At 35.5% G+C, this 71,689-nt stretch overlaps 4 protein-coding genes across 10 annotated transcripts; all 4 read left to right on the forward strand.

The window, feature by feature from the left end:
- The first annotated feature begins 3,220 nt into the window (after window positions 1-3,220).
- On the forward strand, window positions 3,221-22,320 carry LOC136230163 (protein CHROMATIN REMODELING 24). 2 transcript variants are annotated; one of them, XM_066019121.1, is made up of 22 exons: window positions 3,221-3,475; window positions 3,594-3,752; window positions 3,867-5,050; window positions 5,136-5,266; window positions 5,352-5,406; window positions 5,790-5,918; window positions 8,152-8,259; window positions 8,361-8,416; window positions 8,493-8,583; window positions 11,238-11,372; window positions 11,462-11,539; window positions 13,541-13,753; window positions 13,858-13,929; window positions 16,059-16,139; window positions 16,223-16,341; window positions 17,991-18,102; window positions 19,396-19,464; window positions 19,543-19,637; window positions 20,028-20,156; window positions 20,915-20,977; window positions 21,060-21,192; window positions 21,926-22,320. In XM_066019121.1, exons 1-22 carry the CDS (start codon window positions 3,373-3,375, stop codon window positions 22,085-22,087), a joined length of 3,477 nt encoding a protein of 1,158 aa, XP_065875193.1. In that variant the 5' UTR covers window positions 3,221-3,372; the 3' UTR covers window positions 22,088-22,320. The 2 variants fall into 2 exon arrangements, with proteins under 2 accessions (XP_065875193.1, XP_065875192.1); XM_066019120.1 differs by having other exon boundaries at window positions 3,864-5,050; window positions 21,926-22,319.
- A 6,713-nt stretch (window positions 22,321-29,033) lies between these two features.
- LOC136229986 (pentatricopeptide repeat-containing protein At4g18975, chloroplastic) lies at window positions 29,034-41,926 on the forward strand. 5 transcript variants are annotated; one of them, XM_066018878.1, is made up of 8 exons: window positions 29,034-29,286; window positions 29,706-30,000; window positions 30,080-30,208; window positions 30,336-30,452; window positions 35,724-35,867; window positions 39,004-39,216; window positions 41,038-41,233; window positions 41,430-41,564. In XM_066018878.1, the coding sequence occupies exons 2-8, from the start codon at window positions 29,971-29,973 to the stop codon at window positions 41,519-41,521; spliced, it is 921 nt and encodes a 306-aa protein (XP_065874950.1). In that variant the 5' UTR covers window positions 29,034-29,286; window positions 29,706-29,970; the 3' UTR covers window positions 41,522-41,564. The 5 variants fall into 5 exon arrangements, with proteins under 5 accessions (XP_065874950.1, XP_065874951.1, XP_065874952.1 ...); XM_066018879.1 differs by having other exon boundaries at window positions 29,034-29,282; XM_066018880.1 differs by having other exon boundaries at window positions 29,034-29,278.
- A 4,340-nt stretch (window positions 41,927-46,266) lies between these two features.
- Window positions 46,267-49,630, forward strand: LOC136228669 (probable glycosyltransferase At5g03795). Its single transcript, XM_066017112.1, has 5 exons — window positions 46,267-46,353; window positions 46,510-47,305; window positions 47,401-47,531; window positions 48,163-48,511; window positions 48,752-49,630. Exons 2-5 carry the CDS (start codon window positions 46,604-46,606, stop codon window positions 49,406-49,408), a joined length of 1,839 nt encoding a protein of 612 aa, XP_065873184.1. The 5' UTR covers window positions 46,267-46,353; window positions 46,510-46,603; the 3' UTR covers window positions 49,409-49,630.
- Window positions 49,631-58,201: 8,571 nt separating this feature from the next.
- Window positions 58,202-59,940, forward strand: LOC136230150 (uncharacterized). Of its 2 annotated transcripts, none has more exons than XM_066019103.1 (3): window positions 58,202-58,584; window positions 59,192-59,259; window positions 59,337-59,940. In XM_066019103.1, the coding sequence occupies exons 1-3, from the start codon at window positions 58,485-58,487 to the stop codon at window positions 59,796-59,798; spliced, it is 630 nt and encodes a 209-aa protein (XP_065875175.1). In that variant the 5' UTR covers window positions 58,202-58,484; the 3' UTR covers window positions 59,799-59,940. The 2 variants fall into 2 exon arrangements, with proteins under 2 accessions (XP_065875175.1, XP_065875177.1); XM_066019105.1 differs by having other exon boundaries at window positions 59,400-59,940.
- Window positions 59,941-71,689: the final 11,749 nt, after the last annotated feature.

The raw sequence follows: 71,689 nt of genomic DNA on the forward strand, positions 1-71,689 counted from the left end.
TCATCCAAAACCGAGGGTCACTCCCAAATTTGAGCTAGTACGAATGGTATCAAAGTACGAAAAATCAGCTGCAAGTTTAGATACAAGATTTTAGGAATAAAGCCACGACCCAGATAGGTAATTCCAAATTCAAATTTTAAAGTTCAGTCTGTTAATCATTCAACATTGGATAAAACCTACCAAAGCATAACTTTTTATATGATAAAATTTGATATAAAAGGAAAAGAAAAATCAGCAAAAGAAAAAATAGAAAAGAAAAAAAGTTGTATACCCATGATTGAACTAAATATAGAATCAAACGTTTGATCCTGAATGTGTTCGTGAGCCTTAAGAAAAGCAAAATGGTGAAAATAGGAAAGAAACATAAAAGAATGGATAAGTAGAATTTCAGTTAACAGAAAATTCAAAATAACAGAGTTTTAAGAGATTCGGAATCCTACAATTCTCGTAGACTTCGTAACCCACATAGCGTGTGGGTTCGAATTAGTGATAAAAAACCCAAAAAGAAAAGAAATAAAACTATGTTGTTTTCTAGGTTATTATTTTATGTATAAATATTAATTTATTATCAATTTATACACAAACGAGGGGGCAATTGTTGGCCCTCAAAATAAAAAATTTATTTTTCAGTTTAATGTAAATAAAAAGCATATTGCAAATTTAAAATAAAGTTTATGAAAAATAAATAACTCGTAGTGTGACTAATTCACACGTCATGTGAAATGTCTAAGATTCCCAAACTCATAGGCCAAAAGCTGCCCACATGTCGTGTGGAATTGCCACACGTGTGAGTATCATGCTAATGTTTCTACTCGAAAAAGAGTTAAATCACACAATGTTTGGCCTACCCCACACATCATGTGGAACATAATCAACACTCAAGACATACGTAAAAGGAAGCCACACGCCACGTGGCTTAGAATTCCAGCAGTTAAGCACGTATGGTTCGACGACACGGGACGTCCGACGCGCACTAACATACACCAAACAAAACCAATGGCCTACACCTGGAGTTTGATTTCTTAATCTCACATGTGCACAATCACAACCACCTCTAACCCAAGAAAGTAGGAAGTACTGAGCTGACGTGACAAGTTAGTGGGAGTGAAAATAGGAAGAAGTTGATGAATGGAAGTAGTGGGTTGATGTGGTAAGGTAGTGAGCAAAATCTGAGAGAAAATTAAGGGTAGTGGATAACAAGCAACTACCAAACCGTTTTAAAAAAACTATAAATAGAGACCCAAACTTCATTATAAGAAACCAACCAACAATTACCTAATATTAAGTTCTTAGATTTTTAAGCTTTGTTCTTCATAATTCCTAGTTATATTTGTACTTTTCAAGCTTGTTTTAACTTCAAATCGATTTTTTAGCACCCCGTTTTTAAGTTTGTTACGTCCAATCATTAAATTCCTAGTCCAAAAGTTACCAATTCCTCAACTAAAAGTTCATTAAATTCACTTTTTGTCAAGTTTCATAGTTTATGCCCAATACTTTTTTCGTTCCAGTTTCAGACCCTTTACAGTCCGTTTTTGCTCTCGAGAGAGTATAAACATTTATTCCTGACATTTTAAATTTCATGTTAGCTTTTTCATTTTTCATGATTCCATATCCGGAAGTTCATTTTTTAAGACATTCTTCTGACTCTAAATCATTTTATATATTATGTTTTCAACTTTTATACAATCTGCCAACTTTTTCATTTGCACATTCCCGAGCATCTAAAGTTCGTTTCTACCTTAGATTTTTATATAAACTCATTTTTGACGTTCTAAACTTGACTTTAGCCTTTTGTTTTGCTCAATTCCGTGCTTGTAAGTTGTCATATGAGTCATCCAAAGTTTGGTCCAAATTTGCCTCTAACTTTAATTACTTGTTCCGTTTTCAATCCCCTCAAATACCACTTGAATCAGAGATCCACAAACAAAGTCAGCCCCATTCCGTGTTGACTGATCGTGGTGTTCATGAATCCCAAGCCGACATCAATTCAATGTCTTGCTGAGATAGCCAATCGTGGCTCCGAGTTTGTCATTTGAATTTTCAATTCCGTTTTTTTTATTGTGAATATTGCAATTTAATTATTACACATGTTATTAATTTGTATTTACTTATTTCTTGCAATTATTTAGCTATATTAAATATGGGTTAGGCTATTGTTACTTTGTTTTTAACAAAAGTAAGCCTTATTTTGTTTTTATCACCATTGGATGAACTTACTTTGTTAAAGTCCACCATCATCTAATGGTGAAAAAAACAAAGTAAGCTTTACTTTGTCAAAAACAAAGTAACCATAGAAGGCACCAATATTAATATAGTCTAAAAAAGATTTTTTCAATTCCTACATGCCTCGACAATCGTTCATTTAGATTTCCGGGGTGTTTGTTAAAAGGGATATAGGAGGTGGGATAGGGATAAAAAACACGAGATAAGTTATCCCGTGTTTGTTTGGGAGATAGAAAAGTGAGACAGATGAGGGATAAGCTTCTTATCCCTCAAATCCTATACCCAGGAAGGGGGTGGGATAAGCTCATGCGATTTTAATAGGATGGAAAAGTCCATCTTATCCCTCAAATTAATGTTATGTGGTTTAAATAAGGTTAAAATAGTAAAATGTATTATTTTATCCTCATCTCTATCCCAGTCTTGATCACATGCACCTTAATGAGCAAGTAGAATTTGCTCATTCACCGTTAGATATAGACTTATTAAATCTAAGCCTCAGGATGCTTTGAATCTCCACCTTACGATTCTAATAAATCTAGATCTAACGGTGAATGAGCAAATTCACTTACTCATTAAGGTGCATGTGAAAATTCCTGACTCTATCCCACATACCAAACATTGAATAATAATTCTCGACTATCATATTTTTATCCTTATCCCAACCATTTATCCTTATCTCTATCCCAACATTTTCCCTATCCTCAACCCAATAGAATACCAAACGCCCTGTTCAAGTTTTGGCATGCGAAATCCATAACATTAATTGAGAAGTAACTTATCTGACACGCGTCCCAATCACACGTAACAAAGTTAAAAATTAACATTATTTAAAAATATCACTAAGTAAATACTAGATGAGAGGTAAAACCAACATTTTGAATATATCAAACAACAAATAATGGTTTAATCCTTACTTAAAAAAAAAAAAGAAAGAAAAAAACTAAGAAATAACCAATACGTCAGGATATATCAGTAAGACCTTAATGCAAAATCAAATTCAAATATTACAGTGAAGCGGGAAAGTTGCAATTAGGGAAGGCAGACGATCATATAGAAAGATGATACAGACTCTTCCCACTTCTTTTTAGGTTATTTTTCTCACTTCTTCCCTCACTCTCTTGGTGAGGTCTTTTACACATTGTAGCAGAAATGGGGGACAAGACCAAAAGCAACCGGAAACCAGTAAGCTTAAACGATAGCCATTATCGTCTTCTCCAAGACCTATCTGCTCCTCCTAAGCCGTCCTCCTCCGGTCTGTATTTTCCTTGCCTTTTTTATCTATTTATTTTAATGTTGAATTATTTTCTTCCTCAAAAGTTTATTGCTTTAGGGTTTCGAAACTATGCTGATTGTAAACTTTTGGCATATAGCGGAAGAAGGGAATCCATGCCAGATGAAGCCCGAAAGTCGACGCCGTCTCTGCAAAGGATCGGCCACGCAAACACAACATTTCGTTAATAATATTGATGATGACGATGATCCTAGTATTCCTCACTACTCTGGTATCACTGATTTCGACTCTTCCTCTGGTAATATAATCTCCTTTCCCTTTTTTATTCTTTTTGTCTCTATGTAAGTGTCCGTGATTCTCGCACAAATGCTAAGAGTTATGTTGCTTCTCGTGGGATGGGTTTCTGAAGAAGAAAACCTGACAAAGGTTAAGATTGAAGGGAGACGTCGTCTTTGCAAAGTCTCATCTCGGGACAAGGAAAATGCTGGGGGTATGGTACCTGTGCAAAATGAACCTAGTTTCTCAGAAATCACTGATTTTGATTCCCCTCTGCCATGTAAACCTATAGCCGATGGTAAAAGTGATCAGGGTGCTGATGAAATCAGGGACATTCTTAACGACTTGAGCTCAAGGCTTGATCTTCTGTCAATTGATAGAAAACAGGGCACTCACAAAGTAGACCATGATGGTTCAGAATTCTTTGTGGGTGGAGATAGAGAGAAGCTAGCTGATGTGCTCGAATATGCAAGTGCCACATCCTCATTTTCTGGTGGTTCATGTGATCTAGCTGGTTCTCCATCTGATCCAGCTGGTTCTCCATCTGATCCGAATAATGTTGTTGGTTATGGCATTGTGGATGAGCATGATGAAGGTCATTTGTTGAGTAATGCAAGTGGTGAATATTTTGTTGATAAATTTCATCAGACCAAAAACAATAGTCAAGGAAGGGCTGATGGCAAATTAATGACACAGGGGAATTCTGTTGTCTCTAATGTTGAAGAAGAAGAGGATAGCGATCTTGGAACTGAATCTGAGGGTGATAACTATGTCAAGAGAGAAAGAAAAACTGAAAGTACTCTCCTGAAGATGAAGAATGAATCCAAATCTACTGTCTCTAATGTTGAAGAAGAAGAGGATAGCAACCTTGGAATTGAATCTGAGGGTGATAACTATGTCAAAAGAGAAAGAAAAACTGAAAGTACTCTCGTGAAGATGAAGAATGAATCCAAACAAGTGGATGAGAGATTAAGGTTTGGAGGACAATCTTATATGTCTATTCTTAGGAATGAAGACGAGGAGGATGGGGGTGATTCTTTTACTTTTAGTGGTAAAAAAGAGGCTGAGGGAGCTGGGAGCCAAGCTTTCAAGGAGTCATCTGTGATTAATTTGTCGGATGATTCTGATGATGATGCAGTTTTGAAGGAGGACGGTTCAATTACCTTTTCTGGCTCAAGATCTACTTATATTCTACCTGGTCAAATTGCAAAGATGTTGTATCCACATCAGCGTGACGGGCTTAAGTGGTTGTGGTCTTTGCACTGCCAGGGTAAGGGTGGAATCTTAGGGGATGATATGGGTCTTGGGAAGACAATGCAGGTAAAAATCAATCTCACTTCATGTATACACTCTTCTAGTTATACATTCTATGATATGATAAATTTCAAATTGTCATGAGCTGCAGATTTGTGGCTTTCTAGCTGGACTTTTCCATTCGAGGCTAATCAAAAGGGCATTGATTGTGGCCCCTAAAACACTACTTTCTCATTGGATAAAAGAACTTTCCACTGTTGGGCTTTCTGAGAAAATAAGAGAGTAAGGCTGTTTAAATGGAGATGCTATAATGTGAAGCTATTTTTTTTAGTTCATACATATTGACTGTTGCTTTACTTCCATCTAGATACTTCGGGACCTCTTCAAAAGCTCGGGAATATGAACTGCAGTACATACTTCAGGTTGCATTAGTGCTTTGTTTGTTGATATTATTCCACCTTTTTCAGATTACTCAGTATAATGTTTTGGAATTGCTTGATGATATGGCAAGTAAATTGGTAGCAAGAAACAAATCTAGATTTTGCTCTTATTGTTGAACTAGGCACTTGAATTAGGTTTATAGCCATTGAAGTTTAAGTTGAAATATGACATTTTCTCAAATGCATATTCAATGTTCTATTATAATCCACCTTATGAAGCAAAAAATTGATTAGTCTTGTTTCTTTGAAGTTCTTTTCTAAATTGTCGTTATATCCATGATGTGTGAGTTTGCTTTTAAGTGAATTTTTGATACTGGTTTCTCTAGCTTCTTGGTTGTTGATTCCATCATTTAATTAATTTATAGGACAAAGGTGTTCTCCTTACAACTTATGATATAGTGCGGAACAACTCAAAATCATTACGGGGAGATGGCTACTTTGCTGATGAGGAAAGTGAAGATGGTTACACATGGGATTACATGATTCTTGATGAGGTACACTCTGTTATGTCATGTTTCATTTTGTATGCACTTTTCTCTCACATAGTCATAATTTTGGAGCTATAAATTGAAGCCTAAGCCTAAGCCTGGGGAACATTTTTACCTTAAAGGTTTTTCTTTAATGGGTGCTACCTTGTGCGCTAGATATAAGCATCTTGCTTGGTCTTTCCATTATCAAATAACACATTTGTGCCATTGTATAAAGGAATTGTGTGTTTTCTCTCTTTTTTTTTCACTGTGCCCTTATGCCTTTGTTATTGTAACAATTTTAAATACAATAAATTTTAAATACATGTAGAGAACTGCCTCGTGACGCTTCATTTCTGGCTTTTTTTTTTGGGAGCAATCGACTCACCCCCTGCTGCGCTGCGAGTTTAATAAAAAACCAATGAATAGATGAACAAATATAGCAACCACTTAGAGAAAAACCAAGAGAATTGAGGGAAAATCTCAAGAAATTTTTATTGATTAATTATGAGAATATGAAAAACCAATACAATTCATATGTATTTGTAGGTTAAGATAGTCCTAAGCTGAAATGGAAAAGAAAAACTAATAAAGAATAAAAAACATAAAACTTCATCATAGGTAATCCAATTTGGATTCGGATTCATGGGAACCAGTTTTTCAAACTGAAATGGAACTCGAAATCAATCCCAATTTGGGTAGGAATTGCAGCAGAAGTAACAAATCTAATTCCAGTTAGAATAAGGATTTGGCCTTTCATCACCTTTGTAACTGTCAGCTATTAATACGAAGTGTACCTTTAATTATCAGCCTGAGCTTTTAGTTCAATTGGTTTCATGACAGTAACCAAAATTGGATTTAATTTAGCTACTTTATGTTGAGTTCAACCTGCAATCATTATTATATTAAGTTCATTTTTGTTAATAAATATTTGACGAAACATTCAATTAAAGAAAGTTATATTTTGATTTTTTTATTCATTCTGAAAGAACTTCCCCAAAGGTAGTTCGTTCCTAATTCACCATTTTTCTACTGATTTTATCCTCCAGTTACAGCTACCCAAACCAAAACCAAACACTTCAAAGCATAAGCTTTATCAAGAGCCATGTAGAAGTGGATTCTAAAAGCTCCAACTTGCATGTACTATCTACTAGCTTGTAGATGTTTTGGCATGATCCTGAATTCTTGCTAAATTATCCTTATTAAATTTGTTATGGAAACTCTCTCTCTCTCTCTCTCTCTCTCTAAGTCTATTTCATGATCGAATTATTGATAATGTGTCAAATATTTAAAATAATAATTTAGTAATGCATGATGGGGTTATAAAAAAAAAAGGGCGGCCCGGTCGCACTACGCGTCCCCGCTGAGCGAGGGCTTCCGAGGAGGGGTCCCACCACAAGGGTGTACTGGGGGCAAGCCTTCCCCTGCCAATTTATTTAGCAAGAGGCCGCTCCTAAGACTCGAACCCGTGACCTCTTGGTCACACGACAACAACGTTTACCGTTGCGCCAAGGCTCGCCCTCTAGGCATAGTTAATTCTAATTTTATTGAATGTTTTCATTGCTTATGATTTATGTTTGAAAAGAACTTGTGCACAATATTCATTTTACACAGAGCAGAATGAATTAGTATAATCAGATACCAATCACTATTTGAGTACCCACTGTCTCACAACATTTATTAATAGTTGTAGATGAATAAAACATTTTCTTGGACTTGCTTTTGTGTAGAATTCTTGTCAAATCAGATGTTGGGTAATTTTTTGAAGAAATAGTTTTAGTTCCAAATGATGAATTCCTGTAACCATATTTGAAAGTTCTCATTCTGAGTGCGAAAAATGCTTTGTTTTATTATTCATGTATTAGAGCGTCTCTAATAGACTCTTTATTAGGTCCTTAAGTTAAATTTGAGGAGTTTGTAGCCAAATCCAACTCCAAGAGCCTCTTAGCTCCTCCTCAAATCACGCCTATATTTCCTCCCTATCATTGATGAGCCTCTTTGCCCTCCCTACTTCAGTTTTTTATTAATAATTTATTATTGAGGAGTTTCTCTCCTCTCCCTATTGGTAAATATAATAGTAGATAATAATTTTAGCAATAAAAAAATAAATAAGGAGTGAGTATGAGAAGTATTGTTGGAGATGACAAGTAGTTTAATGTCTTAAATGTCTAAGAGCCAAATTGTTTATATTATCGTAGAGAGAGGACTAAGTGTGTCTTGCAGATGCTCATAATTCTTTTTGTGTGTTGATATTCTACAGGGGCATCTCATAAAAAACCCAAGCACACAGAGGGCGAAGAGTTTGCTTGAGATTCCAAGTGCTCATCGTGTTATCATTAGTGGTACACCAATTCAAAACAATCTTAAGGTGTCAATTTTAGCAAATGTTGCCAATTATTCATTTTTATTCACATCCAATTGTATGAGGCAGGATTTACAATTAGCTATGATTCTGTTCTTTCAAAACAGGAAATGTGGACTTTGTTCAACTTTTCTTGCCCCGATTTGCTTGGTGACTACAAATGGTATTACATTGCTTCATCCTTCACTTGATTTTGATTATTAAAACAAGTATCTTTTTATGATGTCAAGCTTCCTCAGGTTCAAGGGAAACTATGAGCATTTCATCCTTCGTGGTAATGAAAAAAATGCATCAGCTAGGGAGAAGCATGTTGGTTCAAGAGTTGCTAAGGTAATACTTGTATTTGCTACAATATTTTTTTGGGATTTCTGACTTGAATCTTGTCCTTTTTCTTTTTTCTTTCCCTTAGTTAATGAGATTGTAATGTAAAGGAAAATTATTGTGAATATTTGACTGTACGGTAAATTGGTAACGTAAAATATTTAATTAAAAGGTGAAAATGAGGAGCTTCCATATCAATGAATTGTTCTGACTCGCATATCTAAGCTTCACATTTTTTTTGCCTTTAGCCATCTATCTAGGATTTCTAGTCAGAGTATAAAAAAATGATGACAGTTATTTGTAGTCCGGAATAAGGTAGTTACATAGAAGTTTTGTGAGTTTATGAGGTTTGACTACAATTATTTTAGTGAGGTATCAAAATCAAGGTGTATTATGATTGAAAGGCTACTTTATTATGATAATATAATACTATAGTCGTTGTAATTGTATTTCCAGTGATTCTTAACTGCACTTCTTGTGATTAATACAGTACTAAAGTTGTTATAATTGAATTTGCAGTCATTCGTGACTTATTGTGATTATTTTGATATGCTCATCAAGAAAAACATCTGCACTTGGACTTGTAATCACTTCATACTGTTAGCGATGATATTACACTATTAGCGTTAATATTTCACTGTTATCCTTATTCTCTTAGGATAACGTTTTGTACTTATCTCTACTTAGGATGTTTACTGTGTTTAGGATAACACTTTATATCCTAATCTCCTTTACTTCTAGTTTCACTAGGTACATCTATATATACTTCTAATCTCTGTAATCGTAATTAAGAGAGATATGATCATTATACCTGTTTCTATTCTTTTCAATCATTTAACACATAGTACTCAAGTTCTTCATTTCTAAAATGGCACTGCCCACATTCATTTAAATAATTTTTATATATTCTTTTCCATTTTTTGGAATGCTGAAATTTTTTCAGAAGGTAAATTAAATGTGAACCAGATCATTTACAATGTTTGGCTTCAGTGGCAGGTTTCTAATTGCTTATTAATATAACCACTACCTCTATTTCCTGTCCTTATAAACACTGTGTTGAGATTACAAATAATATTTGTGCTATTTTTATATGCGGCATGTGTATTTTTATGAGGCCTCAGACACTAGATATGCTGATTTTTTTTAGATGTAATTGCCTTAATAGGATATTAGCAAGTTTTAGAAGCTAAATTTTGTACATTACTGAGCAATCTAATTGTCAGATATTAATATGAAGTGGTAATATGGGCCTGTGTTGTGCACGTTTCAAGTTCAGTAGGGATTCAGGTGTGGCGGTGTGTCAGATATTAATATGAAGTGGACCTTTAACTATCAGCTTAAGCTTTTAGTTCAAACGGTTGCATTACACTAACTAAAGCAAATAGCAATAAATTCTCTAAAAGAGAAAAAGCTTCAAAGTAATTTACTGATAAGTATGTTGAGTTAGTTTGTAAAGGTAACTAAAGTTCGATGTTGCAATGAATAAGCAGGTTAATACATGCCAGTTGAGGTAACACCGTAAAAAAAACCAGTTTCAAAAATATGATAAACTGATCATACACCCAACCATAGTTATTAAAGGCGCGCCTGAGGCGCGCCTATGGCGCATGGCGCACCAGGCGCAGGCCTTAGCGCCATGGCAGCCCCATGGCGAGGCGCAATCGCCATGGCGCGCGCCTGGTGCGCCATTTTGCGCCAAATGCAATTGCCAAAGGCGCACCAAGGCGCGCCTTGGCAGTTAGAGGCAGTTATGGGCAGTTTTTTTATATATCTGGGATGAAGCACATGTTCTATTAACAAAAAGTATTAAAGAGGAGAGAGATTATACGTTTTAAACTAATTAGAAGACGAAGAGACAGAGTCATGAAGAGTTGAAGATGAAACTCTAACATGGGGTTTAGTTGGTAAGGCTGCTGGAGTTGAAGAGATTGCATATAACACTAGAAGAGTAGGAAAAAAGGCTAAAGTATCATCTTCCAAGGATCGAGGAAAAGCCCATGTAGTTGTTCGAGATGAGGAGGAAGAAGAAACTGAGTTTGTTGATGAGGATGAAGAGGATCAGTTTGATGATGACGCTTTAGATGAGGAGTGTGATAGTGATGATGAGGAGTGATGGATTTGGAGAGTTTTGATTAGGAGTAGAACTTAGGAATTAGTATTCAACTTTAAAGTTTGCTAATATGGGGTTTATTTTGCATTTTAAATTTATTTATGCTTAAGATATTTTCATGATTTAGTATTCATTGCATTTTTATGTTAGTTTAATAGTTTTATAATTTTTATTTTTGTCGGTGCGCCTTGTCTCGCTATGGCGCGCGCCATCGCCGTGCGCCATGCGCCAAGGCTCCAGGACCCTTTGCGCCTTAGTGCGCCATGCGCCTTTAATAACTATGCACCCAACACTACTAGCCATTTTGAAATGGAAAAAACTCTAACATGACTCTTGTAGCACAGGAAGTCTTGGCAGCAGAGTTTTTTAAATGTGTGAACTTAAACTTCCTAAAATCAATTTTTCTAGGAAAAATTGTGAAAGAAAGATATGGGTATAAGAATTAAGGATTGAATGAAGTCTTTCCTGATTGCAATAAGTTCATATTTATTTTATTAAAATCTAAGCTTTCGTTGATTGCACCAATTCATGCAGTATATTATTTACTTTATAGGAGCTCAGAGAGCGCATTCAACCTTATTTTTTGCGCCGTATGAAGAGTGAAGTATTTAAGGAAAATGATTCAACAACTGCCACTCTTTCCAAAAAAAGTGAGATGATTGTATGGCTAAGACTGAGTAGTTGTCAGGTATGGTTTACTATCTTAGTTCTCATTTTGGTTCTATGCTAATAGAATATTTTGAATAATCATGCGATTTGGTTTGTAATTTGGTGCAGCGACAACTTTATGAAGCCTTTTTGCACAGTGAACTGGTTCTATCTGCTTTTGATGGCTCACCACTGGCTGCACTGACGGTAATGTGTTGCATTTCTTTTTATTACTAGTTTTTTAATATGTTGTTTAAGAATTTTCATTAGGACCAATGAAATATTAATAAGACTACTAAAATGACTGATTTATTTTACCCTTAATATTTCTCTCCTAAAACTCTACTTTCATGCTGAGATTCTCTTTCTTAATTATTATAGCTTAATTATATGATTAATTGCATTGATATTAAACCTCTCACGTAGTATAAATGGGAGCAAATTTGAGAATTTTTTTTTTGCCAAGAGTGCATTTTGGTAATGTAAAATGTCTTGTAGGAACAAATTGATAAACTTTAAATGTCATATAATAAAAGACGGAAGGAGTAATATTTTTATTTTTATTTTTTTACATGCATGAAGTGGAAGAGTGCTACGGGTTTCCTTTGTGATCCCGGCATGCCTAATAGATTGAAGGGAAAATTCTACCGGACGGCAATTAGACCAGCATTGTTATATGGTACGGAGTGTTGGGCAGTGAAACACTGCCACATCCATAAGATGTCGGTGGCGGAGATGCGTATGTTGAGATGGATGTGTGGTCACACGAGAAAGGACCGGGTGCGTAATGAAATAATTAGGACAAAAGTAGGGGTCACATCTATTGAGAATAAAATGAGAGAAAACCGACTAAGGTGGTTTGGCCATGTGAGACGTAGAGCGCTTGATGCGCCGGTTAGGAGAACCGAAGAGTGGCAAAGGGATGTAGTGGTGAGGGGTAGGGGAAGACCTAAGCAAACTTGGAGGAGGGTGATCTAGAGTGATATGAGTTTATTGGGAATTGAGGAAAATATGGTAGTGGATAGGACGGAGTGGAGGGAGCGAATCTGTGTCGCTGACACGACTTGATTTTCACGGTTTTATATGATGGTTCATGTTAGCCGACCCCGAATCATTTCGGGACTAAGGCTTTGTTGTTGTTGTTGTTGTATATGTGTGTATGCATAATTTTTTTAAAAAAATTTGTTAATGACTGTACAGCAATGGCTTGGCAATCGAAGGCCAAATGTTTACAAAGCAGTTAAACAATAAGAATGAAATTGAACGATCCGAATTGCATTTTGGGATTATCTAAATCTTAGCACTGGAATTTTGTGATGTACTAAAGCAACATCAGCACAAGCGAATTGAATTATTTTAAATATGTGGAATGAGATTTGAGCAGTTTGTCTAATGCTTCGCTAGTACAGCGTATTTCATTTTTCATAAATTGCAACATGCCCAAAATATATATATCTTCCTTTTAAACCTCCTTTGTAACACTTAATTATTGCTATTTGGATTCCTAAGGGGAGGGAAGTTGTTCCAATTGCCTTGTTGAAGTATTTCCCAAAATGCTAGACAAGTTTTTCCGTTGTATATGTCACTTCTACTTTTCTGGTTTTTCATCATCCATAGGCTTTGTGACCTTATAGTTCTCATTAAAGTTGTATAGATGTAAGTTTCACCTTGCTGGTGCTTTTGAGATTCCAGGTGTTCTGTTGTAAAAGTATATAGTTCATAAGACAACCCTTATATTGGCATTTTGACTTATCTCAAACATGTTTGTCCTCGGAGTAACATCTTCCATCGATATATATTCCTCTTAGTGTAATGTAATTATGATGCTTGTTATGGTAACTTTTATTCCTTAACCTTTAAAGTTCCAGTAACTATTGGCATGCTTATAGTTAGGAAATCTCTTGGTATATTTGTTTCTCTACTCATTTGGGATGTGCAAGTCTCGACCAGTGGATAAATACTGATGTTCCTTAATGAAGTTTACATGTTATGTTGTAGTTGCTGAACTATATCTTCTATAAGAGAATTTGATACCTGACGTCTTTAATTTTGCTCAAACTGAAAGAGTAATTTGTTCATCATGTTATCGAAGGGCTTTGATTAGGCATTAAGATTAGATCGGTACTTTTTTTTTCCCCTTTGCTTTGCAACTGTTTTTTTGATGTTTAGACTGTGTTGTGTGACCAACTACTATTTGACTTGGAGTAGATTCTGAAGAAAATATGTGATCATCCGCTTCTCTTGACAAAAAGAGCTGCTGAAGATGTTCTAGAAGGAATGGATTCCATGCAAAATGCAGAGGAGGATGCTGGTTTGGCAGAAAAATTGGCAATGCATATTGCTGATTTAGCTGAAAAAACAGAGTTTCAGGAGAAGCATAACAATGTCTCGTGCAAGATATCTTTTATATTGTCACTATTGGTTAGACTTATCTCATGATAACTTAAAGTATAGTTTTGTTGCTAAGATTGTGATGTTTAATTATTCCTCATCTTTATTCCACATGGTGGATTGTGTTTGAACAGGACGAGTTAATTCCAAATGGACATAATGTTCTTATCTTCTCTCAAACCCGCAAGATGCTTAATCTTATCCAGGTTTGTTTAAAATTATGATTTTCCAGCATGCATGGCTTTTGTTTTCAAATAACATCTAGTTTAACGAGAAATATGAATACGAAAAGTTGAGCACATAACATTCTTTGTTGTTAAAATATGGTGCATGAATATCATTAACATGTTGATCATTTTTCTATTAGAAAATCCCAACATTATGTTGTTATCAGTCAAAAGTCAATCATTCAGAGTTTCTTCAAGTTTGTTGCGTTTTGACTTTACTTGGTGTGGTACTGGATTTGGTACGTTTGTCTTTTCTATTAAATCCTTGTGTGATTACTTGGAAGGCTTAAACTATAAATGCAATAATGCCGATATGAATTCTCAAGTCATGTTCATTAGCTTTCTGTGTCATTTGTGAATTCTGAGTAGACAGTGATGGCCACGCCAGTTTATGAAAGAATGAACCTTTATTTTGGAAGTAGGAATATAAATAGCTCTAGATTGACCATAAGGAATTACCTGTTGCAAGAAAAGAAACATTTCTTTAGCATAATCGGTATCTGGGATTTGTCATGGATTGTCTTTTTGATTGCATCCTGATTGTGTATTCAATTGTTTGTCCAAGTTCAGATTTTGAAAATCCATTAACTATGAAAAAGGTAAAAAGAGTTTCCAAATTATACTTTCTCATACATGCTTAATACAAATGTCAAATTGTGATTTGTTTTTCATGATCTTTAGAAATTTATATTAGACATGTTTTTAAGAATGAAAAGGCATTTTTGTATGTCAGCTAAATGTATTATAGTCTATGTAGGTTTGAGGATGAAACTGGGCAATTTTACTATTGACACTAACTTTGAACAAAGTTGTATAGATGCGCATCCGCAATTTGAATTTCTTTTCACAGTTTCTGTTCTCTTTCTCACCTCAAGTAGTTCACAGTGACCTGATACCTAGCTTTTCCATTCCTTTAAACTGTTTCACGTGGTCAAACACAATTTATATGTTATCGTTTGCAAATAGGTTCCTTTTTTACTTCTGTAATTTTTTGGTGTGTTTGGTTGGAGAAATGTCATTTTCCTTGTGGACCATTACTTATCTGTGCAACTATTTTTGATATAGCCTCCTCCTCTCTCTCTCTGTCTCTCTTTTTCCGCTTTGTTTTCCATCTGTAATTGGGGTCGATTTTAGAGCAGTATTTCCTCAAGTAGGATCGCGTAACACTTCTGCCTACTGCTTCTCTTTTCCTTTTATAATTTTGTTTTCTTGTTTTGCGTTGTTTATATCTTCACTATCAATAGCAATTTATTTATTTTTCTGATCTCCTCATCAACAAAGTGTCTCGGTTTTATATTTGGAAAGAAAAAGTGAGGGTTGGTTGTCATTTAAGGAGGAAGACATTCAGCTTATTTGATTGGTCTATGTAGACTAGTGAGTTAATGTCCCATTTATGTACAGTGTACACTAGTTTTGATTTCAGAGTCTTTTTTTATCCCCCGTTGACCTTCTTTTTTAGATAGAATCATCAATGAGTGGAAAGAAGCAACCTTACTAAGTGTCATATATTAATATGAATTGAGCCTTCAACTATCATATTAAGCTTTTAGTTCAAGTGGTTCGATGATATGGTATCAGATGACCAAGTGATCAAGGATTCGAATCCTGGCAACCTCATTTGTTGATTAAATTGCAGGAGATGGTAATATGGGCCTGTTTTGTGCATGCTTCAAGCCCAGTGACATAGTAATATGAATTGGTCCTTTAACTATGGGCTTAAGCTTTTAGTTCAAGTGGTTCCATGACACGAAGAAAGGTTTTAGAGCCTAGCTGATCCCAGACTGAGATCTATTGAAGGATACGTTTTGTTTTAACTTAGGGCTAAAACAGAGCTCTATATTCTAAAATTTATTGCTTGGTATTCTGTGCTCCCTACGTTTCTGCTTCCTTACATTAACAGGGCAGAGAATGACCACACATCATACTTCTCCTGTGTCTGTATCAGCCATTTTAAATTTGTGTATTGACTAAGTATTATATGTCTTCAAGCCTGTATATGTACTACCTCTTCCAGGAATGCTTTTGACATGTGACAATATTAGAATAATTTTGCTAAAATGTTGGACGTTTAAAGGTTCTTGATGATTGCTCCTAATTGTTTGTTACAGGAATCCCTAGTGTCCCATGACTACAAGTTTTTACGCATTGATGGCACTACTAAAGCTAGCGACAGAGTGCAGATTGTTAATGTTAAGTGTCCAGAAAAGGCATTTTTGGCTTAAAATTATCGTTTTTGGAACTTAAAGATCATTGGATTTCCTTTTGCTTTCAGGATTTTCAAGAAGGTATTGGCGCCCCTGTTTTTCTCTTGACATCTCAAGTCGGTGGTCTTGGGCTTACACTTACAAAAGCAGACCGTGTCATTGTGGTAGATCCTGCATGGAACCCCAGGTGCTTAAATATTTTCTTCCATTTAGATTCTGTAAATCTTGGTGGAAAATTACTACAGCTGCATTTGTTTTATTTTATGCGAAATAACTTGTTTTGGAATATGTATTTTGAGGTAAATATTTTTGAGAGTGAAACCTGTTATCTACTGTTTGCTTGCACTGCAAAAAGTCAAGTGTGATTTGGGTTTACTATATTGGAACGTAATTGATTTTCCTTTTTGGGTTTATGAAGCAATTTAGATTTGTGGGAACCTCATAGTTTCCTAATTATAATTCATTGTTGATAGAAATGTGAAAAATAAATTATCACGGGCAGCAATTAGTGGTTTGTCTGTAAGGGCCAGAGATGATTGATGGTCACTATATCTATGCACTTATATTCCTTGTTTGCATTACTCCATCTGTCCAAAAAGATAGATTATTTTCCCTGTGTCCAAAAAGATAGGCTATTCTTAGCTTTTATGTGGCTTAAATTTTTTTAGTTAAGATGAAGGACAATGTTTTACAAATGAATTTTCTAATTTACCCATATTTAACTTACTAATGTGTAAGTGGTTGTGGTTGAGTACTAAGCAACAAATCTCAGTGATATTTGTATTGAATTGGTAGAATTTTATGAACTTGATGTACTTTCTTGATGAATATGCATAAAAAAATAAGGGGTACATTAGGAAGATCAGAAAACAACTAATTTTTATGAAAGGGAAATTGTCTATAACTTCGGATGGACCAAAATAGCAAACTGGTCTATTTCTATCAATTTGGGATGGAGGGAGTACCATTTTTCGAGTTTGTGACAATTGAAAATTTGGAGAATTGGGGATTTTTTTTATTTGAAAATATGTTTTGAGAAACTGAGAATACATTTTTCAATTGCCAATTTTCGCAGTTACCCTGAAAATGGATTTTAGTACAATATTACAGGGAAAATATTCATAATGAATAAAAATAAGTCCTGCACGAGACAATCAAACTGGCTGATCTTAAATTGGATTACTTGGATGATCCATATTTTGTAGAATGTGTTCAGTTGTTGGTTTAACATTTTGAATCCTTTTGTTTTTACATTTTCTTTTGTAAAGTATCCATTAGCATCTTTCCTAATGTTAACTTCCCTTGTTTTGACCGCCATGATCACTCAACCTTTAGAGTTTGCAAAGGTTATATGCAGAATATTATATGTTATGTTATTCCTCAAAATGAATGGTGCCTAAATCAGGTTCTTGCTTAACTTAGGTTAGTGAGCTTTCTGGCTTTCTCTGGGATTTTAATATTTCTCATTGTTCGAGGCTGTATTGTTGTATTGGTAATTCCAATAAAAAAATTTTGAGCTATGGAGGAACTCTTCTAAACAAATTGAACATCTGTATAGATGTCTCAAATTTACCTCAAGTTTTTGCCCTAATTTATTGAATTTTAATGACAAAAATTTACTCTTTTTAAAACTTCATACAAATGATTTCATTTCATCTGAACAATTCAAATTAAAAAAGGAGGTATATGTCTTCCTCCGGACATGTGCTGCATTTTTTTTTTCTGTTTCCTATAATTATTCACGAATATATTGTTCATGAACTACTTTCCATAGTTCAGACATTCTGAAGTTAGTTATAGTAGTTTGCAAGCTAATTGCTTTATCTCCGTTTACAGCACGGATAGCCAAAGTGTTGATCGAGCATATCGAATTGGCCAAAAGAAAGATGTTCTTGTGTATAGATTGATGACATGTGGAACAGTTGAAGAAAAGATATATAGGAAGCAGGTGAAGAACTTGTTAATCCTCTTACTCTTATTGTTGTAATATGATAGATAGTATATAAATCATAGTTGTTGGAATCGTACAAGTCGATTCGATCCGATTCTGTCTGGTTTCGGGTCGTATCTATGGTACGACTCGAAATCATAAAGAATCGGACATGAATAGGCCGAGTCCACCGATTCAGTCAATTCATGAACTACATTAAAAAAAACTGTTTTCAATTTTTAAAGAGTAAAAAACGTGCGCAGAACTAAAACTAATTAAGAAGTTATGGAATACAAGTAGGAGACTCTCTAGACTTTACAAATTCCAACTCTTTCTTTCCTTCTGTTTTTCTGTTTTGTTTTTCGTTTTCTCTTCTATTTATTTCGTTCTTTTCAACTGTCCTTCTCTATTCTTTTGATTCTCTTCAACTTTCTGTCTCTGTTTTCTTTTCGTTTGAATTTTAAAGCGTGGTTATGGAGGAAGAAGATGATGATTCTTTTGATGATGAAGAATTCTTTGGCAATTAGTTTTATTAGGATTGCATTAGGTTTGAATTTTAACTTAAATGCTTGGTTAATAACTTGATATAATTTCTATTTGGATATTAGAATGACATTTTAGACTAATATTTTAAACTTAAACATAGTTAATATTTTATTTTTTATAATATTTTGACTTTGATCTGAATCTTACGATTCGGTTTGATTCCCGAGTCCCAATTCACAAAATGAGGATTTCGAATCACGAGTGGAATCTCAATTTAACAACTATGATATAAATAATTTGACTAGTTATTGACATTTTGAGGCCATGATTCAATATGTAGAATCGTAGATTCATGTGGCTGAAGTATTCTATTTCTTGAATATTGTTTAGATGTATCAAGTTGATTATGTAAATCTACTGTTATGAATAAATGTGGTTTGGAAATATTAAGTATATTTCTATTATGAATCAGTAAACATATATATTCAAGAGTATGTATTCTAAACTAGGAAAGTAAATATATATGAATCTAAATCGGTCATTAGGCAATCTATTGTCACAGTATGCAATTGAGCTTCCTACGATTATTAATAATTTGTCATTGGCTTCATGTTCTAGTTAAATTATTCTGTAAAAATGGAGTAGAAGATGTGGATTTACCCTGTGCTTGTATTTGGGTAACGGATTCTTTTACTCATTTGCGGGAAAGTTGTGTAGTGTTATTTAGTTCTTCAGATACGTTCTGTCCATATTTGCAATTCTACCCAGTGGTTGTATATTTTGTTTCAGCTATGGATCAATAAATATGACTTGTGTTTTTGTTAGATATTCAAAGGGGGACTATTTAAAAGTGCAACTGAACACAAGGAACAGATTCGTTACTTTAGCCAGCAGGTTTGTGCCAAAAGGATTATCTGTTGCAGCTTTTTTGAAATAACATGGATGCACTTTACTAAAATTCATGTGTTTCAGGATCTTCGGGAACTATTTTGCCTCCCAAAGCAGGGTTTTGATGTTTCGGTTACACAGCAGCAACTACATGAAGAGCATGACAACCAGCACAAGATGTACTTGTTCTATTCAAAAATTATTTACTTACACCAATCTGACTTTCTCCTCTTTCATTAAATTGAAACCATGAACTGATTTTGACTATATACTTAATTTTCTTAAATGGGAGAACTGGAGGTAATTCTTTTGTCAAAATAATTTTGTTGATCTCTCTCCTAATTAGTTGTCCTTGAAGCCTGAAAGCCTATTAGCAATAATAGTAAGCTTTCTTCTTTATGATATACCCTCTTAGTGGCCCTTATATTATGATGCAAATGGGTTCGTATTTAGTTTTCAAATTCAATCAATTTATGTGATTTTTGCATTTCAAGTGTGCATTTGCTATCATTTTCTAATGTTTGGCATATTCTACTATATATTAATTAAGTGTTTTTTTCTTTGGGTAGGGATGAGTTTCTGGAAGCTCATGTAAAGTTCCTGGAGACTCTGGGTATAGCTGGAGTTAGTCATCACAGTTTATTGTTCTCCAAGACAGCACCTGTCCAAGATGTAAATTTAGAAGATGAAGACATAAGGTGGAACTCAAACTCTTAGTGTACGCTGTTCCTTCTTTTAGCTGGAACATAGCAAGTAGATCCTTGAAATTTTTATCAGTTTTCTGCTGCTTGGTTCCATGTTATTCTTTCTACATACAATCGTAGGTCTGCCCTGTAGATTGAGTTACAACAGGGATCAAGGTTCTGCTAGTTGCCACTTGGGTGTGCTGATGATTTTTTATACTCTTGTGACCTAGTTGTCCATTGAAGAAAATGACTTTATTAGAAAGAGCCTTGTAATCTCATGCACTCAAACCTGAATGGACAAATGCTTGTGTCGTCTATTACCTTGGAAAATTAAATACTATTAAATTCAAAAGAAACACAAGGCAACTGAGATGGAAATATGCTACACAATTATCCAAATTGCTAGCAAATTGTCCCCTTTTTGCACTCAGGTGTATTTCCTTTGTGAATTTTTTTTTTCCAGTGCAAAGATTTGAACATGCAACACATCTTGAACAATCCCTAAATAGTTTGATAAGCAACAGAAGTTCCAATTATTTCACGATTCAACAAGATTCCGAAGTACTATAATTTTTGGATTTACTAGCAAGTAATATAGGTTCTGAAGTGTTTTTTCAGAATATCCTTTCCGTAATTTTTATATCTACTGAGTAAAGTTAATCAAGTATTAGAATCTGAGGTGAAGTTAGTATTTAGCAGAGGAAACCATATAAATAAATATATGAGCTATATGTCATGATTTTGTGGTTGACACTTGATTGTGTATTCAGGAGAAACGGCTCATATGTCAGAAATGCATCATCAAGTTATTCACAGGAGCACAATGTTGATGGGTATGGCCTTCAAGAACCACTATGCCCCGGCTTGAAGTTTTATTCTAATTACTTCTTTTTTTTGCCAACTTTTTGTTGTTAGGGCTGAGCATGCTTTCAATCCAAAGGATGTAAAAGTGAACAAGAAAATCTCATCCCCAGATAGCTTTGGCAAGCTGACAGAATCTGAAATCAAAGATAGAATTAGTCGGCTATCACAAATACTGGGGAATAAGGTATGCTTATTCAGGGCATGTGTTGCAACTTAATCAATCTGCTTCAATCACTAGTAGCTCAAAAAATGTTAGAAGTTTGTATTTCTTAGTGGATCAGGTAGTTTCTGACTGAATTACTAGCGCTTCTATATAGGCCATCTTTTTGCTTAATTTTTTGGTATGATTACTGGTGGTCACCACATTTTAAGTGTTATCTTTGTTCTCTTTTAAGGCTGTGTTTGCTGGCGAGCATGAAGTGTATTTGGATTTACACTCATGAAATTTTTGTTTCCCATCCTTCAAAAGAAACATAGTCTAAAGGTTTTACATTGAAATAGCTACCAATTTAGCCGTATGCTTATTGTGGGAGAGCGAATGTAGTCTTCAAGTACAAAACAATACAATCTTATGCCTAGCGTTTACTAAATGGTACAATTTCAAGCCTCGTTAACGAAAAAAATGTTTTTTTTTTTTTTTTTTTTTGTTGTGGTCACCTTCCAACTTCTACCAAATAAGTTTTGAAATTGCATATCTTCTATTAATTAAAAAAACTCGTTAACCTGCTGTATGGTAAATGGTAAACGTTAGACATAAGATTGCGCTATTTTTGGTACGTGAAGGCTACATATCTGCTCTCGCCCAATAATCATAGGGTTAAATTTGTAGCTTATTATGTTTAACATTTGTGATATGGTTAGAATTAGAGCATAGCAAAGGCAGAAAGGGAATTATAACATTAATCTGGTGATGACAGGTGACAGTTTCAAGATTACCAGATAAAGGAGCAAAATTGCAGAGGCAGGTATTGGAATTGAATTTAGAGGTGGAGAAGATGAAGATGGAAAAAACAAGGGAGAAACAAGTGATCGATTTGGATGATCTGACTGGGGAGCTTCAACGAGTGTTGAATGTATGAGACACCATTATCACCCCTATCTTTCTGGATTTTTGGCTACAAATTTTGTTTAAATCTGCCATGAGCTCCTGTTAAATGCAAACAGATTCCATCTGGGATTAATACTATTATTATTTTGTATATCTACTTTGGTTTCGTTAATACAAGTGAAACCATCCAGCCTACAATGAATCTTTTACATGTTACATTGAAATCTGAAATTTTAGTATACGCACCTTCACTCAATTTAATTAATTTAGTTTTCTTGCTATCAATAGTAATAATATGGATTGCAATGCAAAACCCAGTACTATCTGATCCTAATAGGATTATTCGAACTCTGTGTAAAAAGAGTTTGAGGCGGGTATGAGATCTAAAAAATTACCCATATCGGATATGGGATTACCCTTCTGGATACCTGTTGCCCCTCCATATATTAATATGAAATGATCTATTTATTTTTAATTTGTTTTGTTTTTTGATAATTTTAAATGTTTTAATTTAGAGTGTTTGTTGAAATTTTGAATTATTTTTTAAATTTGTGGATAGTTTATTAAAGTCTTATTTTGTTAAATTTGTAATTTATTTGTTTTATGGGTAACGGTATTTGCGAATTAAATTGGATGTGTATGAGATTCAAAACGTATACATGCTAGGGTAATAATACATGACATTTAATTCAAAAAGTACGGGTATATTATAAAGATACACTTTTTAGCTCTTGGGCCTAATTTCCCAAATTTGCTTGATGTATCATAAGTGGAAGTTGTGCAACTCCATGACCTGAGCATACTCAAGTCAGGTTTGCGGCCCGTACAAGATTGACATTATGTGTTGGTACCTTACCTTATGGTATCCCTAAGTAATATTATAAAGGGTAAATTATAAAATTGGATTGAATTGGAGATCCATGTATACAGTGGTTGAAGAATACAGAACCTGGTTCATGTATTCTCTCTCCTTGGTAAAGGGCCCCATCTCCTTATTTAAGACAATACCTTAGAGCACGGGTAAGAACCCTTTGTTTGTGTTGATCATTCTGAACCTAGCCAGAATTTTGTCTATGTACCTTTCTTGACATAGGTCCAAATGATGTCTCGATCTATCCCTGTAGATCCTAATACTTAGTATTTTCTCGACTTTGCGCCCTTCATTGTAAAAGACTTTCCTAACCACTCTTTGACTTTTGAGAGGGTAGGGATGGCATTTCCAATGAGCATGATGCCGTCAAAATAGAGAACTAAGAAAATGATGATGCTTCTAGTCGCCTTCTTGTACACATAAGGCTCATCTTCGTTTTGCATGAAGCTAATTTCTTTCACTACTTCATCAAAATGAATGTTCCAACTCTGAGATGTCTGCTTTAGTCCGTAGATAGACCTTTGAAGCTTGCAGACCCGGTTAGGATATTCTAGATCGATAAAACCCTCTGGCTGATTTTAGGAAAGCGGTTTTGACATCCATTTTGTATATCTTATAGTCATAAAATGCTACTATGGCAAGTAATGTCCTTATGAAATTCAACATGAAAACTAGGGAGAAGGTTTCATCATAGTTTATCCTATGGATTTGTTTGAAACCCTTTGCCACTAGACATCCCTTAAAGGTGTTGTCGGCCTTCAACTTGAAACACCATCTATTATCGATTACCTTAGAACCTTTAGGTGGATCAACCAAGCTCGAAACTTGGTTATCGTGCATCGATTGCTTTTCAGCTTTTATGGCTCCAAGCCATTGAGCTGATTCAGTGCTTTTAATATCCTCATTATAAGTAGTTGGTTCCTTTTGTTGATTTTCTAAAATTTCATGGTTCTTAGTTATAAGCAGTTCGTACCTTATGAGGCTCTTAATGACTTCTACCCGACCTTCTCGGTTTTTGTGCACCCAGAGATAGAACCACTTGACTGGATGGCCCTGCTACAGTTTTCAACGTATCCTCAATAGTAGTATGTGTAGTTGAACCTCTTGAAGTTCAATTGTACTCACACTATCTTTCTTGAAAAGAAACTCTTTTTCAAGAAATGCACCCTTTCGAGCAACAAAAGCTATATTCTCTTTTAGGTGGCAGAAGTAATACCCCTTTGTTTACTTGGGGTAACCCATAAACAAGTATTTATCAATCTTGGATGATAGCTTGTCCTCTATCAATTTCTTGACGTGGGCTTCACAACCCCATATCTATAAGAAAGACATATTGGGCACCCTGCCCATCCACATCTTATGTGGTGTCTTTTCAACTGCTTTAGTTGGTGTACGGTTCAATAGAAAAACAACAATTTCCAGGGCATATTTGCATAAATAAGTCGAAAGAGATGCTTGGCTCATCATGGATTGAACCATGTCCAACAAGGTTCGATTTATCCTTTAAGCACACCATTTCATTGTGGTGTTCTGTGAGAAATGAGCTCTAAGAGAATTCCTTGATGTCCCAGGTAAGCATGAAACTCTTAGCTAAAGTATCTGTCACCTTGATTCGATGAAATGGCCTTTATGCTTTTGCCCAGTTGTTTCTCAAGTTCACTTTTATAATCTAGAAACCTTTCGAAGGTTTCAGATTTATGCTTCATTAAGTAAATGTATCCGTATCTACTGAAGTTATCTGTAAAAGTGACAAATTAGTCAAATCCACCTATGGCAAGGATACTCATATGACCGCACACATCCGTGTGTATCAACTCCAATAAGTTCTTTGCCCTTTCATCTTGTTTGTTGAAAAGGATCTTTGTCATCTTGCCTCTAAGGAAAGGCTCATATGTGTCATATGATTCAAAATCAAATGACCCTAAGACTCCAAGTCCGTGGAGCTTGGAAATGTGTTTTTATTTGAGTGTCCCAAACGATAATTCCAGAAATAAGCCAGGTTGAGTTTATGAGCTCTGACCTGCTTGGTGTTTATGTTATAGATTTGCTTATTGAGGTTTAGATCAATGATATAAAGACCATTATTCAGTGGTGTCGTACCGTAAATGATGCTTGCTTGGCGTATTGTGATAGTGTTGTTCGAAACAGAAAAATAAAAGCCTTCATTGTCTAAACAAGACATCGAGATTGTTTTTCTTCTTATGGTCGGAACATAGAAACAGTTCCTCAGAATCAATGTCAAACCATTTGGCATTGAGAGGTGGAAACCTCCCCTCTCGTGGGATGCAACTTATGCACCATTTTCAACTCTAAGGTCTACCTCACCTTGTGCCAAGTATCTCTTATTCATAAGTCCTCTCACATTTGAACAAATTTGTGACCTACATCCAGTATACAATTCCCATGATGTAGACGTAAAAAGAATTATTTCTATAATGTGGCATTCACAAGCCTAACCCGTACATTACTTTTCATTTAGTTTACTTTGTGCCCTACAATGGCCTAGCTCATTGCATTGAGAGCAACATGTAGCTTTTCTCTTTGAAATCAATCTCTTGGGATCCAAGCCATCTGATTTAATATTGACATTAGCTAATATATTACATTTACTTACAGTCATTTTTATTAAAATCTACATAGAAAAAATGGATTTGATTAATAAACAAGGTCTTTTATTTTCTCCCACTAAATGTGCTAGTATCCTTTGTTAAATAGCGCATGTTAGTGCATGCTTAAATTAGTGGGTTGAGATTAGTATTTGGTCTCGACTTACTCAAGCTGATCATGTACCCCTAAGTATAGGTTGAGTAGATAGGAAACACCATTACAATTGCAACCTAGTGCAACTCTCGGTTTTGGAGTGATTAATCTTTAGGATTTTGGCACATCATGTTAAGTCCAACTACCAATCCGAAGTGAGGCATATCCAATACCCTAACCATTGCCCCATTATGATCCAATGTATCGGGTTTTGGCACAACCCATATTTGGATGATCATCGCATCGATAATGTTCGGTTGTGGAAAGTATTTATGACTTGATATTTAGGGATTTTAATTATCAAGTACTTTGATTAATTACGACTTAACTTGGTATATAGATATGTCAAAGTGAACTGGACATGCAAATAACAATTTGCAGATGACAACATATGAGCTTCTAAATACATCCTATTGAAATTTTCTAAATTTTACAATAACAAACCTTTGGACTTCAACTTGAGTATGAGTTTGGACTTCCTTTTGGGCTCCATTTTCTTCTTGATTATATTAGAAAATTAAACTATTCTAATAACATTACAAAGAAAAATAAAATGGTGCGCAGACCGTATTTAAAAAAAAATGTGGAATTACGTATCTTGAAAAACGCCAATCAAATAATTTCATCCAATGAAATTAATTCTAGGGCTAATTATAAATCTAGCCCAATTAAGAGGGCTCATTTACATATTTAACCCACTTTGCTTCCATCTTACCAAATTAGATCATTTCATCCATTTTGGACAAAATTACCCTCAGTTCTATTGATCGATGGATCTTCTTCTTCTTCTTCTTCTTCCGCTTCTTCTTCTTCTTCTTCTTCTTCTTCTTCTTCTTCTTGTTCTGGTTATGGTTCTTCTTCTTCTTCTTCTTCGGTTCATCTTCTTCAATTTCTGATATCAATCGTTAGCGATTTTTGAGATTTTTAAAGTATTATGTTCAATTTCCCGTAGAAATTGTATGTTTTTAGCTTATACGTCTGCTTTTCTCGCTGGTCTTGCCTCTTTCTTCATCTGTAATGGTATCGTTTCAATTTTCTATTTTTTCCACAATTTTCCACCATTTTTCTCCATTGTTGTCGCATTTGTGACGAAATTTGTCGCATTTCGTCACAAATGCGACAACAGTTGTCGCATTTGCGACGAAATGCGACAGCTGTTGTCGCATTTATGACGAAATGCGACAAATTTCGTCACAAATGCGACAACAATGGAGAAAAATGTTGAAAAATTGAGAAAATTGAAATGATACCATTATAGATGAAGAAAGAGGCAAGACCAGCGAGAAAAGCAGACGTATAAGCTAAAAATATACAATTTCTACGGAAAATTGAACATAATACTTCAAAAATCTCAAAAACCGCTAACGTTTGATATCAGAAATCGATCTATCGATCAATAGAACTAAGGGTAATTTTGTCCAAAGTGGATGAAATGGTCTAATTTGGTAAAATGGAAGTAAAGTGAGTTAGATATGTAAATGACCTTTCTTAGTTGGGCTAGATTTGTAATTAGCCCTTAATTCTAATACGTTACTAAAGTATACATGCCTTATTTAATTTCTTAGTTAAATTCCAAATGAGATCCATTCATTTATTTAAATTTTTTAAAACGAAATGATTTTAAAATTTTAAAGCTTGGCATTTTAGTTAATCCAATTAACTAAAAGGAAATTCTAACCATTATTAGTTCACGTGCTTAATTATATTTTGGAATTGATCAATAGACTAAGCCTAATAAATATGGATGTTGTTATTCCGAGCCCCAATTTCCCACCCTTAACCATCCGAAAAAAAATGCTCTTTCAGGTGTTGGGGTGGGAAAACCTATTTTTTTCTCTCTCTCCCAACACCCGGACGTGAGGACATCACGCCTCACCAAGTGGCGAGGCGTATGTGTATCACGCCTCACCACTTGGTGAGGCGTGATGTCCTCACGTCCGCGTGTCGGGAGAGGAAAAAAATGGTTTTATACGGATTCTTGCGGATTAATGATTTATTGCGAATTCTTGCAGATTATAATTTGAATTATTAACCTAAAGGATAAATGATAAAACTGGCCTAATTGATAGATTTAATTACAAATTTAAACCCATTATACCATTCTTTACAAAATCAGCCACTTTTAAATTAGACTTACCAAAAATACTCTTAGTATATATATAACAACTTAACCATTTCTTTCACTCCAACTCTCATCCTTTGCATTCCAACTTTAATTTCATACATCAATCCAAAATCCGAACTTTTTATGTAAGTATTTTGTTGATTTTACATACATAAATTCTTTTGTATATGTAACTTTTATATATTTTAAGCTAGTTTGCACATCTATCGACTGATATTTAGAGTTATAACTGAACCCAAACTCTTCGTAGTTCGCGATTTTGTGATTTTACTTCGTAGAATCGCAAACTGCGAAGCTATTGCGATTTTGTATATGTTAGTTTTATGTATTTTAAGTTAGTTTGCACCTCTACTGGGTCAGCTTTCTTTTTTTGGTAGGGAAAAGAAAGTAAAGACAAAACAAACACCACAACAAATTAATCTGGGATTAGTCTAGGAAAACTAACTCCCACAATATCTTGAGAAAGCAAAGATAATAGGAAATCAGGAGGAGAAGAGAAAATAGAGACGCCCAAAGCCCTCTCATGGCCCTCAACAGCAAGCCACCTGATTCTGCTCCTTGAAAACATGACAAAAGTTGATAGAATCGAAAGAGGAGCAAATCCTTCTAATTGTTTTAACTAAATTCTGGCTCCCTAACACAGAGCCATTTTTATCAGAAATCATCTCTATGGGTCAACTTTCTAATTTGCTTTTTACTATCCATGTTAAGCTCAATTAAAATATATTTTTTTTTTTTTTGAAAAATATGGAATATTTCGTCAATATTTTGAGATTGTGGGGGAGACAATCTCTAATTAAGCTAACTTTAATTGGTGAATAGCTCCCTAAATTGTTACATTCAAATTGGAACCAAAATTTAATTTTTAAATATTTCTACCCAATCATCTACGAATTGGGTAAATTCAATTTTTATTTTCTTTGTGACATTATAAACTTCAAAACTAAAAGTACCTAAAATTTACTCTATAAAAATAAACAACATCAAAATAATGGCGTTGATCATGATTTTCAATTTTTTAAAAGCAATCATTTTAATTTTTTTTTTCCTCTAAATGGCTATTTTTCTGCCTAAAGAGTTATTTTTTTCTATTCTTATCAAACAACACATCAATAATTTTAAAATCCAAAATTTAAGAATTAAAATGATTTAAAATATCATTTACATAAACTCTCAGATGAAATTATTGTCCATTTTTCAAGTTCAAGAAAGGGTCATAAAGAAAGCAAAATAAAAGTTGAGGGGTAATTATCCAAATTCCGAAACACTACTGTCGAAGAAAAAAAAAGTCCCAAAACCCTAGTAATATTTAATCAGACCATTTTGAAATTCCCAAAACCGAAATCGCTATCGTGCATACTATCCTTCCTTCCTGCCTTTCCCGGTTCCTCCCCGACATCTGCTGTGCCCCGGACCAGCAGTCGTCGACTCGTCTGAATCATTCACACTGCAGTACCGCACCACCAGTTAGTTAGTATGATGCATTGCAATCTTTTGAGTAATTCCGTTTATGTTGTGTGGCCCTATTTTCTCCATAAATTTTTAAAACCTCTCTTGTTCTGTTGTTCTTTTAGCATCGGTTTGTTTTGACTGAAGGAATAAAATTTATCCACAAAGAATTAATTTTTTTTTTCCCATTTATTTTGTGGTCATTTGATTCATGCACAGAGCTTAGATTCCAAACTCTAATGTTTCGGTTTTTTCTTTGTCGAAAGATAATAATAATTATTATTATTTAATATTTAGGCTACTTTCAGTCCAGCTTGAGGAGCAAGCTTTTTATTTTACACCTTCCCCGCAATTAAAACTAGGAATCTTCGTAGTTGATTGTTGTTGAGCCTCACTAAGTTGCTTTTTAAATTTAATTGGATATTCTGTTAAATCCACTTGCAGAACTGCTTCTACTGTAGAAATGAGAACGAATAATAGCCACTGACATGAAGGCAACTGCCATTATCAGCATTGATTGGTGGATGTGCGTTAAAGTGGAAAGTAACTGGCAAGGGTTTTCAGTTTTGAAGAAGTGATTTCATATGAACCAGCAATTGGATCATTGAATTTCTGTTCATTGCTGAAGAGCAGTTTTCCTTGTTATTAGTAATTTGTATTTTATTCCAGTGCTTTGGAATTCGTAGTTGGTATTCTCTACGTTAGGATCATGTGGTGTTCATCAGGAATGTCTTCTCTCGTGAGTCTCTTCTCTTTTGCTTCCTTCAATGCCTATTTCAGATTGTTTCATTTTTCAGCTACTTTATATTTTTTTATAGGTTTCCCGATTATCAAGAGTAGGAGCTGCAAGGATATTGGCTTCTAGTTCTGGCTTTAGTGGGATGATGCATTCTCAAACTTCTTGTGAAAATATTACAAGGTCTACGTCATTCTTAGAGAAGAAGTTGGTATTGCTTTTTTTGATCTCTTGTTTACTTATTCAACAAAATGAAATACAAGGATGAATATTGCTTTGTAATTACTGCTGTTCAATCAAATTGACTCAAAGTGTTTGTTTGAAACAAAATGATGCAGGATAAAAGTCAACATGAAGGTATTTGTCAAAAATCAGAAAATGCTAAAACTGCGCACAATTATAAGATTGGGAAGAATGTTTCCATGAAGGATAAAATCAATTTCCTTTTGAAAACGGTATGCATATGCAACGTTTATAGTGTCCTTTGGGCTTCGCTACTGATTGAAGTTTGGGCATAATATTTTTTGTAATTAGAATGCTATGAAGTGTAAAGTATAAACAGTTATAGTAGAGTATTATTCTTGTTGGATGCCATTTTTTGGAACTTAATTCTTACAAGTCAGTTTAGATTTAAATTGTTCTGCACAAGGAAATAGTGAATTGGTTTCTAGGAAATTAATCTACTCATGGTCTCCATATTTACAATGTGTATTCATTGTAAAATGAAGGGAAAAGGGACAGCTTGTGAAACAGCAAGCTCATAGACACTTGTGATATGTGGTGTGTTAGTGAGATTGGAATGGTATGGATTACGAACATGTCATATGGTTTTGTGTGTAAGATCTGTGTTGATGTGCATTGATTATTGAAATGACTATTGTGATTACATGGATTAGGATCAAGATTGACAATAGAGGCAATACCAAATCACTAATAAGCTTTTGGGACTACAAAACTATTCCTTGATTAACTCCAGTGGATATCATGTTATCAGTTGTGGTTTGAAAGATTTGATGCATCTTAATGTTTTTCTTTCTAAAAAAAAATTTAATCTCTTTGGCTTGCATGATATCATTACAGTTCAGCTTCTTCTACTTTTCTTCATTAAGCCTTCTACCTATGGTTGTTGTATGCTGTTGAGAATCTTAAACATCACATTGTACTAGGTGGGGTTACACGTGGTAATTGCAATAGAAAGCATTCTGGGTTTTTTTTGTTGTCATTTCTTTTCAAGCTATTTATGCCAACTCAAGAGGTAGTACTTTAATAGTATTTGTTAAGAAATTTGCTGCAATTCAAATTTGGCTGCATCTGGGCCTAGATCATTTTTTTTTAAGAATTGAACTTTGAAGTTTGAAGGCACGATTAAGTTGCCATAATGCTTTTCTATCACTTTTTTAAAATGGGGGGTTTCCCTCAGGTTCTAATTTCATGTTTACCATGAAATATTATTTCAGCAGATTTATAATAACTTAAAGTTTCCTGTGGAAGCAAGGTCAATAAATTAGAGTGTGGAATATTGTAGAGTAATTTTCTATTCCTGTAGTCTGTTTGTTCCCATGAAATTTATTTTTTCAGGGTAGAGTACAACAAAATAACTGTGGTTTGTCCGATTTGCAAACTCAGGTATGTGGTGTAAAAGTTTGTGTAGATGACCATGTAAACTAGAAAGATATACATGGGATAACATGTAATAATCTAAGAGACTACATTAATATATTAAACTCAAGATCAGTACAGATTTATATACAAGGTTTTTCCTACAATTAAGAAAACATAGTGACCCTACTAGCAGCCCTATAGCTGTCACAGCAACCTTAGCAGCCCTAATCATGCTTACATTTAATACACTCCCCATCAAGCTGGAGCAAGGATATTAATTATGCTCAGCTTGCTACAAATGTAGGTAACAATTTGCAGGTTTCCTCCCAAGGTGGTTCCTCTCCGAAATTGACTTATTTCGCCGGAACTGAACAGCGGAGGCAAAGACTCAAAACATAGCATCTATGCTGAAACGTAGCACACAAAACAATATCACTCAAAGAAACTCAAGTTCAGGATATAAAATGTAATTTGGGAAATGCAATCCAGAAGAACAAACCAAACAGGCAGATAGGGGACGGAGAGACGTCAATGGAACAACAAGCTTCATCGGAAAAGGAGTAGCAGAACCCAGTTGAAGTAACTGCCAGCAATGTCAACACAAACAAGGAAATTCACTGGAAAACTAACTGAACAGGCATAGAAATGAGAGAGGCAACGGCGGAACAAGAAGCCTCCCCAAAACCGGAGCTTCCATGCGCCCTCACGGGCTGGCACATAGGCAACCCGACATAGGTAAAATCCCCAAGAGTGGACTAGCAGCATCCATAAAATCAAAATCCAAAATAATGGAATCAGCATGCGGGCCAGCATTACCCACAAAATTAAAATCCAAATAGTGGAAATAGCATCTACAAAATCAAAATCAAAAGTGGAAGTAGCAGCAACACAATCCACTGCTAGGCAAGGATGAATCGAGTTGTCGAAACTGCACACCAACAGCAGAAAAAGGGAGAAGACAGATTAAAAAAAAGGATGCAACACTGGAAACAGACTAGTGAGCCCAAGCAGATACCGTAAAGCAACTAGTAAAACCTAGAAAAATTGAACAGATATCCAGACAGCGATGAAGGAGACGAGGCCGGAGAAAGAAGCAGCACAAGCTGAAGATGTCGAACATGCCCTCAAACAGAAACCCAGAACACTGCCTTTCTAAGGCAGAACACGAAAACAATTTCAAGATAGAAACCCTGAAACTCAGACTAGGCTCTGATACCATGTAGAAGACCATGCAAAATAGAAAGAAATACACTGGATACCATGTGATCTAAGAGACTACATCAATATATTAAACTCAAGATAAGTACAGGTCTATATACAAAGGTTTCCCTACTAGCAGCCCTATAGCTGTCACAGCAGCTTTAGCAGCCCTAATCATGCTTACATTTATTAAGTTTGCAAACTCAGATATGTGGTTTAGTTTGCAGTAAAAGGGTATCTGGATATGTGAGTCAATCTGTCAGTTAAAAAATGCTTGTGGTTTAGTTAATTTGTGAGGTCAGGCATTATACATGGGGTAATTTTCAAAGTCAGTCCTTATGCTTGCTCCTGACCGGTCCCTTTTGGGGCACATAGCCACTATAAGAATTTTTGACACAATGCCTGAGTTGTCGTGTGACCGAGAGGTCACGCGTTCGAGTCTTAGGAGCGGCCTCTTGCCAAAAAATTGGCAGGGGAAGGTTTGCCCCAAACCCTTGTGGTGGGACCCCTCCCCGGACCCTCGCTTAGCGGGGACGTGTAGTGCACCGGGCCGCCCTTTATGCCTGAGTTGGCAAATGGCACACACCATAGACATGTGTTTGCAAACTATTAAACCACATACATGAGTTCCCAAATCGGGCAAACCTCCTGTATCTTTTTGTACTTCCTCCAATTTTTTAACTATATAGAAGCAGGAGACTAGAGGGCGAGCCTTGGCGCAACGGTAAAACGTTGTTGCCGTGTGACCAGAGGTCACGGGTTCGAGTCTTAGGAGCGGCCTCTTGCCAATTAAATTGGCAAGGGAAGGCTTGCCCCCAATACACCCTTGTGGTGGGACCCCTCCCCGGACCCTCGCTCAGCGGGGACGCGTAATGCGACCGGGCCGCCCTTTTTTTTTTTTTATAGAAGCAGGAGACTGCTGATCCAACATTACTGATTGAGCAACTGGAATAGTAATAATCAATGGCAATTACTCAAGTATGATACAGTAATAAATCGAGTTCCTTTACCTCTTTGGTTATTTATTAGTGCTCTATAGCTTCACTTGATTATTGTGCCAATGGTGTAAATGATCGAAAATTGGAACCAGCATGAAATATGCTGGTTGCACATGAACCATACTGCTAAAAATGATGCTGCTATTCCAGGTTTGATAACTTCAAGTGGGAATTTGGATTGTTTGTGAACTTTGACTAGTATGTCTACAGAAAAACTGAGTAGAGTTAGGTCTTGCAGAAAATGTAAGCTCACGTCAGCACTTTTAATGTGACATAAATCTGTTGTTGGCCATTTAAAACCATTATTTGTGCCTTTTATTGGACATCACATTTTATTGCCTTGATAATTCACTTGTCCCTTTTTGTCACTAAATTCTGCTTTTACTCTGTACACACATGCATATAGTGCACGGATTAAAACTTTGACATGAAGGAATGTAATTGTAATGGTTGATCTTCAAATTAATTTGGGATAATGTAAGCCAGCTCTCTGTCAAAATATGATTTATGATGAATTTGTACCATAGTTCATATATATATATTTTTTTGGCAAACATTTGTTGATTATATGTGTTACATAATAAGTCAATGTACTTAATGAGTAGCATGCCTAAGGCTGCTGAAGTGCTGCTGATAGGGTCAATATGTCTCCTTGATTGTGAGTAATATCAGGATACTTGTATATATATGTGTGTGTATTGCTCCTAAGTAAAAGATATTCATGTAGTCTCTTACTCTACATGGTATCCCATGTGTTCCTGTGTATTACATGGTCCATTACATGGTATCAGAGCCTAGTTTGGCTTAAATATTTGCCCTTGTGTGCAAAATTTCTGGGTTTGTCTTCTTGAGCTGTTTCTTTCTGCTTCACTGTCTGCCCCTGTGAGCAGATTGTTTGCACCTAGGGTTCCAAGTCTCAGTTCTTCGCTGCCATCGCCACTCTGTTTCTGACCTGCCTGTCCGATTAGTTTTCCGGTGAATCTCCTTTTGTGCATTGACGTTGCTGGTAGCCTCTTGCGTGTTGCTTCAACTGAGTTTTGCTTCTCTATTTCCGACAAAGCTTGATGTTCTAGGTTCCGTCTCCCGAATTATTTTTTATATTCTAAAATATGTTGAGTGTATTGTCTATAAGACTGTTATCTGTATCTGTGCATGATTAAAAGCCATTCTTCAGCTTGAGGGGAGTGTTACATAATAAGTCAATGTAATTAATGAATAGCATGCCTAAGGCTGCTGAACGGCTGCTTCGTCTGCTGGTAGGGTCAATATGTCTCCTTGATTGTAGTAGTAGTATTAGGAGCTACTTGTATATATATATGTGTATTGCTGCTAAATGAAATATATTCATGTAGTCTTTTACTGTGTATTACGTGGTCGATTACAATATGCAAGCTTATGTATGGCATATGCATTTCTTTTCATCCTACATTTCCAGTTTTGCTTTGTATACTTTTGCTGTGCAATTTAATAGTTGGTTGGCAGATAGCTGCTTGATTGCATTATTAACTTCTAGAGAGAACTTTTGGGGGATGCATGAATGTACGCTAGGTTTCTGCATTTATGAGTTTTATTACACCTCTTTCTACATTCATAGAATAAGGAAGTAATTTTGTAATTTTCTTAATTTATGTTTTTTTTTTTGTATTATCGTTTTTGGTTACCTGAGGGTGAGCCTTGGCGCAACGGTAAACGTTGTTGTCATGTGACCAAGAGGTCACGGGTTCGAGTCTTAGGAGCGGCCTCTTGCCAAATAAATTGGCAGGGGAAGGCTTGCCCCAGTACACCCTTGTGGTGGGACCCCTCCCCGGACCCTCGCTCAGCGGGGACGCGTAGTGCGACCGGGCCGCCTTTTTTTTTTTTTTTATCGTTTTTGGTTACCCTTTGCTCAGATGGTTTAGGTAGCTGATGAAAACTTTATCTATGCAGCTTTCTGATCTAAAGGACAGTAAGGAAGCTGTGTATGGTGCTCTTGATGCATGGGTTGCTTGGGAGCATAATTTCCCTATTGCTTCACTTAAGAGGGTTTTGATCACTCTTGAAAAGGAACAGCAGTGGCACAAAGTTATTCAGGTTTCTCTCTCTCTCTCTCTACTTTAGAATGTGAACGTAAAATTCAGTGCAAACATTTTGTCTTTTAATAAGAATAAAACTTTAAGGGAAAAAGTAGAGATAAAAGCATCGCAAATAAGTTAATCTTCTAAACTATCCAATCTAAAGCAAACTGTAGTATGGGCAATAAAAGAGAACAAAAACAATAATAATACAAAAAAAGATAAGACAAGAAAAGAAGTGCTGTCCTATCAATCTGAACAAAGAACATGATCCAACAAACAAGAAGTTGTTCTGCAGCTAATTGAAAACAAAAACTGGGTTTGAAAATTAATGCCATTCCTCTGCATCCGTCTACACCATAAAACCAAAAAAAAACCAAACACCCTATTTTCTATGAAGCACGGACTCTTCCGGAGGATCAGAGTGGCGGTGGCGGACTCGCCGGACAGGGGGACACGGCCGGACTCACATTCGACACGGCAAAAACGTGTCCCGCAGTGTCCAGTTTTTTTAAAAAGAAAAAAACCAAGAGGTTATCCCTCTCGAGTAAGGAGCCAAGCAGAAATTATCTTCCTCTACCACCAGTTACAAAACCAAAGCAGATTGGTAAGAAATTATTTTCCTGCACCACCAATTAGGGCTTCCTCCACCTATCTCTTATAATAAACCAGAGGTAGTTGAAGGAAATGAGGGGGCGCAGCAACCAAAGAGAAAGAGAGGAAGCCCTAATTGTTAACTTGTGAAAAATTACACGTTTACACTTATAAATATTCCTAAAGTTAGTCTCCAAAATAGTCTTGCTTAAACAAATATGATTATGTAGGGAAATAATTGGACTGAAAAACGACATTTACCCTCTATATGCAGTGAAACCCTCTATATGCAGTGAAATAATTGGATTGTAATTTGTGTATTTTTATCACTTTTAAATGTTATTTATGTTATTTTAATATTTTTATATGTAATATATATATATATATATATAATTAATTAATTATATAGAAATTTTCTGTGTCCGGCCGCACCCATGTTTCATATTTTTTTAAAATGTCATTTGCTGCTGCACCCACACCTGTGTCCACACCCAAGTCAGTGCTTAATAGCCTATTTTGCAACCAAATGTATTTTTCTTAATTTATGCATGTTTTTGAATATCAATGCACTAGTTAAAATTATCATGGGCAAGGAAAGTAAGAACCTGAATTTTTCAATTAATATTGGACAGCTGCAAGCATAATTCTGGTTGATCCATCTATACTTAAATTGTGATGGGAAATCATGGGATACTTTTTAAGTCCTATTTGATGCACGGCACAGCTTGTTTGTCAAAGAGAGATTTGAACATAGGAAATTTTGGAAAGAACTACTGCTAGCAGAAATTTATGGTTTGGGGGGCCTTATACATGACAGAGCGTACTTTACAACAGAATTGTTGGCAAAGAAAGGAGGATGAGGGAGAAATGGAGAAAGTAATACTTAAGCACACATACACTCACGTCTGAACTACAGATTACTTTAAAATTTGGCAGCAAAAACATTAATATATACATGGCTAATCCCATCCTTATTAAGTTTTGTCAGAGATTTATATAAGTTCTATAATTGGGCCTTAACTATCAGCTTAAGTTTTTGGTTCAAATGGTTCCATGACATGGTATCAGAGTCTCTTTGACCAAGTGATCAAGGGTTCGAATCTTGGCAACCTCATTTGTTGATTAAATTGCAGGACATGGTAATATGAGTCTTGTTGTAGGCGCTTTAAGCCAAGTGGGCATTCGCGTGCGGGGGTGTGTCAGATATTAAATTGGAAGAATGTGCATTCAAACAAGAATTAAACAATCCCAAGGCATATGCCTGCATAAAGAAAGTTTTCTTTATCTGTAGTTAGATTGTTAATAAGAAAGGATGGATGATAGAATAAAGTGGTTGGATGATTGGATCAATTATGTCATGGTCCAGGGATGTGAAAAGTATCTAGAAGAAAAATGGGGACAGATGGTGGCTTTGCTTAGCCGGAATTAATTATGCTTTGGAGTGCGGTAGGCTAGTGAGAGAAGGTAGTTATATATGTGACCTCACTGAGCTGTTTGGAGAGAGGATAGTTTTTTCTGGAAATATTCTTTGGAAAAGAACTCTATTGATCAACTGCTCCAAACTAATAGAGTTAGGAGATTCTGTGAACTTTCAATGAAGCAAGATGAAGTAAAAATTGAAAAGAGCCGCTATGGTGATTGTTACTCTCTTAGGGAAGCTTTCCCCTCACAAAGCTATCCCAGCCAGAACAAATGGAACTTGAGTTGACAAAGGACCTCATCTTGATCTCCCTTGCTAGTATCCAAGAACAAATTGGAACCTTAAAGGTGGTTTTCTGCCATAAACCACTTCAAAAGGACTGTTGCCCTGCCTTTGGCATCCGCCTCCTTGTGGTTAAGGTAATGACTTCGGGCATGGCCATGATAGAAATATGAAAAAGTAGCACTATACCAATCGCTTCTCAAGGAAGCCAAACAGACCAATACTGGGTTTGTTCAACTGCAAACAATCTGGGAGAATAATGTTCAAATGTGGTTTTAGATTGAAATTTTTGTAAAGTAGACTATTGGATGTCACTTCATATATTTCAGTTTTGTCCCAAATGATAGGCTGATGTTGCATAAGATGCTTTAATCCTGTAACAACAACGTGCCATAAGGTCCTCGTTTTACTGCACAAAAGTTATATGGAGTGTCATTTTCTGTTGGTAATGGGGATACTCTAAATATGGCTCACAGTAAACGATTGGGTGTTTTTGTTAAAGAAACATGAGTAGGATTTTGTCATTTTCCACATTTGTCTTCCCTGATCTAGCAACCACTGATTTTTCATTTTAAGCTTGATTTCTTAGTACTCTCATTTGTCACATGCCATTTACATTCTGCTGCAAGGGAATAACTTAGAGAATTTAATGAACTTTGAACAATAAAACTGCCAGATGGTCACATGGTTGCATAAGAATGATAACGATGGAAACAATTATTAGACAATAACATTTTCTTTACTGTTGGAATTAAGCAGGTTATTAAAACTTGAAGATAGTGTATGTATATTACTGGTTATTTGCTGCTATTCTGTTGTAATTTGGACCGTTTTAGCTGTTTTTTTAAATATTTTCTAGGTAATTAAATGGATGTTAAGCAAGGGACAAGGAAATACTATGGGAACATATTGTCAGTTGATTCGAGCTTTAGATATGGACCATAGAGCAGAAGAAGCACACACGTTTTGGTCAAAGAAAATTGGGACAGATCTTCACTCGGTGCCTTGGCAATTGTGCAACCAAATGTTATCAATATACTACAGAAACAATATGTTGGAGAGCCTCATAAAGGTATGGTCTTGTGTTTTTCATACAGAGTTTGGAGCTTCTTATCGTGTCTTTGATTTATTTGTACTAGTTAGTTGCTCTTCCGTTGCTGATTTTAGGAAAATATGTATATTCTGATCGAGGGTGAGCCTTGGCGCAACGGTAAACGTTGTTGTCGTGTGACCAAGAGGTCACGGGTTCGAGTCTTAGGAGCGGCCTCTTGCCAAATAAATTGGCAGGGGAAGGCTTGCCCCCAGTACACCCTTGTGGTGGGACCCCTCCCCGGACCCTCGCTCAGCGGGGACGCGTAGTGCGACCGGGCCGCCCTTTATGTATATTCTGATCGGTTAACCGACGCTAACTTAAATAGCAACCTTTACTGTTTCCTGTTACCCTAACCCCAAATAAAATGTCGGTCAATACTAAACGTCTTTTAAATAACAGATGGTATGTGATTTAACAGCTGTAAATTAAATCCATGATTTCAATATTTTCACATATTAAAATAAGGAATCCCAGGTAATGGAATCCTCTATAAATTCTAAAATCCCGAATAAGAAGATTTTGTTAGAATATCAAAGTTTTGAAGGTAAACGTTGTTGTCGTGTCACCAAGAGGTCACGGGTTCGAGTCTTAGGAGCGGCCTCTTGCAAAATAAATTGGCAGGGGAAAGCTTGCCCATGGTGGGACCCCTCCCCGGACCCTCTCTCAGCGGGGACGCGTAGTGCGACCGGGCCGCTTTTTTTTTTTTTTTATCAAAGTTTTGAAAGTGAAGAGTTAGAAATTTTTTTCAGTTATCCATCATAATACGGTTGATCCAATTTGCTTCTGAGTTGCCATCATTACTTTATTAGTGGGGATTTCTAATTCTTTTTTCTTATATATTGTCCTAATATGCACGAGGGCGAGCCTTGGCGCAACGGTAAAACGTTGTTGCCGTGTGACCTGAGGTCACGGGTTCGAGTCTTAGGAGCGGCCTCTTGCTAATTAAATTGGCAAGGGAAGGCTTGCTCCCAATACACCCTTGTGGTGGGACCCCTCCCCGGACCCTCGCTCAGCGGGGACGCGTAATGCGACCGGGCCGCCCTTTTTTTTTTTATTGTCCTAATATGCACGTGTTTGATGAATTACCTATTGCAGTATCTTTTTGCCCAAAAAAACTTAGATCTCTTTGATATATATGGGTTACAGGTAATTTGAAAGTTTATATGCAATGGATTTTGGAAATTGTTGTAATAATTGAATGTTATGGAACATAATGCTGCTGAGATGGAATAGATGAGCAAGATGGGACGAAGTCGTTCTTATCGAATTAATTAAAATGATAAGATCGGTCTTCTCTGTGTTGTATGATGATTTTACTCGGAGCGGGTCCCCTAGGAGTTCTTGGTACTTTATATTCAAGTGTAATAGCTTCTCATCAAATATGCAGTTTTTTGATTAACAACCTTTCTAGTATGGGGGACTCCATGATTCATTTATTGGTCCATTTGGGTATACGTGTCTGTGCTGTCTTATGCGAATGAAGTGAATCTATTATTCACTAGACTTTTGGATTTCACTGCTAAGGAAGATCCACACTGTCACAACTTTCAACAGAGAGAGCAATTGTACACAAGCAGAAACATCTACGCATCAACATGCATTCATTTTCTGCACAGACTTGTTGTATGTGGAGAAAAATTCCACTTGCCTCAACCTGTATCTAGGGTGGTCGATTCCTGTTTGGACAGCTTCAGCCTGCATGCTCTTTCAAGTTTATCTATTTATTCATTTCTTATACACTTGTAATGATATTTTGTTGACATTCTACTTTGAAAGTAGTCTAATGATGTGGATTTATAGCTTTTCAAGGGTCTGGAAGCTTTTGATCGGAAACCTCCCGAAAAATCAATTGTCCAAAAGGTTGCTGATGCATATGAGGTGTTGGGTAAGTTTGAAGAGAAGGAGCGAGTTTTACAAAAGTATAATGATCTTTTCACCGGAGCAGAGAAAGGCGACCCCAAAAAATCTAGAAAATTCCCATCGAAGAGAAAGTCAGGTAAGTTTTTTGCCAACACGAACATGGACATGCCAAATTCACTAATAAATATCACAGAAAATGGTTAAAGAAAAATGAAACGTCAAATGCTTGAATCATTAGTTTAGAAACCAGGGTTATGGAGAGAGCACATTGAAAAGTTGGCTAATTCTGAACTTTTTACAACATAACTTTAAGTTTTTTTTGTTCAGTACAGGACCACATTTGGTAGGAGTGACAAAATGCCGTCCACATGATTATATAATCATGATAGAAATCCAAGTTAAAAACATGAATGAGCTAATGTAGATACCTGATAAAAGAAAGCCTCATTGATTTGTTTGATTATTCAGGACGGAGGAAAGATGCATTAGGTTGTGGAGCCAATGCTGAAGGGAATCAATAATCTTGAAGTCATGCTGCTTATTTAGAATGTTACTGGATTTGTGATGCTTGTATATTTTGAGAAATAACTAGTTGGCTTGAATTATATAAAAAATTTCTATAAGTCTAAATTCTTTCTCCCAATTTCAGTTTGTAACGTTTTTCTTGAAAACAACCAAAGTCTAAATCCCACATCGACCTTTTTTTTTTTTTTTTTTTTTTCCCAAGACCAAGTTGATTGCATAGATTAGAAGCAAAAGGTTGCCCCTCCTTGTACTGGAAGCATTCTACGACTATATGTTTGAAATAATATATTGGGTGGGTTAGGAGCAACTCTAATGTTTATTATTTATGTGTTACTTTTGCAAAATAGTTTATTACTAACCATTGGAGATGAACCGTGGTAATAAAGGTTTTTATCTCTCATAAGCATGTCTCCTTCTCTTTTGCTGTGTAATTTCTTGAAATTACATATATAAAAAACGTTTTATATTTTAAATGGGATATGTTTTATATATTAAAAAAGCTTTTTATATTAAAATGGTAAGCTATGAAATATATACTTATAATAATTCTTTCTTTATCATTTTACACTATTATAAAATACTATCCATATTAAATCACTCTTCTTAAAATATCATTTTTACTGATTAGATACTTTCATTTTATTTTAATGTATTTAACACACCATAATATTTTATTTTAATGTATTTAACACACCATAATATTTTATTTTATTTATTTTACTTCAATTTATTTTTTTATATAATATTAAGTTAGTCAATAATATTTAATGTCATTCAATAATCATTGTTAATTAATTTATTTATTATTGGGATAAGGTACTAAAATAGATCTATAGTTTCTAGGGAAGTATCAATTTAGGCTCAACGTACAAAATAACACCAATATAGGCTTAACGTTTAAAATTTTGCCAATTTAGGTCTTGATAACGGAATGTGACACATCATTTATATTACTTTGTTAAGTTTTGTCAATTGTACGTGTAGAGAGAAATCGGATTTAATGGAGTAATATGAATAACGTGTCACGTTTCGTTATCATGGCCTAAATTGGTACCATTTTTTAAACGTTAAGCATATATTGATACTATTTTGTACGTGCAGTCTAAATTAATACTTTCCAAAAAACTATAGACCTATTTTGATACCTTATCCCTTTATTTTTTGAATGAATATTAATAATTTTATCAAACTATTTAATTAGATTAAAAAAATAAATTCGATCGTTGAATAAATTATGAAGTAACAAAAATACAAAATATATTAAAAAAATTAACATATATAAAAAATCATACATTTGAAAAAGATCAAACAAACATATGCATAATTAGATCAGTGATTTTGAAACATTTCTAAATGTGTTTTACCAGATCCAATTTGAGCTGTCGTGCATTGGTCTATTGTAGATCTTTGTATTTCTTACAAGATATTGCGTGAATTCTTAAAGATGTCCATTTTGAACGTCTTTAAGAGGTATTTATGGACAAATTCATAAGCAAAATCTCTTGAGTACTTGTCGTGCTCATTTTCAACAATCATGTTATATCGTATGATACAAGCATTCATAATGTGTGGATTTTTTTACTCCAACTTCGTGATGGTCCACACACTATTACCAAGCAGACTTGAAGTACCCTGAAAGCCCGTTCAACGTCTTTCATTGCACTCTTGTGCTTTGCTTTGTAACACAGTTGCTTATGTTCATGGATATGTAGAAAGTTTTTTACCAAAGCAGCCTATTCGGGATATATACCATACTTTAGGTAGTATCCCAATTTATACGTGTGATTGTTAACATTGAACTGAATTGATGAAGCTCTTTCAGCCAGTGTGTCCTTGAACAAAGTCGGGTTGTTCAAAATATTGAGATCGTTGTTCGCCCCAGCCACATCGAAATATGTGTGATGTATCCACAAATCCACCAAAGTGACTACTTCAAGCATGATTGTTGGACACCTATGATCTCTATGGGTGTATTGTCCTTTTCATGCAACTGGAAAAAAGTTTCACTCCTAATGCATCCAATCAAACTTCCAAGCATATTTGGAAACCGTGGTGTTCCTCGTGCATCTGAATCATGTTGGAGTATGCCTTAGTTTTGAGACGTTATATCTAATAGAACTGTGAACTATAAGGCAATAATAGGACACTTGACTAGTGGGACTGAGACGCGTGTGGCCACATCTGAATGGGGCAATGTGTAATTGCTCATTTGAACTTATCAGTTCACTAGAGATCAAGGAAATGTCCGAGCAACAGATGATTACAAATATTGATTGATCTTTAATTTGAATTTGCAGTTAAGGAAGAGATTGATATGGATTGAAGAATCAAAGAGAAATTATTGAAATCAAAGAGTTATTAGCCGCTCAAAGTACTCAACACGACGTGTGAAGCTATTGGCATGCGATGTCAAAAGAGAGATTTCCCCATCTTCCAAGAAAAGGTGATATCACATCGTGCCTAGTTGTCTGGCACGTCGTACCAGCAAGCAGTAGTTCATCCAAGACCCAATAACACACCGTGCAAACCTGGCATGTCATGTCAATTCATTTTGTCAAAATGTACAAGTTTTTTTCTGTATTTTATTTACAGTTTTACTAATATACCTTAATTCTTCTATTTAAACTACCGTAGAATTCATTTCTCCGAGGATACATAAATTTAGTTTTAGCTTACTCTATAGCATCACGTCGTAGCTTGAGCTCATGTATTCCATTGTTCGCGCTCCATTCAAGTTTTCTCCATTATTATCTGTCTCTCTCCAAACGATGGCTTTATCCCTAAAGTTTCTCGAACGGAACTCTAGTCCAGGTTAGTGGTACTTTAAGGGCATATTTTCTCAAATCGTAGGACTTAATATATTTGCTTAAACCTTATATGCACTATTGTGATGATGGTATTTGAGACCCATTTTTATCAATAAATTTCATATTTTAATCTTTCTTGTGTAGTTGTCTAAACTTTACAATTTATATGTATGCTCGATTGATTTCTTAGTTTAAATTGGTTCAATCACTCTACTTTCATCCAAATTCATATAGGAGTTTCTCTGCCAGAACTAAACCACCGAAAACTGTAGATAATGACAACCCTAAGGAACTTGTGGGCTGTAGTTTCTGAATTTAGATCCAACTTTTTGTAATAAGGGTTTAAAATTGATTATCATCAAAAGAAGACTTGACAACATTAACCTAATAATTTCGTAATATATAAGTATGTCAACGAACATAATAGGGTAATAATGAAATCATCATCAATTTATACATCAGTATTTTGGAGGTCTATAACAATTGCAGAAAATTCGTTAAGATGAAACCTCAAATTCGTGTATAGTTCCACGAAAAGGATAAACTTTTATTATTGGAGCAACCAATAACAATTTACAAAAGAAATTTATCAAACCTCACGAACTCAAGAATTTGCTAGAATATTTGTACTCAATTTTTTTGAACCCTCTATTTTTCTTAATTTCTAGTGAAAGTTTTAATTTTGTTATTGAAAGACTATTATTTTCTCATTCTTATTTCATTTGTTATTAATAATTTATTTTAGGGTAAATTACAAAACTAGGTCAAATGGAAAGCCCATTTACATATTTAACCCATTTACTCAACCTACTACATATCTAAACTGTTTTTGTGTGACTTTTCCATAATACCCCCAATCTTTCATCTTCATCTTCCTCTTCCTTTTCCTTACGGTTTCCTCTTCACCCAAAATGGCTCCTCCTCCTTCCACATGGATCTAACTTGCAAAATCCGTTGTTGTTTGACGGCGTTCTCCAACAACTCCTACTCTAAGTGAGAGAAAAGGGAAGCGAACGTCGGTAGAGGAAAAACGAGAGGGCGATTTTAGGGCGAACGACGGTGAGAGAAGGTGAACGACGGTAGAAGAAGGCGAACAGTGAGAGCAAAGAAGAGGAAGAATGCGAACAGACGGTAGAAGAAGGTGAACAGTGAGAGAAAAGACGAGGAAGAAGGCAAACAACAGAGAAAGGGAAAGAAAGATGGCGATTTTAGAGCGAACGACAACCTCGTTCTGTGAGGCGGAAGATTGGGAAACACAGAGAAAATGCCTAATTCTATAAATCTCACTGAATTATTGTTGGTGTATTCATTTATGTTCTGATTTTTTTTGTTAATTAATGTTAGAATTCGTTGTTGTTTGCAATTTTTTGTTATATACTACTTAGCGAATTTTGTTAAAAACACATCCAAACTTCGCATATGCTAACTAAAATCATCAACTAAACCAAACATTCGCTTCACATATGCTAATTAAAATCATCAACTAAACCAAACATTAGCTTCGCAAGCTTCATATATGCTAACTAAAATCATCAACTAAACCAAACATTAGCTTCGCAGACTTCACATATGCTAACAAAAATCATTAACTAAACCAAACATTAGCTTCGCAGGTTTCGCATATGCTAACCTCTGCGAAGTCAGACGGGAGGAAGACAGCCGTGTGTAAATATTAAGGGTATTATAGGAAAGTTACACAACACAAAAACAGTTTAGATATGTAGTAGGTTGAGTAAATGAGTTAAATATGTAAATGGAATTTCAATTTAACCTAGTTTTTGTAATTAACTCTTTATTTTATTGTTAAGAGTAGAGCTCCTTTAATTAAACTCTGCTAATAATAAAAAATAAATAAAGTGAAATGCAATGCAAGGGATGCAATCAATATGCGTAATTTGGTCGTCTTCTGAATCTCAGTCTACATGTAGGTTTCCTATCTTTCATTTGGCGTATCGCATGTTTTGGTTCATAGAACAACGTTTTGTTTTATATAATTTTCTTTGGATTTTAGAGAAATGCTGATTATTTATTACTTTTCTTACGAAGAATGGATACCTAAATTCAACTTTTGCTGTTTTAGGTTTCCTGCTTATCAACTGAGATTTGAGCTGTTGCTATGATTATGAACTTTCCAAATTCGACAGATTTTGGTATCACAAACACTTTCATGTCAAATGGATCAAGGATTTCGATTTCGATGTCAAGCACATGTCAGAAGATTACTTTATCTAATGCTAGCTACTATTGCTCTACTCATAGCATTTCAATACTTCGAATTTCCATTAACTAAAATTTTATCCCTATTTTCTGTTGGCAATGCTCGCAACTTCTTTCCCACTCAATTATCATCACCAAGTTCTCAAATTTTATCTAACCGTTCAATTTCAACCTTTTCTAATGAATTTCATCACACAATGAATAGTGGCGAGGCCTCCATTTCTGAGAAAAATGCTCAAACGAATGATTCCAAAGAAATGGAACAAAACACAAAGAGGAACCATGTATCAGAAAGCAGTGAAGCTTCAATTCATACTTTTGGAGTAATTTCTAATAAGAGTTCCAGTGGCTCTGAAGTGAAGAGAGCTATGGCACCTGTCATTTCCTTTACCAATGTTACTGAAAAAATTGCTATGGCTATGGCACCTGACATGTCCTTGGCGAACAATACTGAAGACTTTGCCAGGGCTTTATCACCTGTTATTTCCTTTACCAACATTACTGAGGTTCTTGCTTCAATATTAGAAAAAAATAAAAGCTCAGGCACATTTAGAGTTTCTGCAACTAGGAAGAAATCTTGGAAACCACCATTGAGAGTCATCTCACTAACTCAGATGAATGATTTGTTGCAAAAAAGTCGTGCATCATCATATTCTGTGGTATGTAAACAATTTGACTTTGAATTTTAGTTCTGGGTGTAAACGATTAGTACTAGATTTTGATTGTTTCCCCTTCATCTCCAATGTGTTTGTAGAGACCAAACAAGCTTTTGGAGGTTGACCACCAAATGATGTTAGCAAGATCACAGATTGAGAATGCACCTGGCATTGAGAATGATACCATACTTTATGCTCCTTTATACCGTAATGTTTCAATGTTTAGGAGGTATGCTTTCAATTCTGTGCAATGGATACTTTGTAAATGTACTTATGTTTCTCAAATTATTGATTATAATGAAAATTACATTTTAATTTCTGTTGTGGAACTAAATTCACTGGCTGTCCAATGAATGGATAGTTTGATTAAAGAGAGTGATAGTGATTTAGCATGAGATATTAGTAGATTTGGTTTGCTAATATTATGATCCATTGACAGTTAGAAGTTTGAGAGCTCTACATATCCTTAGAGTTTCACTTAATTGATTTGGCCAATATCATTCAAGTATCATACCCTGCTACTGGATGCAAAAGTAAATACAAAAATATCAATGTTTATAACATTTAGGCCAAGGGTCCAAGACTAAAAGGTTTAAAGGTCATTTGCACGTATGGTTTGATTTATAACTAGTGCATTTGCAGTCCAGCAACAGATTGTCATGTATCTTTTATCTTAAACTTCCATGTCAATAAAGTTCTTTTACTTCGTGAAACTTATATTTCTTCTTTCGGGGAGCTTGGTCACATAAAAAAGTCTTCATTTTTTTGCAAGAACTTCAGTTAAGTTTAACCCTTCAGTTAATGTTCAACATAGTATTTTGTCTTTAATTTTTGGACTCTGATCCAGGTCATATTTACAGGAGCTATGAACTGATGGAGAACATTCTCAAAGTTTACATCTACCAAGATGGAGAAAAACCTATCTTTCATCAGCCAATACTGGAGGGAATATATGCATCAGAAGGATGGTTCATGAAACATATGGAAGGAAACAAAATTTTTGTTACAGAAGATGCTAGCAAAGCCCATTTATTTTACATTCCTTTTAGTTCTCGACTTCTAGAATTGACCCTCTATGTACGCCATTCACACAGTCGCAACAACCTTATTGAATACATGAAAAATTACACGGACATGATAACATCAAAGTATTTGTTCTGGAACAGAACCAGTGGAGCAGATCATTTCGTTGCTGCATGCCATGATTGGGTATGCTTTATGCCTTAGCCTTTTTGTTTTCAAACAAAAAGTGGTCTTTGTTTGTCTTTTTTTTTCATGCTTATTGCTTGCAAATGAGCTTTAGTTTGTTGAGTAAGCCAGAGCTCATTGTTGAACCTTAAATTTTATGCAGAATAAACGAGAAGAGTTTCTTCCTATTTGAGTGCTAGCTTCCCTTAACAAATTCATGGAGAAGCATTTTTCATATCTAACGGACGAGCATTTTCGCAGGCACCGGCTGAAACCAGGGGACGTATGCTAAATTGCATGAGAGCTCTTTGCAATGCAGATATTGAAGTAGGGTTCAATATAGGCAAGGATGTGTCTCTTCCAGAGACATATGTTCGTTCAGCTGAAAATCCTCTAAAAAATTTGGAAGGCAACCCAGCCTCAAAAAGACGGAACCTTGCCTTTTTCGCAGGTAATATTCATGGGTATGTGAGGCCAATTCTGTTGGAGTACTGGGAAAACAAAGACCCAGCTATGAAAATATTTGGTCCATTGCCTCATGTTAAGGGGAATAAAAACTACATTGAATACATGAAGAGTAGTAAGTACTGCATTTGCCCAAAGGGTCATGAAGTAAACAGCCCACGAATTGTAGAGGCGCTATTCTACGAATGTGTTCCAGTTATAATATCGGACAACTACATACCTCCACTTTTTGAGGTTTTGGAGTGGGAATCTTTTGCTGTGTTTGTTTTAGAGAAGGATATCCCACATTTGAAGAGTATACTCCTTTCGATTTCACCAGAAAGGTATGTGGAGATGCACAAGAGAGTAAAAAAGGTACAACAACATTTTCTTTGGCACTCTAAGCCTGTCAAATATGATTTATTTCATATGATTCTTCACTCAATTTGGTACAACAGAGTTTTTCAAATGTGACCTGCTTGAATATCCTTACATATAATATACCACAAACTGAATGCTGAAACGGTCCTCCATATATTGAGTTCCAAAGTCGATTTTTCATTCCGAAGAATTGTAGATATGAACCTTAACATATATGCTTAAAATCTCAATTGATGAGTATGCTTGCTGATGTCCACAATTAGTAAGGAGATCAGTTGTCATTTTCATTGTTGTATCTTCCTCTCTCTCTCTACTCTCTCCCTATATAATATATATATATATATATATATATTGGTGTGTACCATAGATATTTGCCTATTAAATCATTCTCTTTTTCCCCCTTGAAATGATTAAAGGGTCAAGTCCAAAAGAAAATACAGTTATTTGTAGAATTTTACTAGGAGATGACTTAGTTTCTAAAAAGTAAGTACCTCAGAATTAAATATAGGGAAAATTATAAAAATGGGTCAAATGGGAAGTCCATTTACATATTTAACCCATTTACTCAACCTACTACATATCTAGAATGATTTTGTGTGACTTTCCTATAATACCCTTAATATTTACGCGCGTCTCCCTCCTTCCTGTCTGACTTCGCAGATTCGATATTATGTGAAGCCTGCAAAGCTAATGTTTGGGTTTAATTGATGAATTTAATTAGCATATGCGAAGCCTGTGAAGCTAATGTTTGGTTTACTTGATGAATTTAATTAGTATGTGCGAAGGCTGGATGTGCTTTGAAGCTAATTCGCGAAGTGGTATATAACAAAAAATGCCAAACAACAACAGATTCTAACATTAAAATCATAACATTATCAAAATTTATAACAAGATTGCCACAATAACAACATTAAAATCATAACATTATCAAAATTTACAATAAGACAGGAAGATCAAAAGTCTCCGAATCATTAATGGAGGAGCCAACAGCCGTTCGCGCACCCAAGAAGAAGAGGGGAGAAAACGTTCACGTAAAGGGAAGTGGGAAGGTTAGGGGTATTATGGGAAATCACACAAAATCAGTCTAGATGTGTAGTAGGTTAAGTAAATGAGTTAAATATGTAAATGGGCCTCCCATTTGACTTAGTTTTGTAATTTTCCCTTAAATATACTACCTTAGCAAAGATCAGCATCATCACCGTCCTATATGTAGTGGCAGACTCTAGTCTAGTGGCTTCAGCCGTTTCTTCTCATCATCATAGTCCCATATGTGAAGATAAGGAGCACAGTGGATTTATAGTAAAATCTTGGAATAAAGGCAAAATTGTATCATTTTGTAACATTGCCTATTATCATTTTGCATGAAATGTTAAATGATTTGTTAGCTCTTACCACAAATCAGTTAAGTTTCCATCCAAAGTATGTTAAATGTCACTTATGGAAATACCTCATGGGACAAATGAGAAGATTTTGAATACCACATAGGCAGGGCCGGCCCTGGGCTATGAAATGAGGGACGCCCGCCCAGGGCCCATAACGATAAGGGGCCCAAAAAAATATTTTTATAGTGTATTTATAAAATATTTTTATAGTATATATATAAATACAGAGATGAATATGTAACATGAAAATTAATTGGTTCAGTTGTTTAATGATTTTATTTTAGCTTGAGATTGAGGGTTCGAACCTCCTTTTTTACATTTTTTAATTACTTTCAAATATTTTTTTCCTCCTTCACCTTATTTTATCACTATTAAATATATATATATTTTTTTTCCATTTATTGAGGTTGAGAGTTCAAACCTCTTTCTTCCAATTTTGGCCTAATGCTTCCCCAGCCCCCTTAACTTGTCCAAATTGGTCATTTTATCCCCTCAACTCATCGAATGTCCTATTTACCCCCTTAACTTCATAAAAGTGGTATTTCTCACCCCCTCAACTTGTCCATTTATTCCCCCAACTCATAGAAGGTTCTATGTACCCCCCTTAACTCTATAAAAGTGGTATTTTTCACCCTTTACAATCTGTTATCGAAGCCTAAATTGATAACCTTTTTTAAACGTTAAACCTATATTTATGCTATTTTGTAAGTGGAACCTAAATTGATACTTCTCCAAAAATCATAGGCCTATTTTGCTACATTATCCCTACATATAATGTATTTAACTTGTTCATATTAATGTTCTTGTTATTTGTATTTTTTATTCGTTATTTTTCTTTTCAACTTTTTTTACTACTATAAAGGGATAAGAAATACTATTTTTATGGAGTTAATAAGAGAGTAAATAGGATCATAAATGGTGAAAAATATCACTTTTATGGAGTTAAGGGGGCAAATAGGATATTCGATGAGTTGAGAAAGGGTAAAATGACAAATTTGGACAAGTTAAGGGGTGAGAAATACCATTTTTATGGATTTAAGGGGGTAAATAGGACATTCAATGAGTTGGAGGGGTAAAATGACTAATTTGGACAAGTTAAGGGGGCTGGAGAAGCATTAAGCCTCCAATTTTTAATTACTTTCAAATATTTTTTCCCTCTCCCACCTTATTTTTCACAATCAAATATATATTTTTTCCATTTATTTTCTGTAATGAATTGTTACTATAATTTCCATGTTTCCTTAAATCTAAATTATCAATTTATATATTGTATAAAAAAATAGCTATTTAATTTTTTCTCATCATTATTATTATCTAATGTCAATTCATTTCCAAAAAAAAATTAAATGTCAATATATATATATTCAATATGAAAAATAATATACTTATTTACTTCTTGCAATTTTACATGACACATATACTTGTTATTTTAGTAAACAAATAAATCTAGTTAGTATACTCGTTACTACTATACTACCAATTTAGCTTCCATATAGAAAATATTGCAATCTTAAACATAACGTTTACGAGTTGGTGCAATTTCAAAAAAATGAGTTATTTCCATATTGAGTGACCAGAACGGTGGAGGTTGGAGTGAGGATAGAATAAGAAATTACACATAAAAGACCTCATTTTCGTCAAATAAGCTTTAAAATGTACCAATTGATAAACATTAGGCTAAAAATTGCAATATTTGTTTATGAATGTTAATTATTTTCTCCTAATAACCATATAACTAAATTAGTACCTTATTCCTTGTGATAAAAAAAAAAAATCATTCAGCCTCCAACTTATAGCTGTATATATGGGGGGTCCAAATTTATCACCTCGCCCCGGGCCTCTAAAAGGTCAGGAACGGCCCTGCACATAGGTTAAATAGTACTTTAATTCTAAATCTTATATAGGAAGTTTTTTTGGTATACCTTTCAAAGAGAAAATATGTGAATCGATTTTGTGCGCGATTGAGATTGCTTTCACAAACCCAAAAAAGAATTCTTCGAAATTTGGTAAATGTAAAATAATTTTCCTTAAAAGCTGGAAAACTAAAAGAAACCAACGTTTAAAGATACTTTTAGGAAAAAATTACAGTTTGTAGTTTTGGAGAAACAATTTTCACATCTTATGAAGAAAGCTAACATGATGATTCTGCTAATGAGTGGCTCTAATATATAAATAAGGTCGTGGTCTTTTAGGATTGTGGGAATTATTGACGATTATTGTTAGAGATGACAATAGGTACTCTAATTGTGGGTATGAGGTATTCCAATCCTATAGGTTTACCTGTACTTTATATAAAAGGGTATGAGACAAATATGGATTAAAAAAAATTAACGGTGACAGGTATGAGATTACCTCTAAGGGTACCCGATACCCGTCATATATTTAACTTTCATCCATTGATTTTAACCACAAAACCAATTTATTTTATTGATTAAGGTTGATTTTAGAATTTTTAAATTTGGAATATTTGTTAACTGTAAAGTTTTTAATTCAAACTTTAATATATATATATATATATATATATATATATATATATATATATATATATATATATATATATATATAAGGGATCAGGTGAGAACAAGGACCTATGTGAGAAGGAATGAAACGACGTCGTTTTGGTGGTGTAGGGACGCGGCGTCATTTTGGTAAATAACCTGCATCACTAGTGGAGTGCCCACACAATTACCGCTGGGACATTTGCTTTAGTTTGTTCATTATACAATTCTTTTGTTTATATATTATTAAGTGCATCTGATGCTAAAAAAATCCAATATTATGTTTTTTAAATAAAAATACACTTGTTTTAGCTTGTTTATTATACAATTCTTTTATTTATATATTACTAAAGTGCCTTTGATGCTTAAAAAATCCAATACTATATTTTTTAAATAAAAATATATTATATATTTTAATAAAATTTCATATTAATATTTATAGAGCATACGATATATTTAGAACTTATGACATGAAGTTTAGAACATACGATATATTTTTTAAAACATACGTTGGAACATATATTTTAATTTTTAGAGCACAAATTATGAAGTTTAGAACGCACGACATATTTTTTAGAACATATATTAGATTATATATTTTAATTTTTGGAACACAAACTATAAAGTTTAGAACATACGTTATGTTTTTTAGAACATGCGTTATGTTTTTTCGAACATGAGTTATAAATTATATTATAGAACAAATGCAAAAATGATCAAGATATTTACTGATTTTTTTAAAGTATTATACTTAATTTTTAGAACACAAATTATAAAGTTTAGAACATATGTAACATTATTTAGAACATTGTCCTTAACATTTTAAAACATAAATTACAAAAATATAGAGGAATTAAATAAATAAAAAATTGTAGCATATTCTTGAATTTTTTTTCTATTAATAATTTATTATTATGCACATTTAATCGATATTAATAAGTGTATGCGTCAAATATTAAACAATAAAAGCTACTAGCATAGTGGTAAGCAGCGTCCAGGATAAACCAATGTGCACGGTTTGACTCCTTGCACCATCACTTTGGTGTTTTTTTCTATTAAATTAATTATTAGGCACATTTATTACATATTAAGGAGCCCTACTCAGGGGGTGGCGGAGATCCATACGCCAGGACAGTCCCTATCCCCTATAGTGTTCCTTATGCCAACTCCGCCTCATCCATCAGCGTACGTCGACATGCTCCATTCTCCACTCCATGCCGAAGCCTTCGTCTCCTCTTGAGAGAGATTCACTTCTATGTGTTCCTTATGCCAACCCCGCCTCTTCCATCAGCGTACGTCGACATACTCCATTCTATACTCCATGCCGAAGCCTTCATCTCCTCTTGAGAGAGATTCACTTCTATCTGAATGCTACTGAGGTTCCACCAAGTTGTCGGCAGTCTTGTTTCCAACTGATATCCGTTTGCACTCAAATCTACTTGAGCTTTCACATTGGTCACTTATCATCAGAGATGGTTTCAACTCCCACCATCACTTTGCTATTTCTGTAACTTGCAACTTGAACATCTTCGACTGAAGATCTTTTCTTGCGCTGTAATTATAAACTTTATTCCTTGACGCTAGCAAAAGTAATTCTCAAAGGTTTTTGAAGCTTTGACAAATTCTTTTCCTCTCAACTCGTATTTCCATCCGATTTCTCTTCCTCCACGGAACATCCTCTGAGTCTTCTTATACTATGGATCTTTTCGAGTCTTCTTACTCTGCTTTCGCCATCCCTCTCCATCTATCTTACTCTTCCATGATATACCAGAATATACCTTAATATACTATAATATACCCTAAGGAGGGTTCATAGAGGACCCACTTGCACTCTCTCCCACTTAGAGGATCAACGTCCCTATTGATCGGGGGAGAGATTTGGAACGTCGACGAAGGCCATTGATGTCGATGAGCCAAACAAGAAGTCGCTCATCCTTGCTTCGATTCCTACATGTTCGTCTTTGCAATTCTTGATCCTTTCATGCCTTTCAAAATTTTTACATTGCAAGAAGGATCACAAGGAAACCACAGTTTCGTAATATGAAAATGTGAATGTTGGAAGCCGAATACCTTTTTAGGTAAGCCTACCAACATTCACGTTATGGCTGATGAGGAAACATACAGCAAGCTTGGACTTGTCTGCTGACGGTTCAGACTTTGTTTCATTTCCTGCCTCCTTTTGTGTTGGACTTCTGCCTCTATTATCACCATGGGTTCTGCCTCAATTGTTATCATTGGGTTGCTTCGCCTTCTCCCTCGGATGAGTTCGAAGTCGAAGTTGAAACCCAGAACTAAACTCCCCATAACTAAACTCCGGGGTTTTCCCAGCAATGGTCTTACAATATGCCTCCATCAAATCTTTGGTTAAACTCGTACTTTACCGATCATTGCTTTCATAGGATCTGATAGGATCTCCTGGTTATCTCACGTTTCAGCTCACTAGTAGAATGCCTCTTATTTGGTTGGATATGTCCATAGTTTGCTAAAACCTTTGCTTGTTACTTATTAATCGTTGGACTCGTTTGCTTAATTCGCTCGCCTGACTTGAGCTTCCTAGAGCTCAGTTACATGCACAAAACACATCTTGTACAAAGTATGACCTGCATGAGATACATTCTGCACCAAAACCAGATTCTGCACAAAACTGCGTTCTGCACGAAACTGCGTCCTGTCCAAAACTTATCATGTTTGTTGTTGGGACTTCTCACCTTCCGCCAGTTTGTTGGGGCTCCAACACACAAAACCACATTCATTTTGTTGTTGAGGCTCTGCATTTTCCTCAAGTTTATTGGAGTGTCCATACCTGCACAAAACACGTCCTTTTTGTACATGAGTTGTGTTGGGCATCCCCTCCACAGAGCTTATTACAAACAAGGATAAAATCTATGAATTATCTCAGGCGTCCCCTCAATACATTCATAATACTAGAACTATTCATCTTCAATATTAGCCCCAATGGCCTCGGCTCCTGCCGGATTCGTATTAGCCTTCATGGCCTCGGCTACTGCCGGATTTGTATCTAGCCTTCATGGCCTCGGTCACTGCCGGACTTGTATTTAGCCTTCATGGCCTCGGCCCTTGCCGGATTTGTATTAGCCTTCATGGCCTCGGCCTTTGCCGGATTGTATCTTTTCTCTTTCTTTTTCTCTTTTCTTTTTCTTTTTCTCTTTTCTTTTCTTTCTTTCCGTATGGACTTGTAACCATAATCTTTGCTCAATTTCATCATGCGACCATCTATGGGCCAGATGACAATTTCGCAATTCTTCCCACGACCTTCTTTGGTCAAATGAATCTTCCGTCATTTCATCTTTTTTTGTAACAGTATATAATAATAGCTCTTAAAGAAAAAAATAGGGTGCAACATAAACCGTAACAAACCACTGCTAAAAAAAACTAATCTAAGTCAGGAGTATCAAATTACAAATGGTCTGACAAACAGAACATATCTGCATGATATCAAGCTCCCTTTCAGGACACTGACAGGCCACCTTTAGCAATGCAATTATTTGCCTCTCATTAAGTCTCTTAGAGTACCTATGAACATGGACAATCTTGTAAAGCTGTTTTGTACTAACAACTTATAAGCAAACATGTTTTAAACAAAAATGAAAAGACATAGCAAAACATTTATCTCCATTGGCAAATAATTAGATCTCTACTAGTTTCCTACTTGAAGACATGGCCATGGCCATTGAGTATGTTGAATTAAAAAAACATGAGTCATTAGATTGTAAAAAATGTAAACAATCTACATGCAGAACCAAGTGAGTGATGAAGACAAAGAAAAAATCTTTGGCGTTAATAAACATCCATCGCATTTGAGGTTCAATTTCTGATTCATCCATTGATGAAAATGATCCTTTTGAAATTCAATTTTATAAAATCAGTCGTTATAAAACTAATTACAGTAACTAATTAAATGTTGGCAAAACCTTTGTTAAGGCCGGAGGAGATTGATTGGCATGATGATTTTGGAGATCTTACAGAGCAAATTGCGACGGGTAATCGCGAAGCAGACACCCTGTGAACAAACACTTCTTCATAATGGAATTAAACAAATTGGGCATTTGTCCGCCAAACATCAGAACAACCCCCATTTGAAGAAAAATTTGAAGAAGAATTCCAAAAGTACCACGAACATGTGGTTTGCAAATCAAAGGAAGGAAGATAAAGTAGCACGTGAGGGTAGAGAAACTGCTAAACAGGTCGTGGAAGAAGAAACTGTACGAAAGGAGAAACTGTAATATTGAAAAGAGGAAATGTACGCGGAAATTGATTTTTGAAAAGTTAATCCAGAAAATAATAATTTAAATTGTTTAAAAAACTCTAAAATTTAAAGGAATAGAAGAAGAGGAGTTAAGGTATTTTTAGGAAAATGACACATCGGTATCAGATAGTTTTAAAACGTGACAGATCAGCATTTTTTCTACTCATTTAGAGTATAGTATGATTCCTCGTTTAGCGAATAGGGCCGTCCATCTAATTGCAAGGCGAGCTTATTCCAACGCTAACGATAGTCTTTTCAGTGTAATGCATACATGGGTTGCAAACGTTATTCATGAGGACGCTGTTCCTGTTTATTAATGAAGTTGCATTTTTAGTTCAAAAAAAACTTAATATTTAGGTTTTTTTGTGAAATATATAATATTTTAATTTAAATGTTATTTATTTTTTAATTCTAGTTTTATTTAAAATTTTATGTATATTTTTATTTATTGTTAAAAATTATAATGATATTTATATTATTGTTACGTGTTCTATATTTAAATTATAAATTATAAAAAAAATTATTATGTAAAAAGTTAATATAATAATAATAAAATATTGTTTGTTAAAAATTATGGAGTCAATCAAGCTTTTTAAATAAATTTAGAGAACAAATTTATTCCGTTTATAAATAGAATAGATGTTGGAGAACTTTTAATATAGAAAACAATTACATGTTTAAAGATAGAATAGAGAAAAATGAAAATAGGTAAAACGGAAACCGTCCAAAAAAAAAAAAACCACGAACCGAGAAACCGAGAGCAAAAGGGCAAGAAAGAGGATAGGATTATCAAAGAAAGATGTGAGAGAGAAGGAGTGTTCGCAACAATTGAGGATGAGAGATCTCTTATACTATAATTTCACCTAAATTAGACCTCCTCCCAAAAGTTTAAATCTGAGAAAAATAAATATTAGGGAAATCAATCAGTAATAATGTGCTTTTCTGAAAAGGGGGAAAAAGCTTTCAAGTTTGAAGATGTAGTGAGTATCTGTTTGGGCATTTATCCATTTTGACTTTCTCTAATGGCTTCGTTTCCGAAAGTTGTTGTCTTTACAGATACAAACATCGATACTCACATTGCCATGCCCGTCTCTCCTGACATCACCGCCACTGACTTCAAGAGTGAGTTTCCTCTTTTTCTCTATCTATTTTGATCCCTTGCTATGGGAACTTTTACAGGGTTTGAGGTTATATGAATAGTTTTATTTTTCCTCCTAAAATTTGCATCCGCTTCCTATTTGATAACATAATGGAGTTGTATTGAGAAATTTGTTTCTTCTGCAAGAATATTGTGTTAAATTCACATGTTCTCTTTTCATTTTCATGATTGTGAAACTTGAAACAAGAAAATGTGCACTCTATGCCGCTTGTCATTAGTTTTGCCTGATGAACACTATGAATTTGAAATCAAACTGAAATCTTGTGTGTGTATAACATAACCCCATAAAGGAACGTGGTCTCTGGATTCAATAAAAAACGGGATATTCTGTGTCTTTTTAAGCTGATGCTTAAGTCTGTTTGTTTTAGTGGTGTGGGGAAGAAAATCATTTGATATGGGAAAACCAAATTATGTCTCTCTCTGGAGTAAAAGGGATTCATTTTGACTTGGCATCTTATATCTGAAAATTCTAAAGTGTTTGCTGATCATGAATTGAAGATGCAATGTAAATTTGATGTTGCTTTTTCATTCTCTAGGAGTAATTCAATTCTTATACAAACTGTTATGTAGGAGAGCTCGAGAGAAGACACTTAAGTTTCTTTCCAGCATTGGGAGAAATAGAGGCTCATGAAGTAATGGTAATGTTGTTGTTTCCTTGTAATTCTGGTTCTGGTTCTGTGGTGAGATATTCGTTTACTTTACCTTGTTTTACTAGGTGAGGCGAAAGAATTGTTTTTACCACTTGACGGAGTCCCTGCCTATAAAATATGCTTTCCAGGGTTTGAAAGGAAGATGGTTTCTTCATGTGGGAGTACATCTAGTCGAAAAAGATGGAAGTTGTATCACTGATTCAGAACACAATGATAAGAAGAAGAGTAACTTAGAGGATGGCATTAAGGAATTTCCTAATCTAAATGGACACACCAGAGCCACAGGTGAAACTATTCCTGAAAAAAGGGAGATGGAATCAGTTGTATCTACAAAATGTAACATTGGCCTGGCCTCTGAGAATGAGCTGAAAGGCAAAAGGAAAGTCCGTCCTTTGAGGGTCGGGAGACGCATTCTCAAGGCAACACGTACACAAAACAAGCAAAAACCTTATATTTCCTTGTATAGACTAAGAGTGGCATCTGTTGCTAGAGTTTCAGTATTTGAGATCAGTGACAATGACGACTAACAATTTCCAGCTACTGCTGCTTCTCTAGCTATGTGCTTATAATTGTTGCAAAATTTAACAAAGGACAATTGACATATTGTAGAATCAATCGTATGTCAAGATTCATTTCTGTAGTATACTTCAATGAATTTAACAAGCCTAACTCGTGTTTTTCTTGAGTTTATTGCACATCCATTGGTCTTTCAACTATTATAAATGCCACAGAACTTTTCTTTTTTTTGAACAAAATTTTATTTCTCAATCAAAACTCATCCAATTTGAATTTGATTTCTCTTTGTAGTTATTTTAATTGGATTCCATCAATAACAGTCACCAGAATGGACACACCAAACAAATTTTTAAGAAAATGACATTGTCCCTTGTCAAGGTTAGAATTCCTGGCAACAGAAGATTAAGGCATAAATAAAATACACGGCAGAAGAGAGAAATAGAGAAATAATATAGGAAGAGAAGAGTGTTGATTTATTCTAATAAAAATAAATTAATCAGAATCCCAAAATATATTAATCAAGAGGTCTAAATTAATCAAGAGGTCTAAATTTAAAGTTGATTTATTATCACTAATGTTGTTGTTAAATGATTTGAGACAAATGAATTATTAGTAAACAAGAATAAATGGGTTTACAGAAGCCTCATTCAGAAGCCCTACTTATTCGAAAGCCCAAAAGCAAAAGGAAGGACAACTGGTGTTGACAAAGGATATCACGCATGTTTCCAAGACTGACAAGAAGTACAACGCTACAGAAGCAACGTCCCCTCAACAGTGCGTCTGTCACAGTTGCAACGAAAAGATTTGCAGAAAACCACTGCTCAAGACAACAAAAGAGCCTCTGGATCTGCAACATAAAAATTTTCGTTAGAAGGACAACGGACGTCAGAAGCTCATGTTGACAGATTCCATTTTCTCAGAACGGCTAGTTCAAATTCAAACGGATCTCTTGCCAGCTTCCCCTATAAATACCATGCCATTAGCTCCATTTGGAGTTGACGAATTTTAGAAGCTATTAGAGAGATAAACAACTTTAAAAGAGTCTAAAGCAATATTCAAATAAACAAGTTATTATTCATATTTGTGTTCGTCCAAAAATAATATTTAGATCTTCATTGTGTTTTTTGTAAGAACTTCTATTTGTTCATAATATTATTTCAAAAGCTCTGTTGTTTGTTTGGGTCATAAGCAAACAACATAAATATAGATAGGTGAGAGATATTCTAAAGGAATGTACTTTACAAAGGCTCTGTCTATTTATATAAAGGTTTGTGCTCTACCCGTGAAAGAGTGTTTTAGTGGATTAAAGCTCAGAAGAATGTATTATGGGGACTGGAAGTAGGCTAGATGTCGAACCGGTATAAATCTGTTGAGTAACGTTTTTCTAATTTTAACCTACTGGTTATGATTATTTGTGCTCTAACTCTGATTCTTTATATTTACATATTGTTGTCACGTATAAACGTAGGAATGCTTGAGTATAATTGTTGAATTAAGTTAGTTATTAATTCTGTTTTTACATTGTTGTTATTTCCCTAAAGATTAGCTGTCAATTAGTTGTTAGAAATATTGTTAGAGTACTGGACAGCTGTAGATTCTATTTTTGTCCTTTATGTAACTGATTCTGCCACCTCACCATAGAGTACTGCTATATGAGGTTACAATTCAGTGATGTAAGGATGACTAATGAATTTTCAACTTATTTTCTTCTCTCACCTTCTCTCTTCTCCTATTCTCTCCCTTTTCTCTTATCTCTCTTCCTTTCCTAATTCTATCTTTTCTTAACATTCTCCTGTTAGAACCCTAAATCTGACACTGGTATCAGAGACAGTCCTTCCCCTGGCCATTTTTTTTGGGTATGGTAAATAGTGCTGCTAAGAAAACTAGAGCAGCTAGAAAAGTCCAAACTGCCATGGAAAATTTAGAACAACAGGTTCGTTCCCTGAGCACCAAATTAGCAGAACAAACTGAGATCACCGCCACACGGATAGATGCGATTCACGTTGAATTACGGGATGTCCACTCTATTCATTTTGAGCATCATAAAAGGATGGACTCCATGCTGCAAGAGCAGATCTTGTTACGTAAAGAGCAACAAGCTTCTCACAGGACACTAGAAGAAATGATGCAGAAAACCATTTCCACTCTAAACCAGCTAGCTCAAGGGAGCCACAAGGCTTCTTCCTCCGCTCATTTTCCGTCCGGTAGTCTTGATGATACCAGAAACAATGACTCGTATCACACCTCATCTGGAATCAATCTAGATAAGGGAATTCTAGGTAATCCTCCAACCAAGGAAACTGGAGAACAGAATCAAGGAAGGAGTCCTTACTTCAATAAATTGCTACCTAGGTGTGACCTTCCTACTTTTGATGGTACAGAGGTGGAGCTGTGGGTCTCTAAGTGCACTAAATACTTCCAACTGTTTGAAGTATTACCTGAAAGGAAGGTGGAGCTGGCAGGCCTTTACTTACAAGGCAAGGCTGAGAAATGGTACAGAAACTGGATTCAAGGAAAGAACAGGGTCAATTGGGATTGGGAGAAATTTGTAGAAGAAGTGGAAAAGAGATACCAGGATACAGAGGCAATAGATGTGGTTGAACAACTATCCCAGCTCAAACAAACCTCTATAGTTCTGGCATATCAGGACCAATTTGAGCTAGCTAAACTCAAAATGGAGAAGGTATATCCTACACTTATAGAGTCAAGGACCCCCCTGACCTTTATACAACCATTCGACATGCCAAACTTCAAGAAACCCATTTGAAGGAGGTTTTAGAAATTCTTAAACCTAAACCTACATACAGATCTCCCCTACCTTCAAGACCATGGACACAGACTACCACCAACCTTAATAAATGCTTTTCAACCCCATCCAATATCAACAGCCATCCCACCAAACCACTTGATACCAAGAACCAAAACCCTACTTCCTTTATTAAAAAAAACCCTGTTGCCTGCTGGAAGTGTGGGGAGAAGTACTTTCCAGGCCATCAATGCACAAAAAAAAATTGCATCTCTTAAACATGGAGGAAGGCATAGAAGTAAGTGAGGAGATTGTGGAGGAAGTTGACCACGAGGAAATGGGGGAACAGGGTCCAGAAGAAGGCGAACATATAACATTATCTATTAATGCTCTTGATGGTGGAGTCAATGATGGTACCCTTAAGCTCAAGGGTATATTGAACAAAAAGCCCATTATGATACTCATAGATAGTGATCGCACCCACAACTTTGTGGACCATAAATTGGCTACAGCGACCAAGCTACCATTGGAAAGAATCAGACCAGCAGCTGTGACAGTGGCTGATGGCAGACAACTAATAGTAACTAGCAAATGCAATGAATGTCAATGGTCAATGCAACATGCTCGTTTTAAGTTCACTGTTCGGGTTTTGGAATTAGGAGACTATGACCTAATCCTAGGGGTAGATTGGATGAGAGGTCACTCACCTGTTACCTTTGATTTTGAAGGTAATAAACTTGTGATTCAAAAAGATAATAAGCAGCTGGAACTCCAAAGAATGACAGAAGCTCTTACTCTAAAGATGATGTCCCTTAAATCAGTCAACCAATTGGTAGCCAAAGGTTGGAAAGGGGTCACTTCTAAGTTGTTCCTTATGTCAGTGACACAATTACAGACACAAGAGCCCCCTTCAACACAAATTCTACACAATCAGCCCCATGAGCAGTTGCAATCATTGCTTAACTAGTACCACCCTCTTTTTCAACCACCAAAAGCATTACCCCCTCCTAGATCCCATGATCACTTAATTCCCCTCAAAACCTCAACCGATCCTATTAATGTCAGGCCATATTGATACTCACATCACTAGAAAAACAAGATTGAAAAATTGGTGGAAGAAATGTTAGCCAACGGGATTATAAGGCCTAGCACCAGTCCTTATGCCTCTCCTGTCCTTTTAGTCAAGAAGAAGGATGGATTCTGGTGGTTCTGTGTTGACTACAGAGAACTCAACAAGGCCACCATTAAAGATAAGTTTCCTATACCAGTTATCCAAGAGCTAATAGATGAACTTAATGGTGCAGTAATGTGCAGTAATTTTTTCTAAGTTGGACCTCAGGGCAGGCTACCATCAAATAAAAATGCAGGAGCAGGGTGTTTGCAAAACTGCCTTCAGAACACACTCTGGGCATTATGAATTTTTAGTGATGCCTTTTGGGCTCACAAATGCTCCGGCCACATTCCAATCACTAATGAACTCAGTGTTCAAACCCTATCTTAAAAATTTGTCCTTGTTTTTTTTATGAGATCCTAGTTTACAACCCTACATTGGAGTCTCATTTACAACACCTTCAAGCTGTTTTTGATACCCTCACTACCCACCAATTGTTTTCCAAAGCTTCTAAATATGAATTTGGGGTTTCCCAAATAGCCTATCTAGGTCATATCTTATCGAAGGATGGTGTGGCAACGGATCCAGCCAAGATCGATGCCATGGTTAACTGGCCTATCCCTTCTTCCCTCAAAAGATTGAGAGGCTTCCTTGGTCTCACAGGTTACTATCGACGGTTCATAAAATACTATGGCACTCTCAGCAAGCCCTAGACAGAACTACTCAAGAAAGATCACTTCATATGGTCACCTGAAGCCTCTAGTACTTTCATTCACCTAAAGCAGTTGATGACTCAAGCCCCTGTGCTAGCCTTGCCAGATTTTTCTCAGCCATTCATCCTTGAGTGCGATGCTAGTGGCACTAGGATGGGTGCAGTTCTCATGTAGAACCACAAGCCACTTTGTTTTCTCTCTAAAGCTCTCAGTCCTCGAAACCAAAGACTCTCTACCTACGAAAGGGAGTTGTTAGCTATCATCTATGCTTGTACCACTCGGCGGCACTATCTTGAGAATGCTCCCTTCATCATTAAGACGGATCATGAGAGCATCAAACACTTGTTGGAACAAAAGCTCTATACATACCTGCAGCACAAGGGAATTTCTAAGCTTCTGGGATTGGATTACACAATCCAATACAAAAAAAGGGTGGAGAACAAAGTTATCGATGCCTTGTCAAGACAGTTTGAAGACCTCCATGACTCTAATTTCTAGTCCTTAGCACTTACTATGCTTGTTCCCACTTGGCTCGAAGAGATTCAAGCTTCCTATAAAGGTGATATCCTGGCTACCCAATTAATTCAACAACTTGCTATTCAATCTCCTACTCCTTCCCACTATTCTTATAGGCAAGGGCTTATAAGGTACAAGAACATTTATACATTGGTTCCACTACTACATTGCGGCATAAATTAATTGAAGTTTGTCACAATTCACCATTGGGTGGTCACTATGGCATTAAAGGCACACTTACCAAGCTCCAACATTGTTTTTTCTGGCCTAAAATGATTCAATCTGTCACCACCTGGGTTGTTGCCTGTGACATTTACCTCAGGTGCAAATCAGATCACTCTGCTTATCCGGGCTTACTACAGCCTCTCCCCATACCACAGGGTGCCTGGCAGGACATAGCCATGGATTTCATCGAAAAGCTACCTCGTTCTGCAGGGTATGATACTGTCCTGGTAGTTGTGGATCGTTTTACCAAGGCAGGGCACTTCATTCCTTTGACTCACCCCTTCAATGCCCGCTCTGTGGAAACGGTATTCTTGGATAACATATTTCGGCTACACGGGATGCCTAAAACTATTGTTTCAGACCGAGGCAGGATATTTACAGGACTTTTTTAGCGGGAATTCATGAAGCTCTTAGGCACCCAGTTGCTTTACAGTAGTGCCTACCATCCCCAGACTGATGGTCAGTCAGAGAGGCTCAACCAATGCCTAGAAAATGACTTGCGTAGTATGTGTTTCCTAGCTCCCAAGAAGTAGGCCAACTGACTTAGTTTGGCTGAACACTAGTACAATTCCAGTTACCACAACGCCATTAAAATAAGCCCTTTCTAGGCTCTCTATGGTTCAGTCCCTACTTTACCAACCCTTCCTACCCTATGTCTAGGTGTGGCAGCAGTGGAAGATCTTTTATTAGACAGACAACAAATGACATCTGCGATTAAGGAATGTTTGGCTTCTACTCAAAATCGCATGAAGCAATTTGCAGACAGAAAACGCACAGATCGTGAGTTCTCTATAGGGGATTAGGTTTTCCTTAAAATTCAGCCTCATAGACAAACTACATTGGCAGTCAGGAGTTCTCTTAAACTTACTGCCAAATACTATGGGCCCTATAAGATTCTGGAACGCATTGGCAAGGTTGCTTACAGGCTCCAACTTCCTGACACTTGCAGAATTCGCCCTGTTTTCCACATTTCTCTACTTAAAAAGCAACATGGCCCCTCTCAGCCCTCCTTAACAACCTTACCTCCCTTATGTGATGACACTTTCCTCATTGCTCCAGCTAAAGTCCTAAACACACGAAATGCCATCATTAATGACCTCGTAGTTCCTCAACTTCTCATTCAGTGGGAAGGCCTACCTATAATTGATGCAACTTGGGAAGAGGTTACTATGATTGCTGCTCAGTTCCCTGACTTCTATCATTCTTGGGGACAAGAATGTGCCAAAGGAGGGGGGGGGGGAATTGTCACGTATAAACGTAGGAATGCTTGAGTATAATTGTTGAATTAAGTTAGTTATTAATTCTGTTTTTACATTGTTGTTATTTCCCTAAAGATTAGCTGTCAATTAGTTGTTAGAAATATTGTTAGAGTACTGGACAGCTGTAGATTCTATTTTTGTCCTTTATGTAACTGATTCTGCCACCTCACCATAGAGTACTGCTATATGAGGTTACAATTCATTGATGTAAGGATGACTAATGAATTATCAACTTATTTTCTTCTCTCACCTTCTCTCTTCTCCTGTTCTCTCCCTTTTCTCTTATCTCTCTTCCTTTCCTAATTCTATATTTTCTTAACATTCTCCTGTTATAACCCTAAATCTGACAATTGTCTCTGTTGATTTGTTTTTCGTTAAGCACTATATATATGCATACATTATCATCAAAAGCTCTGTCAAATTAAAAGGCAAATCCAAGCATAATATTTAAGATCAGAACCATACTCAGTAGACAACATCTTACGCCTATCTGAACTTGCTTCTGATTTTAAATATTTGCCTTTGTGCTCCATAAAGTTAGGCACGCCAAGTGAGTAAATTTAGAAAGGTTAAAATTACTAAATGGTTTCATTCACCCCTTTGGAACTAATATCACCTCACAACGGACCAACAAAGAGAGGTGAGGTAGAAGGAGATAAGAAAGTAAGATTTTATTGAATATATTTTTGATACGTTTTCCATACGAAAGAGGACCATAATTAGGAGTAGTTTGAGTTGACATGGCAGCAGTTACAAATTCCTATAGTTGTAATAGTACAATAATAAAACTTTCCTAAATAACAATTATTTAAAGCAATCAAACAACTAATTAAGGACTTAACCTAAGACAATTAACCACCTAAATAATTCCCCTTAATTACTATAATAATCGTGACAATCACCGAACCCAACCTGGTTAAACTGATCCGGGTTTGTGTGGTTTTTTAAGAATTTTAATCCACGTGTAAAATCTGTCGGACGTGTCTATTTTGGTGATTGTTACCATTGAAATCCGGTCAAATGGACTATAAGAGAAATAATTAGAAAGTTAGTGAAGTTTTGTAGTGTTGAGGTGTGATCAGGGGCGGATGTGGGGGTCAAAGGGGCATTCCCCCCACACCAATATATATATATATATATATATATATATATATATATATATATATTCCAAAAAGAAGGGTTAATAAATAATGTTTTGGGTCAGGAGCAATTTTATTCCTAATGTTGGAAGCCAAGAGCATTTTTACTCCTAACGTTGATAAATTGGGTCAATTTGAGAAATAATTCATCAAACTGTCTTTTCGGTCATGAATCTTGTCATCTACAACGCATGCGTTATTTTATCAGTAACAAATCACAAACATATGTTGGGATGTGAAAAAAATATTAAAAATATACTGTCTTTTGTACGAATTAGACAAAAAAAATTCAAAATATTCACCGAATTTATAAATATTAATCTCCAATTTTATTATTAAATTACAAAAAACATTATATCTTTTTTTAGAACAAATTGATATGCAATTGGTGCAAAATGAAGAAAAAAAATGATTGTATTTGTTAATAGTGTTTGACATTGATCCAATTTATCAACGTTAGGGGTAAAATTGCTCTTGGCTACAAACATTAGGGGTAAAATTGCACAATTTTAGACGTTAGGGGTAAAATTGCTCCTGACCCAAAACGTTAGGGATATTTTTGCACCTTAACCCTAAAAAGAAGCAGTATAGATAGAGGTAGCGGATCGTTTTCAAGCTATGCTAGATCATAGATGTAATTGCCACCTCGTAATCGTCGATCTACTTAGCATTAGAAGTTTTTTGGCTTAATACATACCCAGCCCCCTAAAGTTGTCCATTTTATTCATTTAACCCCTTCAACTTAAGGGACATCCTTTTAACCCCATAAACTCCAAAAAAAAACGCTACTTTTAACCCCCTATTTTAGAATGCCGAGATATAATGTTGTCCGTGTGTATCACGCGCGTGACACGTGTGTATCTTGTATTACCCAACCCCCTAAAGTTGTCCATTTTGTTCATTTAACCCCCTCACCTCACGGGCCGCCCCTTTAACCCCCTAAACTCGAAAAAAACGCTACTTTTAACCCCATATTTTAGACTGCCGAGATATAATGTTGTCCGTGTGTATAATTTGCTCTTTTCTTTCCTACTTTCTTCTTTTGAAAGTCCTTAATATTGAAAAATTGCTATAAATATCATTTAGTCATCACTTCTCTTCCACTGTATTCTATACTTCATATCAAATCAGATTTTAACTCTTCCTTTGTATTGCCTTCCACTGTATCTATATACACTGTGGTCATAATTCATACAAAGTTAAAGCATTTTTTACAATTCCAACGTGGATTGAGACCAAAAAAAGCACCAATTAAAAATTAGAAAGACACCAATTAAATCTTCTTTATCTCCAATGCCTGTACTTGAGTTGGAACTAGGATTTTTTTGGAGTTTAGGGGGTTAAAGGGTTGTCCCGTGAGGTGAGGGGGTTAAATGAACAAAATGGACAACTTTAGGGGGTTGTATGCATTTTTTTTTACCGTTGGAGGCAAGAACAAAATCCTCCCACGCGCCTCCTGTGTTTGAGACACAAACGTTGACTAGGTCAATGCCACGTCGGATGATAGGGGGTTAAAAGTAGCGTTTTTTTGGAGTTTAGGGGGTTAAAAGGATGTCCCTTAAGTTGAAGGGGTTAAATGAATAAAATGGACAACTTTAGAGGGCTGAGTATGTATTAAGCCAAGTTTTTTTTTTATTTTAAGACATTATGTATTAAAGTATATTTTTTTCAATTAATGTTATTTTGTTTGAAAAAAATTGATATAGAGTTTTGCCCTCCTCCCTCAAATCCCGAATCCGGCACTGGGTGTGATTCTAGTATTTCTCGGAATTTTGTTGTATATATTTGTAGTTGGAGGTAGAGAGCAGTTAAGCGTGGGTAGGTCATGTTAATACTTAATAGTAGTTTGTGATATTTAAACAAAATTGTTAAGAAGTACTAGTTTAATAAGATGAAAATATATTCCATCCCTTAACTGGGAGGAGGAGAAGGAATATTCCTTGCCTTGGGATCCATTTCTATTTGCCAGCTATTTCCAGAGCCAGGTTGTAACCCACAAACAACGAACCAACCCAAACATTATTCATTAATTACCTTTTTATCCACAATGTATTTTTCCTGCTTAAACTTAAAATTAATCTGTTCTCCTATCCCCAAAACAATTGCTTTCTTTACTTTTTTCCATCCTACTATTAATTAATTCATTTCCTATACTTTCATTTTTCTTAATTTAATTAACTCTTTTCTAAGTATCTAAATTACTTTTTCCATTTCATTTTATGTTGTGCTAGATGAGTACAACTGTGAAAAGGTTCAAACTATATAGAGTGTTCGAAACCTCAATCGAGTCTTGTGAGGTTTGACCTGTAAAACATAGCAAAATGTCAGAGAGCGATCAGACTTTGACGAATCCGCTTTGATGCCTAAGTCAGTAGATGTTTGGAAGAGCTAAATAATAAGAACTAGTTTGTGAGATAGTAATGTTAACGTACCATCAGGTATGATCATACATGTCTATTTATAAGTGAATGTCGGACCATTTTTTCTTCTAGGAATCCTTTTGAGATTATGACTTCCTCTTCTACTAGGAAGCTGGATTTAAAGAGAAGTCCTCCATGATGTAGAGTTTCTGACCTAACCGTATGAGAGTTTCACTATGGTGGGAAAAGTTCCATGAAAGACTTTTGGAATATCCAAAGGCTTGTGTTTTGACACGTGGTGTTTGATCCGAGGGTTCTAATTCCATGTGTCCTGATTCATTTCATATTATATCATGTGTCCCCCATCACTATTCTCTTTTGAACTCTTTCATGGTTCGATAGGAGGGAAAAGGAGAAAAGGCCTTCGGCTTCGGTCTTGTGAATTTTGTATGGATGTCAGCTTTCTTATTTGGCATGTGTCAGATGGGTTTTCTTGAAAATTGCTTTTTATGTCTGGCACACGTCGTCCAGGTGGCATGTATTCGCATGTCTCTTTCTTTGCGAGTGTCAGGTTTATGAAACGGTTGTGAGATTTAATGATTATGATCATTAATTATGTCGGCTTCTGGCATTTCTTCCTTGTCGTTTCTTCTTCCTCTACTATAAAGGTGTTATTATCGCCTGTAATTTGTTTCTGCTTCTTTTGCATCCTAAAAGTTCTTCAATCCGCATTTCAAGCTTTTGTTTGTCCTAATTCTCCAGTATGTTTCTTTTTTTCATCTTTGCTTCTCTTAGTTTTTTCATTTGCTTATGATGAGTCGTAAGAAGCCACGAGTTGAAGATGTTTCTGATTTTGAGGATGCAAAAAGGGTTATTATTCTTAAACCTAGAAATTTCGAACAACCTTCTACCGTGCATGACCTTTCTCTAACGGAACCAGTTTCCAATTATCCTGAGTTTGAGCACATAGGCTTCGTTATACCTGGCTCTGACCAGGTACTAACCAATGATCCTAAATGATACATATGTTTTTACAAGATATTTGTGGAGAATGGAGTTCACCTTCCCTTTTCCTCAAGCATTCTTAATGTACTAAACGAGTTTGATATTTTTCCCGCCCATCTTTCCCCGAATGGTTGGATAGATTTGTTGGGTTTGGTGAAATATGTGAGGATCTGAACATCGAGCTGATTGGGTCTTTCTTTCGCCATATGTGGACTCCTTCCATAAGGATGAATGGCGATTCTATGTGGATATTAAAGTTACCCTCAAACTGAAAATCCTTTGTACGTGATAAGTCTTCTAGCAACAAAAACTTTAAAGGACTGCCAAAGATCAATATCCGGAGGCTGACCTTCAGTTTTCGGTAAACGTATTTCCTCCGAATGATAAAGAATATTACCCTGAATTTGATTCCTCTTTTCCGTTGCCTAAGGGTGCTGATGTGGAGCCATGTAAGAAAATTACTCTAAGCCAGATCAGGGAGGCCCTAGGGCGATCACTCCTTCGACGACTGTCTTATTTGCACTTTTTCAGAGCAACCTTTAATTGTGCCTAAGGTCTCCCCTGCTTATCATGCACTTACTCTTGCCGAAGAAGTTGTGAACGCTCTTATTCCTCTTTCTATGGCTGATGCATATGTTCCTTCAACTGACCCTTAGGCCTTGTTCGAATAACTTGTATTCTTTTTTCAAAAAGAACTTTTGTTATATATGAAGAGCGTTTTATCCGTTAAGTTTGTTTTTAATCTGTTTATTCTTTCCTTTAAAATAATATTAGAAAGCATCTTTTTTACAGTATAGATTTCATCCTTAATTTGCTTAATGTTTCCGT

Source organism: Euphorbia lathyris, chromosome 5, assembly GCF_963576675.1.
Source record: "Euphorbia lathyris chromosome 5, ddEupLath1.1, whole genome shotgun sequence".
NCBI classification, from domain to species: Eukaryota; Viridiplantae; Streptophyta; class Magnoliopsida; order Malpighiales; family Euphorbiaceae; genus Euphorbia; species Euphorbia lathyris.

What these genes read in the sequence shown, in the direction of transcription:
- LOC136230163 (XM_066019120.1), top strand. Translation starts at nt 3,373, where the DNA reads ATGGGGGACAAGACCAAAAGCAACCGGAAACCAGTAAGCTTAAACGAT. An exon ending in TAAGACTGAGTAGTTGTCAG is followed by an intron (nt 11,373 to 11,461) that starts GTATGGTTTACT and finishes AATTTGGTGCAG; the next exon opens with CGACAACTTTATGAAGCCTT. An exon ending in ACAGAGTGCAGATTGTTAAT is followed by an intron (nt 16,140 to 16,222) that starts GTTAAGTGTCCA and finishes TTTTGCTTTCAG; the next exon opens with GATTTTCAAGAAGGTATTGG.
- LOC136229986 (XM_066018878.1), top strand. Translation starts at nt 29,971, where the DNA reads ATGTGGTGTTCATCAGGAATGTCTTCTCTC. An exon ending in TGTTGGAGAGCCTCATAAAG is followed by an intron (nt 39,217 to 41,037) that starts GTATGGTCTTGT and finishes GTGGATTTATAG; the next exon opens with CTTTTCAAGGGTCTGGAAGC. An exon ending in CCCATCGAAGAGAAAGTCAG is followed by an intron (nt 41,234 to 41,429) that starts GTAAGTTTTTTG and finishes TGTTCAGTACAG; the next exon opens with GACCACATTTGGTAGGAGTG.
- LOC136228669 (XM_066017112.1), top strand. Translation starts at nt 46,604, where the DNA reads ATGGATCAAGGATTTCGATTTCGATGTCAAGCACATGTCAGAAGATTA. An exon ending in GTGCATCATCATATTCTGTG is followed by an intron (nt 47,306 to 47,400) that starts GTATGTAAACAA and finishes ATGTGTTTGTAG; the next exon opens with AGACCAAACAAGCTTTTGGA. An exon ending in TTGCTGCATGCCATGATTGG is followed by an intron (nt 48,512 to 48,751) that starts GTATGCTTTATG and finishes GCATTTTCGCAG; the next exon opens with GCACCGGCTGAAACCAGGGG.
- LOC136230150 (XM_066019103.1), top strand. Translation starts at nt 58,485, where the DNA reads ATGGCTTCGTTTCCGAAAGTTGTTGTCTTTACAGATACAAACATCGAT. An exon ending in CACCGCCACTGACTTCAAGA is followed by an intron (nt 58,585 to 59,191) that starts GTGAGTTTCCTC and finishes ACTGTTATGTAG; the next exon opens with GAGAGCTCGAGAGAAGACAC. An exon ending in TAGAGGCTCATGAAGTAATG is followed by an intron (nt 59,260 to 59,336) that starts GTAATGTTGTTG and finishes TTGTTTTACTAG; the next exon opens with GTGAGGCGAAAGAATTGTTT.